The 63354-nt window shown below is 61.5% G+C and overlaps 4 protein-coding genes across 4 annotated transcripts; all 4 read left to right on the forward strand.

Annotated features, from left to right (window-relative positions):
* Positions 1-1212: 1212 nt before the first annotated feature.
* On the forward strand, positions 1213-14608 carry LOC132321614 (E3 ubiquitin-protein ligase BRE1B-like). Its single transcript, XM_059835085.1, is given in 13 exon segments — positions 1213-1305; positions 2767-2902; positions 3606-3727; positions 4222-4444; positions 4597-4723; positions 4908-5025; positions 6526-6567; positions 6570-6677; positions 8454-8666; positions 9635-9760; positions 10303-10443; positions 12690-12791; positions 14331-14608. Coding segments are annotated over 13 exon segments (1728 nt in total). The 3' UTR covers positions 14508-14608.
* Positions 14609-17461: 2853 nt separating this feature from the next.
* On the forward strand, positions 17462-22613 carry LOC132321615 (E3 ubiquitin-protein ligase BRE1B-like). Its single transcript, XM_059835086.1, is given in 6 exon segments — positions 17462-17704; positions 18137-18262; positions 18805-18945; positions 20867-20921; positions 20924-20967; positions 22336-22613. Coding segments are annotated over 6 exon segments (786 nt in total). The 3' UTR covers positions 22513-22613.
* Positions 22614-25468: 2855 nt separating this feature from the next.
* Positions 25469-30574, forward strand: LOC132321616 (E3 ubiquitin-protein ligase BRE1B-like). Its single transcript, XM_059835087.1, is given in 6 exon segments — positions 25469-25711; positions 26144-26269; positions 26811-26852; positions 26854-26952; positions 28886-28987; positions 30181-30574. Coding segments are annotated over 6 exon segments (789 nt in total). The 3' UTR covers positions 30358-30574.
* A 2739-nt stretch (positions 30575-33313) lies between these two features.
* Positions 33314-39437, forward strand: LOC132321617 (E3 ubiquitin-protein ligase BRE1B-like). Its single transcript, XM_059835088.1, has 5 exons — positions 33314-33556; positions 34525-34650; positions 35193-35333; positions 37299-37400; positions 39044-39437. The coding sequence occupies exons 1-5, from the start codon at positions 33314-33316 to the stop codon at positions 39218-39220; spliced, it is 789 nt and encodes a 262-aa protein (XP_059691071.1). The 3' UTR covers positions 39221-39437.
* The last annotated feature ends 23917 nt before the right edge of the window (positions 39438-63354 follow it).

The following is a 63354-nucleotide window of genomic DNA, read 5'->3' on the forward strand; positions in this document are numbered from 1 at the left end:
TGGCCATCTTGGATGGCCAACGGTTGGACGCTGTGACGTCCTGTGACCCCCAGGACCAAGGGGACACCCCAGGGAGCCCCCAGGACATTTGGGGACACTTGGGGACACCTCAGGGACACTTGGGGACACCAAGACCCACCTCCACCTTCTCAATTGTATGGAGGCGGCCATCTTGGATGGCCAACGGTTTGGACGCTGTGACGTCCTGTGACCCCCAGGACCAAGGGGACACCCCAGGGAGCCCCCAGGACATTTGGGGACACTTGGGGGACACTTCAGGGCCACCATGACCCACCTCCACCTTCTCAATATTATGGAGGCGGCCATCTTGGACGGCCAACGGTTGGACACCGTGACGTCCCGTCACCCCCAGGACCAAGGGGACACCCCGGGGAGCCCCCAGGACCCTCGGGGGACCCCTCGGGGGACACTTGGGGACCCCTCGGGGACGCGTCCCCTCACCTCCATGTGCTCGATGTGGCGCAGGTGGCTGTTCTTGGTGGCCAGGAGGAGGGCGCGAGCCTCGTCCAGCTGCGGTCTTCACCTGGAGGCTCTCGTGGGTAGAGGAGGGAGAACTGCGACTGCAGCACTTTGTACTCCAGCGTCTCCTTCACCGCCTCCTCCGGCAGCGAGCGCGCAGGGCCACCTGCGGGGACCGTCCCCCAGCCGTGTCCCCCGGTTGTCCCCCCAATGGCCCCGGTGTCCCCCCCCCTTTCCCCGCCTCGTCCTCCCAGACGTCCCCCGCTGTCCTCCCGGGTCCCCAAACGTCCCCTGTTCGTGCCTCTGCGACAGGGCTGCTGCATCGGCGGTGGCACCTTCTTGTCGCTAAATGTCCCCAGTGTCACCACAGTGTCCCCTCCTCCCCGGGTTCCTCAGGGACTCCCGTGTCCCCCGCCACGTCCCTGCTGTCCCCAATGTCCCCCCACGTCCCTGAGTGTCCCCAAGTGTCCCCTGAGCTGATGTCCCCAGTGTCCCCAGATGTCCCCAGTGTCCCCACGCCCACGACGTCCCCTGATGTCCTGGGGGCTCCCCGGGGTGTCCCCTTGGTCCTGGGGGTCATGGGACGTCACGGCGTCCAACTGTTGGCCGTCCAAGATGGCCGCCTCCACCATGTTGAGAAGGTGGAGGTGGGTCTTGGTGGCCTTGAAGTGTCCCCGAGGTGTCCCCGAGTGTCCCCGAGTGTCCCCCAAATGTCCCTGGGGGCTCCCCGGGATGTCCCCTTGGTCCTGGGGGGTCACGGGACGTCACAGCGTCCAACCGTTGGCCATCCAAGATGGCCGCCTCCATAATATTGAGAACATGGAGGTGGGTCATGGTGGCCCTGAGGTGTCCCCAAGTGTCCCTGAGGTGTCCCCGAGGTGTCCCCAAATATCCTGGGGGCTCCCCGGGGTGTCCCCTTGGTCCTGGGGGTCACGGGACGTCACGGTGTCCAACCGTTTGACCGTCCAAGATGGCCGCCTCCATAATATTGAGAAGGTGGAGGTGGGTCTTGGTGTCCCCAAGTGTCCCCTGAGGTGTCCCCAAGTGTCCCCCAAATGTCCTGGGGGCTCCCTGGGGTGTCCCCTTGGTCCTGGGGGTCACAGGACGTCACAGCGTCCAACCGTTGGCCATCCAAGATGGCCGCCTCCATAATATTGAGAAGGTGGAGGTGGGTCTTGGTGTCCCCAAGTGTCCCTGAGGTGTCCCCAAGTGTCCCCAAATGTCCTGGGGGCTCCCCGGGGTGTCCCCTTGGTCCTGGGGGTCATGGGACGTCACGGTGTCCAACCGTTGGCCGTCCAAGATGGCCGCCTCCATAATATTGAGAACGTGGAGGTGGGTCATGGTGGCCCTGAGGTGTCCCCAAGTGTCCCCGAGGTGTCCCCGAGTGTCCCCGAGGTGTCCCCGAGGTGTCCCCAAATGTCCTGGGGGCTCCCCGGGGTGTCCCCCTTGGTCCTGGGGGTCATGGGACGTCACGGCGTCCAACTGTTGGCCGTCCAAGATGGCCGCCTCCACCATGTTGAGAAGGTGGAGGTGGGTCTTGGTGGCCTTGAAGTGTCCCCGAGGTGTCCCCGAGTGTCCCCGAGTGTCCCCAAATGTCCTGGGGGCTCCCCGGGATGTCCCCTTGGTCCTGGGGGTCACGGGACGTCACAGCGTCCAACCGTTGGCCATCCAAGATGGCCGCCTCCATAATATTGAGAACATGGAGGTGGGTCATGGTGGCCCTGAGGTGTCCCCAAGTGTCCCTGAGGTGTCCCCCGAGGTGTCCCCAAATATCCTGGGGGCTCCCCGGGGTGTCCCCTTGGTCCTGGGGGTCACGGGACGTCACGGTTGTCCAACCGTTGACCGTCCAAGATGGCCGCCTCCATAATATTGAGAAGGTGGAGGTGGGTCTTGGTGTCCCCCAAGTGTCCCTGAGGTGTCCCCAAGTGTCCCCAAATGTCCTGGGGGCTCCCCGGGGTGTCCCCTTGGTCCTGGAGGTCACAGGACATCACAGCGTCCAACCGTTGGCCATCCAAGATGGCCGCCTCCATAATATTGAGAACGTGGAGGTGTGGGTCATGGTGTCCCTGAGGTGTCCCCGAGTGTCCCTGAGGTGTCCCCAAGTGTCCCCAAATGTCCTGGGGGCTCCCTGGGGTCTCCCCTTGGTCCTGGGGGCTCAGGGGGTTGACCTGGTGTCCAGCTCGTGGCCGCCCAAGATGGCGGCTGCAGTGGCGCTGACCTACCGGTGTGTCTGTCCCCCTGTCTGTCCCCCGTGTCCCCTGTCTGTCCCCGCCGTGCCGGTGGCAGAGTGACGAGCTGGGGGTGCAGAAGCGGCTGCGGACGGAGGTGATCCAGCTGGAGGACACGCTGGCGCAGGTGCGGAAGGAGTACGAGATGCTGCGCATCGAGTTCGAGCAGAACCTGGCGGCCAACGAACAGGCGGGTGAGAACCGCCAGCGGCTCCCACAGCACCCACCATGGCACCCACAGCACCCACCACAGCTCCCACAGCACCCACCATGGCACCCGCGGCCTCCCTGGAGGAGCTGCCGGGGGGAGAGAGGGGAGGGGGGGGCCCTGGAGGGAGGGGGCGCTCTGGGATGGTCCTCCATGGCAGGGGGGGCGCTCTGGGATGGTCCTCCATGGCAGGGGGGGGGCGCTCTGGGATGGTCCTCCATGGTGGCGGGGGGTGCTCTGGGATGGTCCTCCATGGCGGGGGGGGGGGGGGCGCTCTGGGATGGTCCTCCAACATCTCTATGGTGGGTGCTCTGGGATGGTCCTCCATGGCAGGGGGGGGGCGCTCTGGGATGGTCCTCCATGGCGGGGGGGGGCGCTCTGGGATGGTCCTCCATGGTGGGGGGGGCGCTCTGGGATGGTCCTCCATGGGGGGGGGGGGGGCGCTCTGGGATGGTCCTCCCAAAGCTCTATTGGGGGGGGGGGGGGGGCGCTCTCTAGGACAGTCCTCCCCCCCCTCCATGGTGCCCCCCCCCCAACTCTCCGGTGCCACATACACACCCCGCAGAACCGCTCTGCTCCCTCTTCCCCCGGTCTCTATGACCCTGCGTGACGCTGGGGGGGGGGGGGGTGTGTGGCTGCACAAGGGTGCCCCCCCCGACCCCCAGGTGTCCCCCCCCCCATATCCGCAGGGCCCATCAACCGGGAGATGCGGCACCTGATCAGCAGCCTGCAGAACCACAACCACCAGCTGAAGGGCGACGTCCAGCGCTACAAGCGGAAGCTGCGGGAGGTGCAGGCCGAGATCAACAAGGTGGGCGGGGCCCGCGGGGGGGGCGGGGCTTCTGGGGGTGGGGGCCCTTTGAAGGGGTTGGGGCGGCGCGCCCCACCGCATGGCTCAGTGAGGATTGGGGTGGCGTAGCCCCTTTAAGAGGGGGGGGGGTGTGTCCCGTTGGGGTGTGTGTGGCGCCTTTAAGGGGGCGGGGTTATGGTGAGGGAGGCGGGGCCAGCCCGCCTTGGGTGGGGCGGGGTGTGCAGAGTGGGCGATTGGCTGTTGCCCCTTTAAGAGGGCGGGGTGAGGCCTAGAGGCAGGATTGGGCGCTTGTTGCCACCGAGGGGGCGGGGGCCACGCAGGTGGGGCGGGTCTTAAAAGGGCTGGGGGCAGCGATGGCTGGGTGGGCCCCACCGAGGGGGCGGGGGCTTGGGCTCGCCCCTTTTAAGGGGGTGGAGCCCCATGAGGGCGGGGCGCAGAGGCACGCCCCTCTTAAAACGGGGGGGGGGCTGCTAACCCCGCCCTCCCTCCACTAGCTCCGCCTCCAAGCCAGCGGCGCCCCGCCCCCTCAAGGCAGCGCTCCGCCCCCTCCGCCCCCACCCACCACCGCCGCTGCCCCGCCCCCCAGAGGAGACCACGCCTACCGGGGGGAGCCCCGGGCCCCGCCCCCGTCAAGGAGGAAGAGGGGCGTGGCCCCGCCAGGCCCCGCCCCCCCGGAGCCCAAGCGGGAGGCGGCCCTCACCCCCCGCCCCACCGGAGGCGCCCCCTCCGCGGCGACCGCCGGAGGAAGAGGAGCTGCCACCTTCCCGCCGCCCCCCCCGGTTCCCCGCCGCCGCGCCCCCCCCCCGGCGCAGCCCCCTCCGCTCCGGGTAAAGGAACCCCCCCCCGGTTCCCCCCCCGTCCCCCCGGAGCTTCCCGGGGGGGTTCCGGATCGGGAACGGGAACGGCTGCGGGGAGCGGGGAGCGCCCCAAAGGTCCCCCGGAGGAAGGCAAGAAGAAGGATTCGGAGGTCCTCAAGCAGCTGCGGGGGGAGCTCAAGTGAGGGGGGGGTCCGGTTGTGGGGGGGCGGTGAGGGGGGGTTTGGGGGGGGGTCTGGGGGGTTATTGGGGGTGGGGGGGGGCTGTTAAAGGGGGGGCTGGGGGGTTGTTGCGGGCGGCGGGAGGGAAATGAGATGTAAATGAGATGTAAACGAGCTGGAAATGAGGTGGAAAGATGGCGGCAGGAAGGCGCAGGAGAGCCAGAAGGAGATGAAGCTGCTGCTGGACATGTACAAGTCGGCCCCCAAGGAGCAGCGGGACAAGGTGCAGCTGATGGCGGCCGAGAGGAAGAGCAAGGCGGAGGTCAGGGCCGCTGAGGCGCGCGTCCCCTCACGCCGTTCCCTCACGCCGTTCCCTCGTCTCGTTCCCTCACGCCGTTCCCCTTATCTTGTTACCGCATGTCGTTACCTCATGCCATGACCTCACACCGTTCCCTTCTCTCGTTACCTCACGCCATGATCTCACACCATTCCCTTCCCTCGTTACCGCATCTCGTTACCTCACGCTGTTCCCTCACCTCGTTACCTCACCTCGTTACCTCACGCCATGACCTCACGCTGTTCTCTCACCTCGTTACCGTATCTCGTTACCTCACACTGTTCCCTTACCTCGTTCCTCACCTCGTTACCTCACGCCACGACCTCACGCCATTCCCTTCCCTCGTTACCGCATCTCGTTACCTACTCGCGCCATGACCTCACGCTGTTCCTTTACCTCATTACCGCATCTCATTACCTCACGCTGTTCCCTCATCTCGTTACCGCATCTCGTTATCTCATGCCATGACCTCACACCATTCCCTTCCTCATTACCGCATCTCGTTATCTCACACTGTTCCTTACCTCGTTACCTCACCTCGTTACCTCACGCCATGATCTTGCGCTGTTCCCTCACGCCGTTCCCTCACCCCATTGCCTCCTGCCGTTACCTCATCACGTTACCTCAGCTCGTTACGTCGCGTCGTTATCTCACGCCATGATCTCACGCCGTTTCCTCACAGCGTTGCCTCACCTCGTTACCTTATGCCATTATGTCACACCGTTGCCTCGTCTCGTTCCCTCACGTCATTCCCTCACCTCGTTCCCTCACGTCATTCCCCTCACCTCGTTCCCTCACGTCATTCCCTCATATCGTTCCCTCATCTCATTCCCTCATATCGTTCCCTCATCTCATTCCCTCATATCGTTCCCTCATCTCATTCTCTCGCACCGTTCCCTCGCGCCGTTCCCTCATGTCATTCCCTCGCGCCGTTCCCTCACACCATTCCCTCATTGTCTCGTCTCGTTCCCTCGTGTGCCGTTCCCTTCGTGTGCCGTTCCCTCGTGTGCCGTTCCCTCACGTCGTTCCCTCACGTCGTTCCCTCACTCACCTCGTTCCCTCACGTCATTCCCTCACCTCGTTCCCTCACGTCATTCCCTCACCTCGTTCCCTCACGTCATTTCCTCACCTCGTTCCCTCACGCCGTTCCCTCATCTCATTCCCTCATGTCGTTCCCTCGCGCCGTTCCCTCATGTCATGCCCTCATTGTCTCGTCTCGTTCCCTCGTCTCGTTCCCTCACCTCGTTCCCTCACGCCGTTCCCTTCATCTCATTCCCTCACGTCGTTCCCTTCACGTCGTTCCCTCACGTCGTTCCCTTCATCTCATTCCCTCGCCTCGTTCCCTCGCCTCGTTCCCCTCACGCCGTTCCCTTCCTTCCACCGGCTATGGGGGGTTGGGGGGGACGGGGGGGGCCGTGGCGGCAGCGTGACGTCACGTACCAGGCGCGGTGAGGTCACGGTCCGCCCCCTCCCCGCCGGCGGCAGGCGGAGGAGCTGCGGGGACGGGCGCGGGAGCTGGAGGAGCGGGGAGCGGCGGAGAGAGCAAGAAGCTGGCGGACGAGGAGGCCCTGCGGCGCCTGCGCCACGCCGAGGAGCAGATCGAGCACCTCCAGCGCAAGCTGGCCGCCACCAAGCAGGTGGGCGGGGCCTCCGGGGGGCGGGGGCCTCCGGGGGGTGGGGCCTGGGGGGCGGGGCTTTGCACGGGGGCGGGGCTTCACCTGGGGGAAAGGAGGCTGCAGGGGAAGGAGGGAGGGGGAGGGAGGAGGGGGGCGTGGTCTTGAGGGAGGGGGGCGTGGTCTTGAGGGAGGGGGCGGGGCCGGGTGGGAGGGGTGGGGCCTGGGGGGCGGGGCTTCACCTGGGGAAAGGAGGCTGCAGGGGAAGGAGGGAGGAGGGGGCGTGGCTTTAAGGCCGGGGGGCGGGGCCTTAAGGTAGGGGGCGTGCCCTTAGGGATGGGAGGGGCGGGGCCTCGGAGGGCTTAGCCCGAGGAAAGGAGGGAGATGAGGGTGGGGGTGTGGCCTTAGGGGAGGGGGTGTGGGAGGGGAGGGGCCTCGGTGGGGGGCGGGGCTTCGCCTGGGGAAATGAGACTGCAGGGGAAGGAGGGAGGGAGGGGGCGTGGTCTTAGGGGAGGGGGCGTGGTCTTAGGGGAGGGGGTGTGGGAGGGGCGGGGCCTCGGGGGCGGGGCTTTGCCTGGGGAAATGAGACTGCAGGGGAAGGAGGGAGGAGGGGGCGTGGTCTTAGGGGAGGGGGCGTGGTCTTAGGGGAGGGGGGTGTGGGAGGGGCGGGGCCTCGGGGGGGGCGGGGTCACCCGGGGAAAGGGGGGCTGCAGGGGAAGGAGGGAGTTGAGGGGAGGAGGGGGCGTGGCCTTAGGGGAGGGGGTGTGGCCGGGGTGGAAGGGGCGGGGCCTCGGGGGGCTTAGCCCGAAGAAAGGAGGGAGATGAGGGAGGGGGTGTGGCCTTAAGGGAAGGCGTGGCCTTAGGGGAGGGGGGTGTGGCCGGGGTGGGGGGGCGGGACTCGGGGGAGCGGGGCTTCACCCGGGGAAAGGAGGGAGGTGAGGGTGGGGGCGTGGCTTTAAGGGAGGGGGCGTGGCCTTGGGCCTATGTGGTGGCCGGTTAGCAGGGAGGGGGTGTGGCCTAGGGATTGGGGGTGTGGCTGGGGTGGGAGGGCGGGGCCTCGGGGTGGCAGGGCCTTGGTGGGCGTGGAGGGGGCAGGGCCTAAGGGATGGGCAGGGCCTTTGGGGTGGGGGGGGGTCATATGAAAGGGGCGGGGCTTCGGGGGGTGTGGCTTGTGGGGGTGATGTTATGGGAAGGGGTGTGGTCTGATGGGGCAGTAGGCGTGGCCTGTGGCATTGGGGGCGTGGCCTGTGGCATCGGGGGGCGTGGTTTCCCCCCAGGGCAAGCCTATGGGGGCGTGGCTTGGTCCTGGAGGGCGTGGCCTGGTTCCGAGGGGCGTGGCCTCTAAGGGAGGAGTCAGTGGGAGACGTGGGGGTTAGGGGATGGGGGGTGGGCGGGGCTCACGGCGGCGGGGGGGTGGGCAGTGTGATGTCATAGGCGTGTCTGATGAGGTCATAGATAGAGGCTGTGACGTCATCAGCGTGTTTTTATCGGTCGGTAAAAGACGGGGAGAGGAAACGTCGGCGACAGGGGCGGGGGCAGCAGCCTTTAGGGTTGCTGGGCGGTCCTTCTGACATCACAGGCGGGCCGCGTGACATCATCAGCGCCTCCTACGCCGCGGCTCGCGATGCCGCAAGGGCTCTCCGCCTCCGCGCCGGCGGGCGGGATGCGCCCGTGGCGGGGCGAGGCTCACGAGGTCACCGGCGCGCCGCCGCCGCCCGGCTTCAGGGCGGGGCAGGGAGGGGGTCTTGGGGCGTGGCCCTGACGGCGGCCATGTTGCGGCCCCACCCCGGGGCGGGGCAGGAGGAGGAGGCGCTGCTGTCGGAGATGGACGTGACGGGTCAGGCCTTCGAGGACATGCAGGAGCAGAACCTGCGGCTGCTGCAGCAGCTGCGGGAGAAGGACGACGCCAACTTCAAGCTGATGTCGGAGAGGATTAAGGCCAACCAGATCCACAAGCTGCTGCGGGAGGAGAAGGACGAGTTGGCCGAGCAGGTCCTCGCCCTCAAGGCTCAGGTGGGAGCCGGGGCGATTTGGGGGGACCCCCATTTTTGGGGGGACCCCGGTGGTTGGGGGGCTGGAGGGACGCAGGTGGGCAGGAGAAGGTTGAGGTGGTGCAGAAGGTTCTCACCATTAAGGTTTAGGTGGGACCCAGATGTCTTGGGGGGCACCCAGGTGTCTGGGGAGGTCCAGGAGGATTTGGGGGGACCCCGATTTTTGGGAGGACCCCGGTGGTTGGGGGGCTGGAGGGATGTAGGTGGGCAGGAGAAGGTTGAGGTAGTGGAGAAGGTTCTCACCATTAAGGTTTAGGTGGGACCCAGATGTCTTGGGGGGCACCCAGGTGTCTGGGGAGGTCCAGGAGGATTTGGGGGGACCCCGATTTTTGGGGGGACCCCAGTGGTTGGGGGGCTGGAGGGACGTAGGTGGGCAGGAGAAGGTTGAGGTGGTGGAGAAGGTTCTCACCATCAAGACCCAGGTGGGACCCACACATCTCGGGGGGCACCCAGGTGTCCGGGGAGGTCCAGGGAGACCCAGATGTCCAGCAGGGATTTGGGGGGACCCCGATTTTTGGGGGGACCCCGGTGGTTGGGGGGCTGGAGGCACCTAGGTGGTCAGGAGAAGGTTGAGGTGGTGGAGAAGGTTCTCACCATCAAGACCCAGGTGGGACCCAGGTGTCTTGGGGGGCACCCAGGTGTCTGGGGAGGTCCAGGGGAACCCAGATGTCCAGGGGGGATTTGGGGGGACCCCGATTTCTGGGGGGACCCCGGTGGTTGTGGGGCTGGAGGGACGCCGGTGGGCAGGAGAAGGTTGAGGTGGTGGAGAAGGTTCTCACCATCAAGACCCAGGTGGGACCCAGATGTCTGGGGGGCGACCCCAGCATCTGGGGGGGGGACGCAGGTGTTTTGGGGGTACCCCAGCATCTTGGGGGGACCCGTGGACGTGGGGGGGGGCACCCAAGCGTCCGTGGTGGGTGTCATCCCCAGGTGGACGCCCAGTTGCTGGTGGTGCAGAAGCTGGAGGAGAAGGAGCGGGGGCTGCAGAGCAGTCTGGCGGCGGTGGAGAAGGAGTTGGCCCTGCGCTCCCAAGCTCTGGAGCTCAACAAGAGGAAGGTGGGAAAGGGGGGCACCCAGGTGTTCGGGGGGGCACCCAGGCATCCGGGTGGGATCCAGGCATCTGGGGGCACCCAGGGGTCCAGGTGATGACACCCTTGGACCTCTCCATGAGGACCCAGGTGTCCAGGAACCTTCTCCTGGTCGCACCTTGGAGCCACATCTCAATGGCTTGATGGTGGCGGGGGGCACCCAGGTGTCTAGGGGGGCACCCAGGGGTCCAGGGGGGCACCCAGGTATCCGGGTGGGACCCAGGTGTCTGGGGGCAGCCAGGGGTCCGGGCGATGACACCCTTGGAGCTCGCCGTGGGGACCCAGGTGTCCAGGAACCTTCTCCTGGTCCCACCTTGGAGCCACATCTCAAGGGCTTGAGGGTGGCGGGGAGCACCCGGGGTTCCGGGAGGGAGGAAACGGGGTGACCCCGGTGTCGGGGTGATGTGGGGGGACCCTGCTAATGGGGGTGTTGGGATTTGGGGAGCGGGAGATGAGTGGGGGGGACACCCCATTCCCCGAGGAAGGGGACCCATGCGTCCGGCCGTGCAGGCGGTGGAAGCGGCGCAGCTGGCGGAGGACCTGCGGGCGCAGGGGGAGCACGTCCAGGCGCGGCTGCGGGAGCTGCAGGCTTGCGCCACTGAGAACCGGGCCGCCAAGGACAAGGAGTCCCTCAGCCTCAAACGGGCCCAGGTAGGGGGGGCCCCTATAGCATCCATAGGGGGACGCAGGGTGGGGGCACTGGGGGGGTCCTTATGGGGCTGTGTGGGGTGCTATGGGGGCTCTGTAGGGTGCTATGTGGGCTGTAGGGTGCCCCCCGGGGCTGTTTGGGGAGTCCACGGGACTCTATAGGGTGCCTACAGCACCCTGTAGAGTCCGGAGAACAGCACCCTATAGAGTCCGGAGAACAGCACCCTATAGAGTCCAGAGAACTCTATAGGGTGTCTACACCGCCCTATAGAGTCCGGAGAACTCTATAGGGTGCCTACACCGCCCTATAGAGTCCGGACAACTCTATAGGGTGCCTACACCGCCCTATAGAGTCCGGAGAACTGTATAGGGTGCCTACACCGCCCTATAGAGTCCGGACAACTCTATAGGGTGCCTACACCGCCCTATAGAGTCCGGAGAACTCTATAGGGTGCCTACACCGCCCTATAGAGTCCGGAGAACTCTATAGGGTGCCTACACCACTGTATAGAGTCCGGAGAACTGCATAGGGTGCCTACACCGCCCTATAGAGTCCGGAGAACTGTATAGGGTGCCTACACCGCCCTATAGAGTCCGGAGAACTCTATAGGGTGCCTACACCGGCCTATAGAGTCCGGAGAACTCTATAGGGTGCCTACACCGCCGTATAGAGTCCGGAGAACTGTATAGGGTGCCTACACCGCCCTATGGAGTCCGGAGAACTCTATAGGGTGCCTACACCGCCCTATAGAGTCCGGAGAACTCTATAGGGTGCCTACACCACCCTGTACAGTCCAGAGAACTGTATAGGGTGCCTACACCGCCCTATGGAGTCCGGAGAACTCTATAGGGTGCCTACACCGCCCTATAGAGTCCGGAGAACTCTATAGGGTGCCTACACCACCATGTAGAGTCCGGAGAACTCTATAGGGTGTCTATACTGCCCTATAGAGTCCAGAGAACTCTATAGGGTGCCTACACCACCCTGTACAGTCCAGAGAACTGTATAGGGTGTCTATACCGCCCTATGGAGTCCGGAGAACTCTATAGGGTGCCTACACCGCCCTATAGAGTCCGGAGAACTCTATAGGGTGCCTACACCACCATGTAGAGTCCGGAGAACTCTATAGGGTGTCTATACTGCCCTATAGAGTCCAGAGAACTCTATAGGGTGCCTACACCACCACGTACAGTCCAGAGAACTCTATAGGGTGCCTACACCGCCCTATAGAGTCCGGAGAACTCTATAGGGTGTCTACACCACCCTGTAGAGTCCAGAGAACTCTATAGGGTGCCTACAGCACCCTGTGAGCTCTATAGGGACCTGGGGGGGCGGTCTATGGGTGCGTAAGGAATGAGTAGCGATTCTTTATGGGGTTCTGTGGGGGTTGTGTGGGTTTTGGGGGGCCCCGTGGGGCTGTTTGGGGGCCCGGGAGAACTCCATAGGAGCCTCGAGGCACCCTATGGATTCTATAGAGGGCCTGGGGGGAAATACGGGGGCTATGGGGTGGCTGGGGGGTCCTTATGGGGCTCTGTGGGGGTGCGCTGTGGACTCTGAGGAGCCCTGTGGGGTGGTTCAGGGACTCGGGGGACTCTGTAGGACCCCTATGGGCTCTATAGGGTGCCTGGGGGTGGCTATAGGGTGGCTGGGGCCAGCTATAGGGTGGCTGGGGGTTCCTTATGGGGCTCTACACCGGCTCTGGGGGGCTTTGTGGGAAGGTTCGGGGACTGTGTGGGACTCTATAGGGTCCCTATGGCACCCTATGGGTTCTATAGGGTTTGGGGGGGGAAGATACAGCTGGTGTGGGGTGTTAGGGAACCATATAGGGTGGGGGGGGGGTTCTATAGGAACGTTATAGGGTTCTATAGAAGATGTAGAAGGTTTTGTGATATCTTATAGGAGATCTATGGGGACTTAAAGACGCTTTGGGTGTCTCTATAGGGGGTCTGTGGGGTTGTTAGAGGCTTTGTTGGGCCCTATAGAGGGTCTGTGGGGATCTATAGGGGATCTGCAGAGATCTATAGGGGATTTGTTGCTCCTGTAGAGGCTCTATAGGGGCTCTGTGGTTCCCTACAGGGGGTCTGTGGGGACCTATAGGTGTGTGGGGACCTATAGGTGTGTGGGGACCTATAGGTGTGCAGGGACCTGTAGGGGGTCTATGGGGACCTATAGGGGGTCTATAGGGACCTATAAGGGGTCTACGGGGACCCACGGTGCCGCCGTGGGTCATCGCCCCCCATCCCCGCAGGAGGAGCTGTCGCAGCTGCGGCGGAAGCTGGAGAAGCAGCGGAAGGTGGAGGTCTACGCCGACGCCGACCAGATCCTCCAGGAGGAGATCAAGGAGTATCGGGTGCGGTGGGGGTTGGGGGGGGCACCCATGGGTGCCGGGGAGGGGGTGGGTGGGGTTGGGGGGGGCACTCCGCCTTCTCCCAGGGCTCCCGGCGGCTGGGCGAGGTGGCTGGAGGACCTTGGAGGACCCATGGGTGGGCGCTGGAGGACTTTGGGTGGGGTTGGAGGTCTCTGGATGGGTGCTGGAGGTCTCTGGATGGGTGCTGGAGGTCTCTGGGTGGGTTTGGAGAACCTTGGGTGGGTGTTGGAGGACCCTTGGGTGGGGCTGGAGGACCCATGGGTGGGTGCTGAAGGATTTTGGGTGGGGTTGGAGGTCTCTGGGTGGGGTTGGAGGTCTCTGGATGGGTGCTGGAGGACCTTGTGGTGAGGCTGGAGGACTTTGGGTGGGGTTGGAGGACCCATGGGTGGGTGCTGGAGGTCTTTGGATAGGGGCTGGAGGACCCCATGGGTGGGTGCTGAAGGATTTTGGGTGGGCTTGGAGGTCTCTGGGTGGGCTTGGAGGACCTTGGGTGGGTGCTGGAGGACCTTGGGTGGGTGCTGGAGGACTTTGGGTGGGGTTGGAGGTCTCTGGGTGGGTTTGGAGGACCTTGGGTGGGTGTTGGAGGACCCTTGGGTGGGGCTAGAGGACCCATGGGTGGGTGCTGAAGGTCTCTGGGTGGGTTTGGAGAACCTTGGGTGGGTGCTGGAGGACCCATGGGTGGGTGCTGGAGGACCTTGGGTGGGGCTGGAGGACTTTGGGTGGGGTTGGAGGTCTCCGGGTGGGTTTGGAGGACCTTGGGTGTGTGTTGGAGGACCCTTGGGTGGGGCTAGAGGACCCATGGGTGGGTGCTGAAGGTCTCTGGGTGGGCTTGGAGAACCTTGGGTGGGGCTGGAGGACCCATGGGTGGGTGCTGAAGGATTTTGGGTGGGGTTGGAGGTCTCTGGGTGGGGTTGGAGGTCTCTGGGTGGGCTTGGAGGACCTTGGGTGGGTGCTGGAGGACCTTGGGTGGGGCTGGAGGACCCATAGGTGGGTGCTGGAGGACCCATGGGTGGGGCTGGAGGACCTTGGGTGGGGCTGGAGGACCCATAGATGGGTGTGGAGGACCTTGGGTGGGGCTGGAGGACCTTGGGTAGCTTGGAGGACCTTGGGTGGGTGCTGGAGGACCTCGGCTGGGGCCGGAGCACCCATGGGTGCTGCAGGTCACACCCCGGGGCCGTCAGCCATCTTGTCCCGCCCTCCCCACCACCTCCCGTAGGGTTGGAGGACCTGGGGCTGGGCTCGGAGGACCTCAGCACGGGCTTGGAAGAACGTGGGGTTGGGTCCGGAGCACCCATGGGTGCCAGGAGACGGCCGGTAGGGTGTCACCACGGGGCTGACGGCCATCTTGTCCCGCCCTCCCCACCACCTCCCGTAGGGTTGGAGGACCTGGGGCTGGGCTCGGAGGACCTCAGCACGGGCTTGGAAGAACATGGGGTTGGGTCCGGAGCACCCATGGGTGCCAGGAGACGTCCGGTAGGGGTGTCACCGCGGGGCTGACGGCCATCTTGTCCCCGCCCCCAGGCCCGCCTGACCTGCCCGTGCTGCAACGCCCGCAAGAAGGACGCCGTCCTCACCAAGTGCTTCCACGTCTTCTGCTTCGAGTGCGTCAAGAGCCGCTACGACACGCGCCAGCGCAAGTGCCCCAAGTGCAACGCCGCCTTCGGCGCCCACGACTTCCACCGCGTCTACATCAGCTGAGCAACCGCGGCACCCGCGGGTGCTCTCCCCAACCGGCTGCGGGAGCTCCCTGTCCGACCACAGGGCCGCGGAGGTGGGTCAACGCCACCTTGGAGGACCGTGTTTTTCCTCGTGTCTCTGTTTGTTGAACCCCATGTTGGTCCTCAGCCACCCATGGGTGCCCTGTGAGACTTATGGGTGCCCCATCGCAACACACAGCACCCATGGGTGCCCCATGGCCAACCACAGGTCTTGGAGGTGGGTCAACGCCACCTTGGAGGACCGTGGTTTTCCTCGTGTCTGTGTTAGTTGAACCCCATGTTGGTCCTCAGCCACCCATGGGTGCCCTGTGAGACTTATGGGTGCCCCATCGCAACACACAGCACCCATGGGTGCCCCATGGCCAACCACAGGTCTTGGAGGTGGGTCAAGGCCAACCTTGGAGGACCGTGGTTTTCCCCATGTCTGTGTTTGCTGAACCCCATGTTGGTCCTCGGCCACCCGTGGGTGCCCCGTGAGACTTATGGGTGCCCCATTGTGACCCACAGCCCCCATGGGTGCCCCATGGCCAACCACAGGTCTTGGAGGTGGGTCAAGGCCAACGGAGAACCGTGGTTTTCTCCGTGTCTGTGTTAGTTGAACCCCATGTTGGTCCTCAGCCACCCATGGGTGCCGCGTGAGACCTATGGGTGCCCCATTGCGACCCACAGCACCCATGGGTGCCCCATGGCCAACCACAGGTCTTGGAGGTGGGTCAAGGCCACCTTGGAGGACTGTGGTTTTCCCCATGTCTGTGTTTGTTGAACCCCACGGTGGTCCTCAGCCACCCATGGGTGCCGCGTGAGACCCATGGGTGCCCTATGAGACGTATGGGTGCCCCATCGCGACCCACAGCCCCCATGGGTGCCCCATGGCCAACCATGGGCCTTGGAGTTGGGTCAAGGCCACCTTGGAGGACCGTGGTTTTCCTTATGTCTGTGTTAGTTGAACCCCATGTTGGTCCTCAGCCACCCATGGGTGCTGCGTGAGACCTATGGGTGCCCCATCGCGACCCACAGCACCCATGGGTGCCCCATGGCCAACCACAGGTCTTGGAGGTGGGTCAAGGCCACCTTGGAGGACTGTGGTTTTCCCCATGTCTGTGTTTGTTGAACCCCACCGTGGTCCTCAGCCACGGTGAGGCAGGCGGCATCAGGGCTGTCCTGTGGCGCTCTGGCGCTAGAGACCAGCAGCCGCTCCAGCCACCTTGGGCCAGACCGGATCCGACACCGCTCACGGTTAAAGCGTCGGGCGCAAAAACCATACAGCCGGCCTGGAAGACGCTGCTGACTGGTCACGCACCAGCTCCAAGTGCTGGCCCCCATCCCCCAGCACAATAAAGTTGGCTGCTCATCTCATCTGACCTGGAAGATCCCACGCTCATTTGTCAGTCATCCTCCTCTGCCTTTCTTGAGGGGCAGCGTTAGGGGACGGGACTGGGGGGTTGTCTTCTCCCCTGCGGTTGGCAGCACCTTCCCCAGACCTGCCTCCCTACGGCTGGCCTTGGCCAGCTGCCCACCACCTTGGCCACGTGCTTCAGGCCTTGCTGGCCCCAGGAAGCTGCTGCTCAGTGCCGCTCCGCAGCAGCGCTTTTTCCCTGGTGCGATGTTCACACACACCCCCTGAGCCCCGTCTGCACCCGCAGTCTCTGCCCCTTCCCCATTACCCTGAGACAGCTCTTCCCCTCCTCCGGGCGCAGCTCCGCCATTCCCCCAGGCACTCCCTGCCCCGGGGAGGGCAGCCTTGCCCAGGAAATGAGACTGCAGGGGAAGGAGGGAGGAGGGGGGCGTGGTCTTAGGGGAGGGGGCGTGGTCTTAGGGGAGGGGGGTGTGGGAGGGGCGGGGCCTCGGGGGGGCGGGGTCACCCGGGGAAAGGGGGCTGCAGGGGAAGGAGGGAGTTGAGGGAGGAGGGGGCGTGGCCTTAGGGGAGGGGGTGTGGCCGGGGTGGAAGGGGCGGGGCCTCGGGGGGCTTAGCCCGAAGAAAGGAGGGAGATGAGGGAGGGGGTGTGGCCTTAAGGGAAGGCGTGGCCTTAGGGGAGGGGGTGTGGCCGGGGTGGGGGGCGGGACTCGGGGGAGCGGGGCTTCACCCGGGGAAAGGAGGGAGGTGAGGGTGGGGGCGTGGCTTTAAGGGAGGGGGCGTGGCCTTGGGCCTATGTGGTGGCCGGTTAGCAGGGAGGGGGTGTGGCCTAGGGATTGGGGGTGTGGCTGGGGTGGGAGGGGCGGGGCCTCGGGGTGGCAGGGCCTTGGTGGGCGTGGAGGGGGCAGGGCCTAAGGGATGGGCAGGGCCTTTGGGGTGGGGGGGTCATATGAAAGGGGCGGGGCTTCGGGGGGTGTGGCTTGTGGGGGTGATGTTATGGGAAGGGGTGTGGTCTGATGGGGCAGTAGGCGTGGCCTGTGGCATTGGGGGCGTGGCCTGTGGCATCGGGGGGCGTGGTTTCCCCCCAGGGCAAGCCTATGGGGGCGTGGCTTGGTCCTGGAGGGCGTGGCCTGGTTCTGAGGGGCGTGGCCTCTAAGGGAGGAGTCAGTGGGAGACGTGGGGGTTAGGGGATGGGGGGTGGGCGGGGCTCACGGCGGCGGGGGGGTGGGCAGTGTGATGTCATAGGCGTGTCTGATGAGGTCATAGATAGAGGCTGTGACGTCATCAGCGTGTTTTTATCGGTCGGTAAAAGACGGGGAGAGGAAACGTCGGCGACAGGGGCGGGGGAGCAGCCTTTAGGGTTGCTGGGCGGTCCTTCTGACATCACAGGCGGGCCGCGTGACATCATCAGCGCCTCCTACGCCGCGGCTCGCGATGCCGCAAGGGCTCTCCGCCTCCGCGCCGGCGGGCGGGATGCGCCCGTGGCGGGGCGAGGCTCACGAGGTCACCGGCGCGCCGCCGCCGCCCGGCTTCAGGGCGGGGCAGGGAGGGGGTCTTGGGGCGTGGCCCTGACGGCGGCCATGTTGCGGCCCCACCCCGGGGCGGGGCAGGAGGAGGAGGCGCTGCTGTCGGAGATGGACGTGACGGGTCAGGCCTTCGAGGACATGCAGGAGCAGAACCTGCGGCTGCTGCAGCAGCTGCGGGAGAAGGACGACGCCAACTTCAAGCTGATGTCGGAGAGGATTAAGGCCAACCAGATCCACAAGCTGCTGCGGGAGGAGAAGGACGAGTTGGCCGAGCAGGTCCTCGCCCTCAAGGCTCAGGTGGGAGCCGGGGCGATTTGGGGGGACCCCCATTTTTGGGGGGACCCCGGTGGTTGGGGGGCTGGAGGGACGCAGGTGGGCAGGAGAAGGTTGAGGTGGTGCAGAAGGTTCTCACCATTAAGGTTTAGGTGGGACCCAGATGTCTTGGGGGGCACCCAGGTGTCTGGGGAGGTCCAGGAGGATTTGGGGGGACCCCGATTTCTGGGGGGACCCCGGTGGTTGTGGGGCTGGAGGGACGCCGGTGGGCAGGAGAAGGTTGAGGTGGTGGAGAAGGTTCTCACCATCAAGACCCAGGTGGGACCCAGATGTCTGGGGGGCGACCCCAGCATCTGGGGGGGGGACGCAGGTGTTTTGGGGGTACCCCAGCATCTTGGGGGGACCCGTGGACGTGGGGGGGGGCACCCAAGCGTCCGTGGTGGGTGTCATCCCCAGGTGGACGCCCAGTTGCTGGTGGTGCAGAAGCTGGAGGAGAAGGAGCGGGGGCTGCAGAGCAGTCTGGCGGCGGTGGAGAAGGAGTTGGCCCTGCGCTCCCAAGCTCTGGAGCTCAACAAGAGGAAGGTGGGAAAGGGGGGCACCCAGGTGTTCGGGGGGGCACCCAGGCATCCGGGTGGGATCCAGGCATCTGGGGGCACCCAGGGGTCCAGGTGATGACACCCTTGGACCTCTCCATGAGGACCCAGGTGTCCAGGAACCTTCTCCTGGTCGCACCTTGGAGCCACATCTCAATGGCTTGATGGTGGCGGGGGGCACCCAGGTGTCTAGGGGGGCACCCAGGGGTCCAGGGGGGCACCCAGGTATCCGGGTGGGACCCAGGTGTCTGGGGGCAGCCAGGGGTCCGGGCGATGACACCCTTGGAGCTCGCCGTGGGGACCCAGGTGTCCAGGAACCTTCTCCTGGTCCCACCTTGGAGCCACATCTCAAGGGCTTGAGGGTGGCGGGGAGCACCCGGGGTTCCGGGAGGGAGGAAACGGGGTGACCCCGGTGTCGGGGTGATGTGGGGGGACCCTGCTAATGGGGGTGTTGGGATTTGGGGAGCGGGAGATGAGTGGGGGGGACACCCCATTCCCCGAGGAAGGGGACCCATGCGTCCGGCCGTGCAGGCGGTGGAAGCGGCGCAGCTGGCGGAGGACCTGCGGGCGCAGGGGGAGCACGTCCAGGCGCGGCTGCGGGAGCTGCAGGCTTGCGCCGCCGAGAACCGGGCCGCCAAGGACAAGGAGTCCCTCAGCCTCAAACGGGCCCAGGTAGGGGGGGCCCCTATAGCATCCATAGGGGGACGCAGGGTGGGGGCACTGGGGGGGTCCTTATGGGGCTGTGTGGGGTGCTATGGGGGCTCTGTAGGGTGCTATGTGGGCTGTAGGGTGCCCCCCGGGGCTGTTTGGGGAGTCCACGGGAATCTATAGGGTGCCTACAGCACCCTGTAGAGTCCGGAGAACAGCACCCTATAGAGTCCGGAGAACAGCACCCTATAGAGTCCAGAGAACTCTATAGGGTGTCTACACCGCCCTATAGAGTCCGGAGAACTCTATAGGGTGCCTACACCGCCCTATAGAGTCCGGAGAACTGTATAGGGTGCCTACACCGCCCTATAGAGTCCGGAGAACTCTATAGGGTGCCTACACCACTGTATAGAGTCCGGAGAACTGTATAGGGTGCCTACACCGCCCTATAGAGTCCGGAGAACTGTATAGGGTGCCTACACCGCCCTATAGAGTCCGGAGAACTCTATAGGGTGCCTACACCGCCCTATAGAGTCCGGAGAACTCTATAGGGTGCCTACACCGCCGTATAGAGTCCGGAGAACTGTATAGGGTGCCTACACCGCCCTATGGAGTCCGGAGAACTCTATAGGGTGCCTACACCGCCCTATAGAGTCCGGAGAACTCTATAGGGTGCCTACACCACCCTGTACAGTCCAGAGAACTGTATAGGGTGTCTATACCGCCCTATGGAGTCCGGAGAACTCTATAGGGTGCCTACACCGCCCTATAGAGTCCGGAGAACTCTATAGGGTGCCTACACCACCATGTAGAGTCCGGAGAACTCTATAGGGTGTCTATACTGCCCTATAGAGTCCAGAGAACTCTATAGGGTGCCTACACCACCACGTACAGTCCAGAGAACTCTATAGGGTGCCTACACCGCCCTATAGAGTCCGGAGAACTCTATAGGGTGTCTACACCACCCTGTAGAGTCCAGAGAACTCTATAGGGTGCCTACAGCACCCTGTGAGCTCTATAGGGACCTGGGGGGGCGGTCTATGGGTGCGTAAGGAATGAGTAGCGATTCTTTATGGGGTTCTGTGGGGGTTGTGTGGGTTTTGGGGGGCCCCGTGGGGCTGTTTGGGGGCCCGGGAGAACTCCATAGGAGCCTCGAGGCACCCTATGGATTCTATAGAGGGCCTGGGGGGAAATACGGGGGCTATGGGGTGGCTGGGGGGTCCTTATGGGGCTCTGTGGGGGTGCGCTGTGGACTCTGAGGAGCCCTGTGGGGTGGTTCAGGGACTCGGGGGACTCTGTAGGACCCCTATGGGCTCTATAGGGTGCCTGGGGGTGGCTATAGGGTGGCTGGGGCCAGCTATAGGGTGGCTGGGGGTTCCTTATGGGGCTCTACACCGGCTCTGGGGGGCTTTGTGGGAAGGTTCGGGGACTGTGTGGGACTCTATAGGGTCCCTATGGCACCCTATGGGTTCTATAGGGTTTGGGGGGGGAAGATACAGCTGGTGTGGGGTGTTAGGGAACCATATAGGGTGTGGGGGGGTTCTATAGGAACGTTATAGGGTTCTATAGAAGATGTAGAAGTTTTGGTGATATCTTATAGGAGATCTATGGGACTTATAGACGCTTTGGGGTCTCTATAGGGGTCTGTGGGGTTGTTAGAGGCTTTGTTGGGCCTATAGAGGGTCTGTGGGATCTATAGGGGATCTGCAGAGATCCTATAGGGGATTTGTTGCTCCTGTAGAGGCTCTATAGGGGCTCTGTGGTTCCCTACAGGGGGTCTGTGGGGACCTATAGGTGTGTGGGGACCTATAGGTGTGTGGGGACCTATAGGTGTGCAGGGACCTGTAGGGGGTCTATGGGGACCTATAGGGGGTCTATAGGGACCTATAAGGGGTCTACGGGGACCCACGGTGCCGCCGTGGGTCATCGCCCCCCATCCCCGCAGGAGGAGCTGTCGCAGCTGCGGCGGAAGCTGGAGAAGCAGCGGAAGGTGGAGGTCTACGCGACGCCGACCAGATCCTCCAGGAGGAGATCAAGGAGTATCGGGTGCGGTGGGGTTGGGGGGGGCACCCATGGGTGCCGGGGAGGGGGTGGGGTGGGGTTGGGGGGGGCACTCCCGCCTTCTCCAGGGCTCCCGGCGGCTGGGCGAGGTGGCTGGAGGACCTTGGAGGACCCATGGGTGGGCGCTGGAGGACTTTGGGTGGGGTTGGAGGTCTGGATGGGTGCTGGAGGTCTCTGGATGGGTGCTGGAGGTCTCTGGGTGGGTTTGGAGAACCTTGGGTGGGTGTTGGAGGACCCTTGGGTGGGGCTGGAGGAACCATGGGTGGGTGCTGAAGGATTTTGGGTGGGGTTGGAGGTCTCTGGGTGGGGTTGGAGGTCTCTGGATGGGTGCTGGAGGACTTGTGGTGAGGCTGGAGGACTTTGGTGGGGTTGGAGGACCCATGGGTGGGTGCTGGAGGTCTTTGGATAGGGGCTGGAGGACCCATGGGTGGGTGCTGAAGGATTTTGGGTGGGCTTGGAGGTCTCTGGGTGGGCTTGGAGGACCTTGGGTGGGTGCTGGAGGACCTTGGGTGGGTGCTGGAGACTTTGGGTGGGGTTGGAGGTCTCTGGGTGGGTTTGGAGGACCTTGGGTGGGTGTTGGAGGACCCTTGGGTGGGGCTAGAGGACCCCATGGGTGGGTGCTGAAGGTCTCTGGGTGGGTTGGAGAACCTTGGGTGGGTGCTGGAGGACCCATGGGTGGGTGCTGGAGGACCTTGGGTGGGGCTGGAGGACTTTGGGTGGGGTTGGAGGTCTCGGGTGGGTTTGGAGGACCTTGGGTGTGGTTGGAGGACCCTTGGGTGGGGCTAGAGGACCCATGGGTGGGTGTGAAGGTCTCTGGGTGGGCTTGGAGAACCTTGGGTGGGGCTGGAGGACCATGGGTGGGTGCTGAAGGATTTTGGGTGGGGTTGGAGGTCTCTGGGTGGGGTTGGAGGTCTCTGGGTGGGCTTGGAGGACCTTGGGGTGGGTGCTGGAGGACCTTGGGTGGGGCTGGAGGACCCATAGGTGGTGCTGGAGGACCCATGGTGGGGCTGGAGGACCTTGGGTGGGGCTGGAGGACCCATAGATGGGTGTGGAGGACCTTGGGTGGGGCTGGAGGACCTTGGGTAGCTTGGAGGACCTTGGGTGGGTGCTGGAGGACCTCGGCTGGGGCCGGAGCACCCATGGGTGCTGCAGGTCACACCCCGGGGCCGTCAGCCATCTTGTCCCGCCCTCCCCACCACCTCCCGTAGGGTTGGAGGACCTGGGGCTGGGCTCGGAGGACCTCAGCACGGGCTTGGAAGAACATGGGGTTGGGTCCGGAGCACCCATGGGTGCCAGGAGACGTCCGGTAGGGTGTCACCGCGGGGCTGACGGCCATCTTGTCCCCGCCCCCAGGCCCGCCTGACCTGCCCGTGCTGCAACGCCCGCAAGAAGGACGCCGTCCTCACCAAGTGCTTCCACGTCTTCTGCTTCGAGTGCGTCAAGAGCCGCTACGACACGCGCCAGCGCAAGTGCCCCAAGTGCAACGCCGCCTTCGGCGCCCACGACTTCCACCGCGTCTACATCAGCTGAGCAACCGCGGCACCCGCGGGTGCTCTCCCCAACCGGCTGCGGGAGCTCCCTGTCCGACCACAGGGCCGCGGAGGTGGGTCAACGCCACCTTGGAGGACCGTGTTTTTCCTCGTGTCTCTGTTTGTTGAACCCCATGTTGGTCCTCAGCCACCCATGGGTGCCCTGTGAGACTTATGGGTGCCCCATCGCAACACACAGCACCCATGGGTGCCCCATGGCCAACCACAGGTCTTGGAGGTGGGTCAACGCCACCTTGGAGGACCGTGGTTTTCCTCGTGTCTGTGTTAGTTGAACCCCATGTTGGTCCTCAGCCACCCATGGGTGCCCTGTGAGACTTATGGGTGCCCCATCGCAACACACAGCACCCATGGGTGCCCCATGGCCAACCACAGGTCTTGGAGGTGGGTCAAGGCCAACCTTGGAGGACCGTGGTTTTCCCCATGTCTGTGTTTGCTGAACCCCATGTTGGTCCTCGGCCACCCGTGGGTGCCCCGTGAGACTTATGGGTGCCCCATTGTGACCCACAGCCCCCATGGGTGCCCCATGGCCAACCACAGGTCTTGGAGGTGGGTCAAGGCCAACCTTGGAGAACCGTGGTTTTCTCCGTGTCTGTGTTAGTTGAACCCCATGTTGGTCCTCAGCCACCCATGGGTGCCGCGTGAGACCTATGGGTGCCCCATTGCGACCCACAGCACCCATGGGTGCCCCATGGCCAACCACAGGTCTTGGAGGTGGGTCAAGGCCACCTTGGAGGACTGTGGTTTTCCCCATGTCTGTGTTTGTTGAACCCCACGGTGGTCCTCAGCCACCCATGGGTGCCGCGTGAGACCCATGGGTGCCCTATGAGACGTATGGGTGCCCCATCGCGACCCACAGCCCCCATGGGTGCCCCATGGCCAACCATGGGCCTTGGAGTTGGGTCAAGGCCACCTTGGAGGACCGTGGTTTTCCTTATGTCTGTGTTAGTTGAACCCCATGTTGGTCCTCAGCCACCCATGGGTGCTGCGTGAGACCTATGGGTGCCCCATCGCGACCCACAGCACCCATGGGTGCCCCATGGCCAACCACAGGTCTTGGAGGTGGGTCAAGGCCACCTTGGAGGACTGTGGTTTTCCCCATGTCTGTGTTTGTTGAACCCCACCGTGGTCCTCAGCCACGGTGAGGCAGGCGGCATCAGGGCTGTCCTGTGGCGCTCTGGCGCTAGAGACCAGCAGCCGCTCCAGCCACCTTGGGCCAGACCGGATCCGACACCGCTCACGGTTAAAGCGTCGGGCGCAAAAACCATACAGCCGGCCTGGAAGACGCTGCTGACTGGTCACGCACCAGCTCCAAGTGCTGGCCCCCATCCCCCAGCACAATAAAGTTGGCTGCTCATCTCATCTGACCTGGAAGATCCCACGCTCATTTGTCAGTCATCCTCCTCTGCCTTTCTTGAGGGGCAGCGTTAGGGGACGGGACTGGGGGGTTGTCTTCTCCCCTGCGGTTGGCAGCACCTTCCCCAGACCTGCCTCCCTACGGCTGGCCTTGGCCAGCTGCCCACCACCTTGGCCACGTGCTTCAGGCCTTGCTGGCCCCAGGAAGCTGCTGCTCAGTGCCGCTCCGCAGCAGCGCTTTTTCCCTGGTGCGATGTTCACACACACCCCCTGAGCCCCGTCTGCACCCGCAGTCTCTGCCCCTTCCCCATTACCCTGAGACAGCTCTTCCCCTCCTCCGGGCGCAGCTCCGCCATTCCCCCAGGCACTCCCTGCCCCGGGGAGGGCAGCCTTGCCCAGGAAATGAGACTGCAGGGGAAGGAGGGAGGAGGGGGCGTGGTCTTAGGGGAGGGGGCGTGGTCTTAGGGGAGGGGGTGTGGGAGGGGCGGGGCCTCGGGGGGGCGGGGTCACCCGGGGAAAGGGGGCTGCAGGGGAAGGAGGGAGTTGAGGGAGGAGGGGGCGTGGCCTTAGGGGAGGGGGTGTGGCCGGGGTGGAAGGGGCGGGGCCTCGGGGGGCTTAGCCCGAAGAAAGGAGGGAGATGAGGGAGGGGGTGTGGCCTTAAGGGAAGGCGTGGCCTTAGGGGAGGGGGTGTGGCCGGGGTGGGGGGCGGGACTCGGGGGAGCGGGGCTTCACCCGGGGAAAGGAGGGAGGTGAGGGTGGGGGCGTGGCTTTAAGGGAGGGGGCGTGGCCTTGGGCCTATGTGGTGGCCGGTTAGCAGAGAGGGGGTGTGGCCTAGGGATTGGGGGTGTGGCTGGGGTGGGAGGGGCGGGGCCTCGGGGTGGCAGGGCCTTGGTGGGCGTGGAGGGGGCAGGGCCTAAGGGATGGGCAGGGCCTTTGGGGTGGGGGGGGTCATATGAAAGGGGCGGGGCTTCGGGGGGTGTGGCTTGTGGGGGTGATGTTATGGGAAGGGGTGTGGTCTGATGGGGCAGTAGGCGTGGCCTGTGGCATTGGGGGCGTGGCCTGTGGCATCGGGGGGCGTGGTTTCCCCCCAGGGCAAGCCTATGGGGGCGTGGCTTGGTCCTGGAGGGCGTGGCCTGGTTCCGAGGGGCGTGGCCTCTAAGGGAGGAGTCAGTGGGAGACGTGGGGGTTAGGGGATGGGGGGTGGGCGGGGCTCACGGCGGCGGGGGGGTGGGCAGTGTGATGTCATAGGCGTGTCTGATGAGGTCATAGATAGAGGCTGTGACGTCATCAGCGTGTTTTTATCGGTCGGTAAAAGACGGGGAGAGGAAACGTCGGCGACAGGGGCGGGGGAGCAGCCTTTAGGGTTGCTGGGCGGTCCTTCTGACATCACAGGCGGGCCGCGTGACATCATCAGCGCCTCCTACGCCGCGGCTCGCGATGCCGCAAGGGCTCTCCGCCTCCGCGCCGGCGGGCGGGATGCGCCCGTGGCGGGGCGAGGCTCACGAGGTCACCGGCGCGCCGCCGCCGCCCGGCTTCAGGGCGGGGCAGGGAGGGGGTCTTGGGGCGTGGCCCTGACGGCGGCCATGTTGCGGCCCCACCCCGGGGCGGGGCAGGAGGAGGAGGCGCTGCTGTCGGAGATGGACATGACGGGTCAGGCCTTCGAGGACATGCAGGAGCAGAACCTGCGGCTGCTGCAGCAGCTGCGGGAGAAGGACGACGCCAACTTCAAGCTGATGTCGGAGAGGATTAAGGCCAACCAGATCCACAAGCTGCTGCGGGAGGAGAAGGACGAGTTGGCCGAGCAGGTCCTCGCCCTCAAGGCTCAGGTGGGAGCCGGGGCGATTTGGGGGGACCCCCATTTTTGGGGGGACCCCGGTGGTTGGGGGGCTGGAGGGACGCAGGTGGGCAGGAGAAGGTTGAGGTGGTGCAGAAGGTTCTCACCATTAAGGTTTAGGTGGGACCCAGATGTCTTGGGGGGCACCCAGGTGTCTGGGGAGGTCCAGGAGGATTTGGGGGGACCCCGATTTCTGGGGGGACCCCGGTGGTTGTGGGGCTGGAGGGACGCCGGTGGGCAGGAGAAGGTTGAGGTGGTGGAGAAGGTTCTCACCATCAAGACCCAGGTGGGACCCAGATGTCTGGGGGGCGACCCCAGCATCTGGGGGGGGGACGCAGGTGTTTTGGGGGTACCCCAGCATCTTGGGGGGACCCGTGGACGTGGGGGGGGGCACCCAAGCGTCCGTGGTGGGTGTCATCCCCAGGTGGACGCCCAGTTGCTGGTGGTGCAGAAGCTGGAGGAGAAGGAGCGGGGGCTGCAGAGCAGTCTGGCGGCGGTGGAGAAGGAGTTGGCCCTGCGCTCCCAAGCTCTGGAGCTCAACAAGAGGAAGGTGGGAAAGGGGGGCACCCAGGTGTTCGGGGGGGCACCCAGGCATCCGGGTGGGATCCAGGCATCTGGGGGCACCCAGGGGTCCAGGTGATGACACCCTTGGACCTCTCCATGAGGACCCAGGTGTCCAGGAACCTTCTCCTGGTCGCACCTTGGAGCCACATCTCAATGGCTTGATGGTGGCGGGGGGCACCCAGGTGTCTAGGGGGGCACCCAGGGGTCCAGGGGGGCACCCAGGTATCCGGGTGGGACCCAGGTGTCTGGGGGCAGCCAGGGGTCCGGGCGATGACACCCTTGGAGCTCGCCGTGGGGACCCAGGTGTCCAGGAACCTTCTCCTGGTCCCACCTTGGAGCCACATCTCAAGGGCTTGAGGGTGGCGGGGAGCACCCGGGGTTCCGGGAGGGAGGAAACGGGGTGACCCCGGTGTCGGGGTGATGTGGGGGACCCTGCTAATGGGGGTGTTGGGATTTGGGGAGCGGGAGATGAGTGGGGGGGACACCCCATTCCCCGAGGAAGGGGACCCATGCATCCGGCCGTGCAGGCGGTGGAAGCGGCGCAGCTGGCGGAGGACCTGCGGGCGCAGGGGGGAGCACGTCCAGGCGCGGCTGCGGGAGCTGCAGGCTTGCGCCGCCGAGAACCGGGCCGCCAAGGACAAGGAGTCCCTCAGCCTCAAACGGGCCCAGGTAGGGGGGGGCCCCTATAGCATCCATAGGGGGACGCAGGGTGGGGGGCACTGGGGGGGTCCTTATGGGGCTGTGTGGGGTGCTATGGGGGCTCTGTAGGGTGCTATGTGGGCTGTAGGGTGCCCCCCGGGGCTGTTTGGGGAGTCCACGGGACTCTATAGGGTGCCTACAGCACCCTGTAGAGTCCGGAGAACAGCACCCTATAGAGTCCGGAGAACAGCACCCTATAGAGTCCAGAGAACTCTATAGGGTGTCTACACCGCCCTATAGAGTCCGGAGAACTCTATAGGGTGCCTACACCGCCCTATAGAGTCCGGAGAACTGTATAGGGTGCCTACACCGCCCTATAGAGTCCGGAGAACTCTATAGGGTGCCTACACCACTGTATAGAGTCCGGAGAACTGTATAGGGTGCCTACACCGCGCCCTATAGAGTCCGGAGAACTGTATAGGGTGCCTACACCGCCCTATAGAGTCCGGAGAACTCTATAGGGTGCCTACACCGCCCTATAGAGTCCGGAGAACTCTATAGGGTGCCTACACCGCCGTATAGAGTCCGGAGAACTGTATAGGGTGCCTACACCGCCCTATGGAGTCCGGAGAACTCTATAGGGTGCCTACACCGCCCTATAGAGTCCGGAGAACTCTATAGGGTGCCTACACCACCCTGTACAGTCCAGAGAACTGTATAGGGTGTCTATACCGCCCTATGGAGTCCGGAGAACTCTATAGGGTGGCCTACACCGCCCTATAGAGTCCGGAGAACTCTATAGGGTGCCTACACCACCATGTAGAGTCCGGAGAACTCTATAGGGTGTCTATACTGCCCTATAGAGTCCAGAGAACTCTATAGGGTGCCTACACCACCACGTACAGTCCAGAGAACTCTATAGGGTGCCTACACCGCCCTATAGAGTCCGGAGAACTCTATAGGGGTGTCTACACCACCCTGTAGAGTCCAGAGAACTCTATAGGGTGCCTACAGCACCCTGTGAGCTCTATAGGGGACCTGGGGGGGCGGTCTATGGGTGCGTAAGGAATGAGTAGCGATTCTTTATGGGGTTCTGTGGGGGTTGTGTGGGTTTTGGGGGGCCCCGTGGGGGCTGTTTGGGGGCCCGGGAGAACTCCATAGGAGCCTCGAGGCACCCTATGGATTCTATAGAGGGCCTGGGGGGAAATACGGGGGCTATGGGGTGGCTGGGGGGTCCTTATGGGGCTCTGTGGGGGTGCGCTGTGGACTCTGAGGAGCCCTGTGGGGTGGTTCAGGGACTCGGGGGACTCTGTAGGACCCCTATGGGCTCTATAGGGTGCCTGGGGGTGGCTATAGGGTGGCTGGGGCCAGCTATAGGGTGGCTGGGGGTTCCTTATGGGGCTCTACACCGGCTCTGGGGGGCTTTGTGGGAAGGTTCGGGGACTGTGTGGGACTCTATAGGGTCCCTATGGCACCCTATGGGTTCTATAGGGTTTGGGGGGGGAAGATACAGCTGGTGTGGGGTGTTAGGGAACCATATAGGGTGGGGGGGGGTTCTATAGGAACGTTATAGGGTTCTATAGAAGATGTAGAAGGTTTTGTGATATCTTATAGGAGATCTATGGGGACTTAAAGACGCTTTGGGGGTCTCTATAGGGGGTCTGTGGGGTTGTTAGAGGCTTTGTTGGGCCCTATAGAGGGTCTGTGGGGATCTATAGGGGATCTGCAGAGATCTATAGGGGATTTGTTGCTCCTGTAGAGGCTCTATAGGGGCTCTGTGGTTCCCTACAGGGGGTCTGTGGGGACCTATAGGTGTGTGGGGACCTATAGGTGTGTGGGGACCTATAGGTGTGCAGGGACCTGTAGGGGGTCTATGGGGACCTATAGGGGGTCTATAGGGACCTATAAGGGGTCTACGGGGACCCACGGTGCCGCCGTGGGTCATCGCCCCCCATCCCCGCAGGAGGAGCTGTCGCAGCTGCGGCGGAAGCTGGAGAAGCAGCGGAAGGTGGAGGTCTACGCCGACGCCGACCAGATCCTCCAGGAGGAGATCAAGGAGTATCGGGTGCGGTGGGGGTTGGGGGGGGGCACCCATGGGTGCCGGGGAGGGGGTGGGTGGGGTTGGGGGGGGCACTCCCGCCTTCTCCCAGGGCTCCCGGCGGCTGGGCGAGGTGGCTGGAGGACCTTGGAGGACCCATGGGTGGGCGCTGGAGGACTTTGGGTGGGGTTGGAGGTCTCTGGATGGGTGCTGGAGGTCTCTGGATGGGTGCTGGAGGTCTCTGGGTGGGTTTGGAGAACCTTGGGTGGGTGTTGGAGGACCCTTGGGTGGGGCTGGAGGACCCATGGGTGGGTGCTGAAGGATTTTGGGTGGGGTTGGAGGTCTCTGGGTGGGGTTGGAGGTCTCTGGATGGGTGCTGGAGGACCTTGTGGTGAGGCTGGAGGACTTTGGGTGGGGTTGGAGGACCCATGGGTGGGTGCTGGAGGTCTTTGGATAGGGGCTGGAGGACCCATGGGTGGGTGCTGAAGGATTTTGGGTGGGCTTGGAGGTCTCTGGGTGGGCTTGGAGGACCTTGGGTGGGTGCTGGAGGACCTTGGGTGGGTGCTGGAGGACTTTGGGTGGGGTTGGAGGTCTCCGGGTGGGTTTGGAGGACCTTGGGTGGGTGTTGGAGGACCCTTGGGTGGGGCTAGAGGACCCATGGGTGGGTGCTGAAGGTCTCTGGGTGGGCTTGGAGAACCTTGGGTGGGGCTGGAGGACCCATGGGTGGGTGCTGAAGGATTTTGGGTGGGGTTGGAGGTCTCTGGGTGGGGTTGGAGGTCTCTGGGTGGGCTTGGAGGACCTTGGGTGGGTGCTGGAGGACCTTGGGTGGGGCTGGAGGACCCATAGGTGGGTGCTGGAGGACCCATGGGTGGGGCTGGAGGACCTTGGGTGGGGCTGGAGGACCCATAGATGGGTGTGGAGGACCTTGGGTGGGGCTGGAGGACCTTGGGTAGCTTGGAGGACCTTGGGTGGGTGCTGGAGGACCTCGGCTGGGGCCGGAGCACCCATGGGTGCTGCAGGTCACACCCCGGGGCCGTCAGCCATCTTGTCCCGCCCTCCCCACCACCTCCCGTAGGGTTGGAGGACCTGGGGCTGGGCTCGGAGGACCTCAGCACGGGCTTGGAAGAACATGGGGTTGGGTCCGGAGCACCCATGGGTGCCAGGAGACGTCCGGTAGGGTGTCACCGCGGGGCTGACGGCCATCTTGTCCCCGCCCCCAGGCCCGCCTGACCTGCCCGTGCTGCAACGCCCGCAAGAAGGACGCCGTCCTCACCAAGTGCTTCCACGTCTTCTGCTTCGAGTGCGTCAAGAGCCGCTACGACACGCGCCAGCGCAAGTGCCCCAAGTGCAACGCCGCCTTCGGCGCCCACGACTTCCACCGCGTCTACATCAGCTGAGCAACCGCGGCACCCGCGGGTGCTCTCCCCAACCGGCTGCGGGAGCTCCCTGTCCGACCACAGGGCCGCGGAGGTGGGTCAACGCCACCTTGGAGGACCGTGTTTTTCCTCGTGTCTGTGTTTGTTGAACCCCATGTTGGTCCTCAGCCACCCATGGGTGCCCTGTGAGACTTATGGGTGCCCCATCGCAACACACAGCACCCATGGGTGCCCCATGGCCAACCACAGGTCTTGGAGGTGGGTCAACGCCACCTTGGAGGACCGTGGTTTTCCTCGTGTCTGTGTTAGTTGAACCCCATGTTGGTCCTCAGCCACCCATGGGTGCCCTGTGAGACTTATGGGTGCCCCATCGCAACACACAGCACCCATGGGTGCCCCATGGCCAACCACAGGTCTTGGAGGTGGGTCAAGGCCAACCTTGGAGGACCGTGGTTTTCCCCATGTCTGTGTTTGCTGAACCCCATGTTGGTCCTCGGCCACCCGTGGGTGCCCCGTGAGACTTATGGGTGCCCCATTGTGACCCACAGCCCCCATGGGTGCCCCATGGCCAACCACAGGTCTTGGAGGTGGGTCAAGGCCAACCTTGGAGAACCGTGGTTTTCTCCGTGTCTGTGTTAGTTGAACCCCATGTTGGTCCTCAGCCACCCATGGGTGCCGCGTGAGACCTATGGGTGCCCCATTGCGACCCACAGCACCCATGGGTGCCCCATGGCCAACCACAGGTCTTGGAGGTGGGTCAAGGCCACCTTGGAGGACTGTGGTTTTCCCCATGTCTGTGTTTGTTGAACCCCACGGTGGTCCTCAGCCACCCATGGGTGCCGCGTGAGACCCATGGGTGCCCTATGAGACGTATGGGTGCCCCATCGCGACCCACAGCCCCCATGGGTGCCCCATGGCCAACCATGGGCCTTGGAGTTGGGTCAAGGCCACCTTGGAGGACCGTGGTTTTCCTTATGTCTGTGTTAGTTGAACCCCATGTTGGTCCTCAGCCACCCATGGGTGCTGCGTGAGACCTATGGGTGCCCCATCGCGACCCACAGCACCCATGGGTGCCCCATGGCCAACCACAGGTCTTGGAGGTGGGTCAAGGCCACCTTGGAGGACTGTGGTTTTCCCCATGTCTGTGTTTGTTGAACCCCACCGTGGTCCTCAGCCACGGTGAGGCAGGCGGCATCAGGGCTGTCCTGTGGCGCTCTGGCGCTAGAGACCAGCAGCCGCTCCAGCCACCTTGGGCCAGACCGGATCCGACACCGCTCACGGTTAAAGCGTCGGGCGCAAAAACCATACAGCCGGCCTGGAAGACGCTGCTGACTGGTCACGCACCAGCTCCAAGTGCTGGCCCCCATCCCCCAGCACAATAAAGTTGGCTGCTCATCTCATCTGACCTGGAAGATCCCACGCTCATTTGTCAGTCATCCTCCTCTGCCTTTCTTGAGGGGCAGCGTTAGGGGACGGGACTGGGGGGTTGTCTTCTCCCCTGCGGTTGGCAGCACCTTCCCCAGACCTGCCTCCCTACGGCTGGCCTTGGCCAGCTGCCCACCACCTTGGCCACGTGCTTCAGGCCTTGCTGGCCCCAGGAAGCTGCTGCTCAGTGCCGCTCCGCAGCAGCGCTTTTTCCCTGGTGCGATGTTCACACACACCCCCTGAGCCCCGTCTGCACCCGCAGTCTCTGCCCCTTCCCCATTACCCTGAGACAGCTCTTCCCCTCCTCCGGGCGCAGCTCCGCCATTCCCCCAGGCACTCCCTGCCCCGGGGAGGGCAGCCTTGCCCAGGAAATGAGACTGCAGGGGAAGGAGGGAGGAGGGGGCGTGGTCTTAGGGGAGGGGGCGTGGTCTTAGGGGAGGGGGTGTGGGAGGGGCGGGGCCTCGGGGGGGCGGGGTCACCCGGGGAAAGGGGGCTGCAGGGGAAGGAGGGAGTTGAGGGAGGAGGGGGCGTGGCCTTAGGGGAGGGGGTGTGGCCGGGGTGGAAGGGGCGGGGCCTCGGGGGGCTTAGCCCGAAGAAAGGAGGGAGATGAGGGAGGGGGTGTGGCCTTAAGGGAAGGCGTGGCCTTAGGGGAGGGGGTGTGGCCGGGGTGGGGGGCGGGACTCGGGGGAGCGGGGCTTCACCCGGGGAAAGGAGGGAGGTGAGGGTGGGGGCGTGGCTTTAAGGGAGGGGGCGTGGCCTTGGGCCTATGTGGTGGCCGGTTAGCAGGGAGGGGGTGTGGCCTAGGGATTGGGGGTGTGGCTGGGGTGGGAGGGGCGGGGCCTCGGGGTGGCAGGGCCTTGGTGGGCGTGGAGGGGGCAGGGCCTAAGGGATGGGCAGGGCCTTTGGGGTGGGGGGGGTCATATGAAAGGGGCGGGGCTTCGGGGGGTGTGGCTTGTGGGGGTGATGTTATGGGAAGGGGTGTGGTCTGATGGGGCAGTAGGCGTGGCCTGTGGCATTGGGGGCGTGGCCTGTGGCATCGGGGGGCGTGGTTTCCCCCCAGGGCAAGCCTATGGGGGCGTGGCTTGGTCCTGGAGGGCGTGGCCTGGTTCCGAGGGGCGTGGCCTCTAAGGGAGGAGTCAGTGGGAGACGTGGGGGTTAGGGGATGGGGGGTGGGCGGGGCTCACGGCGGCGGGGGGGTGGGCAGTGTGATGTCATAGGCGTGTCTGATGAGGTCATAGATAGAGGCTGTGACGTCATCAGCGTGTTTTTATCGGTCGGTAAAAGACGGGGAGAGGAAACGTCGGCGACAGGGGCGGGGGAGCAGCCTTTAGGGTTGCTGGGCGGTCCTTCTGACATCACAGGCGGGCCGCGTGACATCATCAGCGCCTCCTACGCCGCGGCTCGCGATGCCGCAAGGGCTCTCCGCCTCCGCGCCGGCGGGCGGGATGCGCCCGTGGCGGGGCGAGGCTCACGAGGTCACCGGCGCGCCGCCGCCGCCCGGCTTCAGGGCGGGGCAGGGAGGGGGTCTTGGGGCGTGGCCCTGACGGCGGCCATGTTGCGGCCCCACCCCGGGGCGGGGCAGGAGGAGGAGGCGCTGCTGTCGGAGATGGACGTGACGGGTCAGGCCTTCGAGGACATGCAGGAGCAGAACCTGCGGCTGCTGCAGCAGCTGCGGGAGAAGGACGACGCCAACTTCAAGCTGATGTCGGAGAGGATTAAGGCCAACCAGATCCACAAGCTGCTGCGGGAGGAGAAGGACGAGTTGGCCGAGCAGGTCCTCGCCCTCAAGGCTCAGGTGGGAGCCGGGGCGATTTGGGGGGACCCCCATTTTTGGGGGGACCCCGGTGGTTGGGGGGCTGGAGGGACGCAGGTGGGCAGGAGAAGGTTGAGGTGGTGCAGAAGGTTCTCACCATTAAGGTTTAGGTGGGACCCAGATGTCTTGGGGGGCACCCAGGTGTCTGGGGAGGTCCAGGAGGATTTGGGGGGACCCCGATTTTTGGGGGGACCCCGGTGGTTGGGGGGCTGGAGGGATGTAGGTGGGCAGGAGAAGGTTGAGGTAGTGGAGAAGGTTCTCACCATTAAGGTTTAGGTGGGACCCAGATGTCTTGGGGGGCACCCAGGTGTCTGGGGAGGTCCAGGAGGATTTGGGGGGACCCCGATTTTTGGGGGGACCCCAGTGGTTGGGGGGCTGGAGGGACGTAGGTGGGCAGGAGAAGGTTGAGGTGGTGGAGAAGGTTCTCACCATCAAGACCCAGGTGGGACCCACACATCTCGGGGGGCACCCAGGTGTCCGGGGAGGTCCAGGGAGACCCAGATGTCCAGCAGGGATTTGGGGGGACCCCGATTTTTGGGGGGACCCCGGTGGTTGGGGGGCTGGAGGCACCTAGGTGGTCAGGAGAAGGTTGAGGTGGTGGAGAAGGTTCTCACCATCAAGACCCAGGTGGGACCCAGGTGTCTTGGGGGGCACCCAGGTGTCTGGGGAGGTCCAGGGGAACCCAGATGTCCAGGGGGGATTTGGGGGGACCCCGATTTCTGGGGGGACCCCGGTGGTTGTGGGGCTGGAGGGACGCCGGTGGGCAGGAGAAGGTTGAGGTGGTGGAGAAGGTTCTCACCATCAAGACCCAGGTGGGACCCAGATGTCTGGGGGGCGACCCCAGCATCTGGGGGGGGGACGCAGGTGTTTTGGGGGTACCCCAGCATCTTGGGGGGACCCGTGGACGTGGGGGGGGGCACCCAAGCGTCCGTGGTGGGTGTCATCCCCAGGTGGACGCCCAGTTGCTGGTGGTGCAGAAGCTGGAGGAGAAGGAGCGGGGGCTGCAGAGCAGTCTGGCGGCGGTGGAGAAGGAGTTGGCCCTGCGCTCCCAAGCTCTGGAGCTCAACAAGAGGAAGGTGGGAAAGGGGGGCACCCAGGTGTTCGGGGGGGCACCCAGGCATCCGGGTGGGATCCAGGCATCTGGGGGCACCCAGGGGTCCAGGTGATGACACCCTTGGACCTCTCCATGAGGACCCAGGTGTCCAGGAACCTTCTCCTGGTCGCACCTTGGAGCCACATCTCAATGGCTTGATGGTGGCGGGGGGCACCCAGGTGTCTAGGGGGGCACCCAGGGGTCCAGGGGGGCACCCAGGTATCCGGGTGGGACCCAGGTGTCTGGGGGCAGCCAGGGGTCCGGGCGATGACACCCTTGGAGCTCGCCGTGGGGACCCAGGTGTCCAGGAACCTTCTCCTGGTCCCACCTTGGAGCCACATCTCAAGGGCTTGAGGGTGGCGGGGAGCACCCGGGGTTCCGGGAGGGAGGAAACGGGGTGACCCCGGTGTCGGGGTGATGTGGGGGGACCCTGCTAATGGGGGTGTTGGGATTTGGGGAGCGGGAGATGAGTGGGGGGGACACCCCATTCCCCGAGGAAGGGGACCCATGCGTCCGGCCGTGCAGGCGGTGGAAGCGGCGCAGCTGGCGGAGGACCTGCGGGCGCAGGGGGAGCACGTCCAGGCGCGGCTGCGGGAGCTGCAGGCTTGCGCCGCCGAGAACCGGGCCGCCAAGGACAAGGAGTCCCTCAGCCTCAAACGGGCCCAGGTAGGGGGGGCCCCTATAGCATCCATAGGGGGACGCAGGGTGGGGGCACTGGGGGGGTCCTTATGGGGCTGTGTGGGGTGCTATGGGGGCTCTGTAGGGTGCTATGTGGGCTGTAGGGTGCCCCCCGGGGCTGTTTGGGGAGTCCACGGGACTCTATAGGGTGCCTACAGCACCCTGTAGAGTCCGGAGAACAGCACCCTATAGAGTCCGGAGAACAGCACCCTATAGAGTCCAGAGAACTCTATAGGGTGTCTACACCGCCCTATAGAGTCCGGAGAACTCTATAGGGTGCCTACACCGCCCTATAGAGTCCGGACAACTCTATAGGGTGCCTACACCGCCCTATAGAGTCCGGAGAACTGTATAGGGTGCCTACACCGCCCTATAGAGTCCGGACAACTCTATAGGGTGCCTACACCACTGTATAGAGTCCGGAGAACTGTATAGGGTGCCTACACCGCCCTATAGAGTCCGGAGAACTGTATAGGGTGCCTACACCGCCCTATAGAGTCCGGAGAACTCTATAGGGTGCCTACACCGCCCTATAGAGTCCGGAGAACTCTATAGGGTGCCTACACCGCCGTATAGAGTCCGGAGAACTGTATAGGGTGCCTACACCGCCCTATGGAGTCCGGAGAACTCTATAGGGTGCCTACACCGCCCTATAGAGTCCGGAGAACTCTATAGGGTGCCTACACCACCCTGTACAGTCCAGAGAACTGTATAGGGTGCCTACACCGCCCTATGGAGTCCGGAGAACTCTATAGGGTGCCTACACCGCCCTATAGAGTCCGGAGAACTCTATAGGGTGCCTACACCACCATGTAGAGTCCGGAGAACTCTATAGGGTGTCTATACTGCCCTATAGAGTCCAGAGAACTCTATAGGGTGCCTACACCACCACGTACAGTCCAGAGAACTCTATAGGGTGCCTACACCGCCCTATAGAGTCCGGAGAACTCTATAGGGTGTCTACACCACCCTGTAGAGTCCAGAGAACTCTATAGGGTGCCTACAGCACCCTGTGAGCTCTATAGGGACCTGGGGGGGTGGTCTATGGGTGCGTAAGGAATGAGTAGCGATTCTTTATGGGGTTCTGTGGGGGTTGTGTGGGTTTTGGGGGGCCCCGTGGGGCTGTTTGGGGGCCCGGGAGAACTCCATAGGAGCCTCGAGGCACCCTATGGATTCTATAGAGGGCCTGGGGGGAAATACGGGGGCTATGGGGTGGCTGGGGGGTCCTTATGGGGCTCTGTGGGGGTGCGCTGTGGACTCTGAGGAGCCCTGTGGGGTGGTTCAGGGACTCGGGGGACTCTGTAGGACCCCTATGGGCTCTATAGGGTGCCTGGGGGTGGCTATAGGGTGGCTGGGGCCAGCTATAGGGTGGCTGGGGGTTCCTTATGGGGCTCTACACCGGCTCTGGGGGGCTTTGTGGGAAGGTTCGGGGACTGTGTGGGACTCTATAGGGTCCCTATGGCACCCTATGGGTTCTATAGGGTTTGGGGGGGGAAGATACAGCTGGTGTGGGGTGTTAGGGAACCATATAGGGTGGGGGGGGGTTCTATAGGAACGTTATAGGGTTCTATAGAAGATGTAGAAGGTTTTGTGATATCTTATAGGAGATCTATGGGGACTTAAAGACGCTTTGGGGGTCTCTATAGGGGGTCTGTGGGGTTGTTAGAGGCTTTGTTGGGCCCTATAGAGGGTCTGTGGGGATCTATAGGGGACCTGCAGAGATCTATAGGGGATTTGTTGCTCCTGTAGAGGCTCTATAGGGGCTCTGTGGTTCCCTACAGGGGGTCTGTGGGGACCTATAGGTGTGTGGGGACCTATAGGTGTGTGGGGACCTATAGGTGTGCAGGGACCTGTAGGGGGTCTATGGGGACCTATAGGGGGTCTATAGGGACCTATAAGGGGTCTACGGGGACCCACGGTGCCGCCGTGGGTCATCGCCCCCCATCCCCGCAGGAGGAGCTGTCGCAGCTGCGGCGGAAGCTGGAGAAGCAGCGGAAGGTGGAGGTCTACGCCGACGCCGACCAGATCCTCCAGGAGGAGATCAAGGAGTATCGGGTGCGGTGGGGGTTGGGGGGGGCACCCATGGGTGCCGGGGAGGGGGTGGGTGGGGTTGGGGGGGGCACTCCCGCCTTCTCCCAGGGCTCCCGGCGGCTGGGCGAGGTGGCTGGAGGACCTTGGAGGACCCATGGGTGGGCGCTGGAGGACTTTGGGTGGGGTTGGAGGTCTCTGGATGGGTGCTGGAGGTCTCTGGATGGGTGCTGGAGGTCTCTGGGTGGGTTTGGAGAACCTTGGGTGGGTGTTGGAGGACCCTTGGGTGGGGCTGGAGGACCCATGGGTGGGTGCTGAAGGATTTTGGGTGGGGTTGGAGGTCTCTGGGTGGGGTTGGAGGTCTCTGGATGGGTGCTGGAGGACCTTGTGGTGAGGCTGGAGGACTTTGGGTGGGGTTGGAGGACCCATGGGTGGGTGCTGGAGGTCTTTGGATAGGGGCTGGAGGACCCATGGGTGGGTGCTGAAGGATTTTGGGTGGGCTTGGAGGTCTCTGGGTGGGCTTGGAGGACCTTGGGTGGGTGCTGGAGGACCTTGGGTGGGTGCTGGAGGACTTTGGGTGGGGTTGGAGGTCTCTGGGTGGGTTTGGAGGACCTTGGGTGGGTGTTGGAGGACCCTTGGGTGGGGCTAGAGGACCCATGGGTGGGTGCTGAAGGTCTCTGGGTGGGTTTGGAGAACCTTGGGTGGGTGCTGGAGGACCCATGGGTGGGTGCTGGAGGACCTTGGGTGGGGCTGGAGGACCCATGGGTGGGTGCTGGTGGACTCTGAGTGGGGCTGGAGGACCTTGGGTGGGGTTGGAGGACCCATGGGTGGGTGCTGGAGGACCTTGGGTGGGTGCTGGAGGACTTTGGGTGGGGTTGGAGGTCTCCGGGTGGGTTTGGAGGACCTTGGGTGTGTGTTGGAGGACCCTTGGGTGGGGCTAGAGGACCCATGGGTGGGTGCTGAAGGTCTCTGGGTGGGCTTGGAGAACCTTGGGTGGGGCTGGAGGACCCATGGGTGGGTGCTGAAGGATTTTGGGTGGGGTTGGAGGTCTCTGGGTGGGGTTGGAGGTCTCTGGGTGGGCTTGGAGGACCTTGGGTGGGTGCTGGAGGACCTTGGGTGGGGCTGGAGGACCCATAGGTGGGTGCTGGAGGACCCATGGGTGGGGCTGGAGGACCTTGGGTGGGGCTGGAGGACCCATAGATGGGTGTGGAGGACCTTGGGTGGGGCTGGAGGACCTTGGGTAGCTTGGAGGACCTTGGGTGGGTGCTGGAGGACCTCGGCTGGGGCCGGAGCACCCATGGGTGCTGCAGGTCACACCCCGGGGCCGTCAGCCATCTTGTCCCGCCCTCCCCACCACCTCCCGTAGGGTTGGAGGACCTGGGGCTGGGCTCGGAGGACCTCAGCACGGGCTTGGAAGAACGTGGGGTTGGGTCCGGAGCACCCATGGGTGCCAGGAGACGGCCGGTAGGGTGTCACCACGGGGCTGACGGCCATCTTGTCCCGCCCTCCCCACCACCTCCCGTAGGGTTGGAGGACCTGGGGCTGGGCTCGGAGGACCTCAGCACGGGCTTGGAAGAACATGGGGTTGGGTCCGGAGCACCCATGGGTGCCAGGAGACGTCCGGTAGGGTGTCACCGCGGGGCTGACGGCCATCTTGTCCCCGCCCCCAGGCCCGCCTGACCTGCCCGTGCTGCAACGCCCGCAAGAAGGACGCCGTCCTCACCAAGTGCTTCCACGTCTTCTGCTTCGAGTGCGTCAAGAGCCGCTACGACACGCGCCAGCGCAAGTGCCCCAAGTGCAACGCCGCCTTCGGCGCCCACGACTTCCACCGCGTCTACATCAGCTGAGCAACCGCGGCACCCGCGGGTGCTCTCCCCAACCGGCTGCGGGAGCTCCCTGTCCGACCACAGGGCCGCGGAGGTGGGTCAACGCCACCTTGGAGGACCGTGTTTTTCCTCGTGTCTGTGTTTGTTGAACCCCATGTTGGTCCTCAGCCACCCATGGGTGCCCTGTGAGACTTATGGGTGCCCCATCGCAACACACAGCACCCATGGGTGCCCCATGGCCAACCACAGGTCTTGGAGGTGGGTCAACGCCACCTTGGAGGACCGTGGTTTTCCTCGTGTCTGTGTTAGTTGAACCCCATGTTGGTCCTCAGCCACCCATGGGTGCCCTGTGAGACTTATGGGTGCCCCATCGCAACACACAGCACCCATGGGTGCCCCATGGCCAACCACAGGTCTTGGAGGTGGGTCAAGGCCAACCTTGGAGGACCGTGGTTTTCCCCATGTCTGTGTTTGCTGAACCCCATGTTGGTCCTCGGCCACCCGTGGGTGCCCCGTGAGACTTATGGGTGCCCCATTGTGACCCACAGCCCCCATGGGTGCCCCATGGCCAACCACAGGTCTTGGAGGTGGGTCAAGGCCAACCTTGGAGAACCGTGGTTTTCTCCGTGTCTGTGTTAGTTGAACCCCATGTTGGTCCTCAGCCACCCATGGGTGCCGCGTGAGACCTATGGGTGCCCCATTGCGACCCACAGCACCCATGGGTGCCCCATGGCCAACCACAGGTCTTGGAGGTGGGTCAAGGCCACCTTGGAGGACTGTGGTTTTCCCCATGTCTGTGTTTGTTGAACCCCACGGTGGTCCTCAGCCACCCATGGGTGCCGCGTGAGACCCATGGGTGCCCTATGAGACGTATGGGTGCCCCATCGCGACCCACAGCCCCCATGGGTGCCCCATGGCCAACCATGGGCCTTGGAGTTGGGTCAAGGCCACCTTGGAGGACCGTGGTTTTCCTTATGTCTGTGTTAGTTGAACCCCATGTTGGTCCTCAGCCACCCATGGGTGCTGCGTGAGACCTATGGGTGCCCCATCGCGACCCACAGCACCCATGGGTGCCCCATGGCCAACCACAGGTCTTGGAGGTGGGTCAAGGCCACCTTGGAGGACTGTGGTTTTCCCCATGTCTGTGTTTGTTGAACCCCACCGTGGTCCTCAGCCACGGTGAGGCAGGCGGCATCAGGGCTGTCCTGTGGCGCTCTGGCGCTAGAGACCAGCAGCCGCTCCAGCCACCTTGGGCCAGACCGGATCCGACACCGCTCACGGTTAAAGCGTCGGGCGCAAAAACCATACAGCCGGCCTGGAAGACGCTGCTGACTGGTCACGCACCAGCTCCAAGTGCTGGCCCCCATCCCCCAGCACAATAAAGTTGGCTGCTCATCTCATCTGACCTGGAAGATCCCACGCTCATTTGTCAGTCATCCTCCTCTGCCTTTCTTGAGGGGCAGCGTTAGGGGACGGGACTGGGGGGTTGTCTTCTCCCCTGCGGTTGGCAGCACCTTCCCCAGACCTGCCTCCCTACGGCTGGCCTTGGCCAGCTGCCCACCACCTTGGCCACGTGCTTCAGGCCTTGCTGGCCCCAGGAAGCTGCTGCTCAGTGCCGCTCCGCAGCAGCGCTTTTTCCCTGGTGCGATGTTCACACACACCCCCTGAGCCCCGTCTGCACCCGCAGTCTCTGCCCCTTCCCCATTACCCTGAGACAGCTCTTCCCCTCCTCCGGGCGCAGCTCCGCCATTCCCCCAGGCACTCCCTGCCCCGGGGAGGGCAGCCTTGCCCAGGATGCCCTGACTGGGCCCCAGTGCCCTGGCAAGTCCCAGGGAGCCGTGGTAGCGCAGCTGGGCTGGTGGTGAGGCTGCTGTCGGACATGGGCCACCCCGGGCTCCCTGCTGCAGCCGCCATTCCCTGTCTTGGACAAGTTGGGGGGGCCCAGCCCGGGGGCTGCCCCTGCTGCCATGGCGTGGCCTCAGCCCACCAGGCTCAGGCGGCTGCGCCCCGCTGGGGCTGGGCAGTGCTGCCAGTTTTGGAGGGAGCTGCCTGATCTGCAGAAAGGTGCCCGGTTTGGGGCTGTTTCTGCATTTGGCAGCTCTTTCTGGACTTGGGGGACCCTTCACAGGTTTAAGGTGTGCTCCTGGGCTCGGGGGTGTTTGTGGGTTTGGAGGTTGCAAACAGCTTTTGGGGTGTGTGTCTGGGTCTGGTGGGTGCTGCCAATTTGAGGGGAAACCTCAGGGTTTGGGGGTGTTGCCGTGTCAGGTGCGTGCTGGAGGTTTCGGGGGTGCTGCCGGGTGTGGGGTGCACCTGGCTTTAGGGTTTCTTCCTGGATTTGGGCAATGCTACCAGGTCTAAGGGTTATTTCGGGTTTGGGGGTGCCAGTGGGTGGAAAGCTGTTGAAAGCAGCACCTGCTCTGGTGGAAACGAGCCCTGTCCCTGCAGCAGTGCCAGCAGTGCATCTCAAAAGGTGCTGGGCACCGGTGTGGTCACACTGCGCTCCCTGGTTGCTTCTGTCAGCAGCTCGGGCACCCGGCTGGCCACCCGTGAGAGGAGCTGGGGTGCCACCCTCAGATGTTTCTAACTTGCCCCATGTGAGGTGAAATCGTGTCTCAGTACTTCATGATCGTACACACCGTGCTGTCTGCTCTGCCTCAGTAGTAAATGATGTGTTTCTGTTTGTAGTTCAATTGCCTTATTCCTTCTTCTGAACCTCTGATGTCGGTCACTCAGGGCCATTGATGGAGGCTGATGTTTGCATTGTGCTGCTGTTTTGCTCGGCCGTGCTGCAGGAGGGGATCCAGGCAGCACTGCTCCACTGCTAGCTGCCGGGGTAGCCGCAGAGGAAAGAGGATTTAAAAAATCCTTTCCCAAGTCCAGCTGAAAGTCAAGAGGTTTTCTGCCAGTGGAGCTGCCGTGGCACTCACATCACTTGGCAAGGTCTCTAAATTTTCTTGGGTTGACCTTAGTGTCTGCTCTGTATGAGATTGTTGGCAAACATTGCATTTGCACAGCCTGTGCTCCTGTTGAATCGTCTTGTTGCTTTTTGTCACAAAGTGGTTTGTCAGACAACTGCCTTGTGAACAAAGCTTCCAGTGGTGGTTCGCTGTCTGGATATTCCAATACAGGAGAGGGATGTAAGTTGACATTTTTAAGCTGGATGGAAACAGCAACTTGACTTTATTAAATGTCTTGGCACATCTCCGATCAGCTCTGACAGCAGCCTCTGCCTTCTAGTGATACTGGGTAAGATCACGAACCGTTAGTCCCCTGCTAGGTTTTACCTGCAAACACTTCTGTGTACTTCTTCCTGCACCTGCTTTTGTCCCTGTAAAACCACCAGCTGGCCTCTGGGTCTTTTGCTTTGTAGTCAATGATCTTCTTCTGCAGTTCAGTTCATCTGCATTTCTCTCTTATCTCTCACTCCCTCCCTCTTTTGGATAGCTGAATAGTCTAATAACCTGTTAAAGAGAAGATCAACCAGGTGCCTCTTCCTGTACTAAAGAACACAGTGTAGGAGGGAAAGGCAGAGGTGTCTCATGAGGAGACATGCAAAAACGCAAGGTGACGGGCAGTTTCAGCCGTGCTTGGCGGCAGTGGTTGCTGTAGCCCTGCAAAGGTGAGTTTCTGGCTTGGTTCTGCCCGTGCCTTTGGTTGGTGTGGGGTCTGTGGGGCTGCCTGGAGTGTGGCTTCATGCCCTGCCTGCTAGGCTGATTTGTCTGCTTTGGGAAGATTTTGAGCTGTTGGATAGGTGGGACTGAGAGCAGGGAAGGCATCTGGCTTTGGGCTCTTGTGTGATTTCGTTAGTGCAAGGACGCTGACTACTTTTTGGGTTATCCCTGTTGTTCAGTCCAGGTACATCAGCTTCCGAGAAAGGGAGAAGTCTAACGGCAGCATCCTCCCCAGCAAGTTTTGTTCTAGGCATCTGTCTGTCTGATGTCCACTGAAAATAGCTCTTGGCCCTCTCTGCTCTTGGCGAGCTAGGGTTGTGCTGGGGGCAGGCAAAGTGGGGCACGTTACTTTGCCATGAGCTCTCCTGTCAGCGTGCCTGGCGTTTTGGTTTTCAGTATTTCTAATTCCTTTGCCTGGTGATTAATGACTGGAAAGCATGGAAGTTTGCTGGAATGGTCTCCCTCTCCTTCTTCCCGTCCACCCTTCTCCCTGGACTCAGCTCTTTGGTAGAGAGCCCCGTAGCAGTCAAATAGGCCTTGAAAACAACATTTGCCATATGAGAGCAACTTTTAAGGTATGGTATCTGGTCTTTCGAGGCCTAAGTTCCTCCCAGGGGAGCCCGCTGCAGACATCTCTCTCTCTCTCGATCACGCTCTCAGCAGCAGGACGGAGCAGTGACTTTCCCCCCTTTGCCCCCCTGGGGCAGCTGTCCCAAGCGCCTGACAGGCAAACTGCCCAGCCTGTGTGCGGCAGCGGCGTGTCGAGCAGCGCCGGGCTGAGGGGCAGCCGAGGCGGGAGAGCGACCCTGCGCTCAGCAGGATCAGGCCGCTCTCTCCTCTGCCGCCATGAGCAGCGCTGGCAGGACGAGCCTCCCCTGCCCGGCCTCTGGCTCGGCTGCACCCGGCAGCCAGGAAGGCTGGGAAGAGGGAAATGGGTTTGAGCTGCCATTACCACGGGTGTCCTCAACCAGTGCTACACCAGTGGGAACTGGTTTAGGCTGGGGAGCGGGGCCCCCCCGCTGCCCCCGGCCCGTCCCTCACACCTTTCTCCTCAGGCTGCTCAGCCTCTGCCCCCTCCAGCCCCACCCCAGGTGGCTGTGACTGACAGGCCACCTCAGCTCTGCTGATTGGCTCAGCCGTGGCCAATGGCGTGGCTGTTGCTGGGCGGGCAGGGGCAGCCTGGGCCTCTCCTCACAGAGCCGCCCTGTGCCCCCTCACAGGCGAGCAGGGCCTGACCTGGGCAAGGTTGATGTCATTTGTTGCCAAGTAAAAAGGGAGCAGGAGAGCAGCAACAAAAGCAAAGGAAACCAGCTTCCCCCAGCCCCGCTCTTCCCAGGCTCAGCCTCACTCCTCCCTTCCCGACTCCTCGGCCCCTTGTCCCCCCCGAGCGACGCAGGGCGACGGGGAAGGGGGCTGCGGGTGGCCCACAGCGCCTCATCTCTGCTGCCCCTTCCTCCTCGCGCTCCTCCCCGGCCCCCTTGGGCCCCACGGGCCACAGCTCCGCCCAGAGAACCTGCTGCCTCCTGGGCTCCTCTGCGGGGGCTGCAGCTCCTGCCAGGAGCCTGCTCCGGCCTGGGCTCTCCATGGGCTGCAGCCTCCTGGTGGAGCTGGCGATGGCTGCCCGAGGGTGACAGCGTTGGTGGCTGGATCCCCTTCCAGGCGTCCGTTTCACAGAATCACAGGCTACGGGAAGGTGGCCGGGAGGTGACCTGGAGGGTGAAGTCACCTGGTGCAAGCCCCTGCTCAAGCAGGGCCACCTGCAGCCGGTTGTCCCTGACCATGTCCAGAGGGCTGTGGAACATCTCCAAGGACGGAGACTCCGCAAGCTCCCTGGGCAGCCTGGGCTGGTGCTCGTCACCCACACAGCACCCTTTGCACTTCCCCTTGCCAAACTGCGTGAGGTCCCTGTCAGCCCATCTCTCCAGCCTGCCCAGGCCCCTCGGGATGGCCGCACGACCCCCCGGCCTAAGCGCCGCTCCTCCCAGCCTGGTGTCATCTGCCAACTTGCAGAGGGTGCACTCTGCCCCATCAACCCCACATGAAGGAAGATGTTAAACAGGATCGGACCCAGTATGGGGCCCTGGGAGGCACCGCTACTCACTAGTCTCACACTAGTCAACATGGGTCCACAGAGGGAAAGTCCTGTTTAACTAATTTGAGCTCCTTCTATGATAAGGTTGTCTGCCTAGTGGATGAAGGGAATCACAGAATCACTAAGGTTGGAAAAGACCTGTAAGATCATCAAGTCCAACCATAAAACAAACAAACAAACAAACAAACAAACAAAAAACAAAAAAAACCCCACCACTACACACACACCCACAAAGAGAAAAAACAAAACCACCCACAAACCACAAAACACCCACAACCCACACCAAAACAACCCACCCACACCACACAGCACCATGCCCATCAAGCCACATCCCACAATGCCACATCCACACGCTCCTTGAACACCTCCAGAGAGGGTGACTCTACCACCTCCCTGGGCAGCCTGTTCCAATGTTTCACTACTCTCTCAGTACAGAACTTTTTCCTAATATCCAGCCTGAACCGCCCCTGGTGCAACTTGAGGCCATTTCCTCTAGTCCTGTCACTAGTCACTTGGGAGAAGAGGCCAACACCCACCTCTCTGCAACCCCCTTTCAGGAAACCATAGAGAGTGATAAGGTCTCCCCTCATCCTCCTCTTCTCCAGACTGAACAACCCCAGTTCCCTCAGCCGCTCCTCATAAGACTTGTGCTCCAGACCCCTCACCAGCTTCGTCGCCCTTCTCTGGACACGCTCCAGCACCTCAATGTCCTTCTTGGAGTGAGGGGCCCAAAACTGAACACAGGATTCGAGGTGCGGCCTCACCAGAGCCGAGTACAGGGGCACGATCACCTCCCTACTCCTGCTGGCCACACTATTTCTGATACAGGCCAGGATGCCGTTGGCCTTCTTGGCCACCTGGGCACACTGCTGGCTCCTCTTCAGCCGGCTGTCAATCAACACCCCCAGGTCCTTTTCTGCGGGGGAGCTTTCCAGCCACTCGTCCCCAAGCCTGTAGCGTTGCCTGGGGTTGTTGTGGCCAAAGTGTAGAACCCGGCACTTGGCCTTATTGAACCTCATACAATTGGCCACGGCCCATCGATCCAGCCTGTCCAGATCCCTCTGCAGAGCCTTCTGACCCTCGAGCAGATCAACACTCCCTCCCAACTTGGTGTCGTCTGCAAACTTGCTGAGGGTGCACTCTATCCCCTCATCCAGATCATCAATAAAGCCATTAAACAAGACCGGTCCCAAAACTGAGCCCTGGGGGACTCCGCTTGTGACCGGCCGCCAGCTGGATTTCACCCCATTCACTACAACTCCCTGGGCTCAGCCATCCAGCCAGTTTTTAACCCAGCGAAGAGTGCACCTGTCTAAACCACGAGTCGCCAGCTTCTCCAGGAGAATACTGTGGGGAACAGTGTCAAAGGCTTTGCTGAAGTCCAGGTAGACAACATCAACAGCCTTCCCCTCATCCACTAGGCGGGTCACCTGGTCATAGAAGGAGATCAGGTTGGTCAAGCAGGACCTGCCCTTCATGAACCCGTGCTGGCTTGGCCTGATCCCTTGGTTATCCTGCACGTGTCCCGTGAGCGCCCTCAAGATGAGCCTCTCCATAACCTTCCCCGGCACCAAGGTCAGGCTGACAGGCCTGTAGTTCCCCGGATCCTCCTTCCGGCCCTTCTTGTAGATGGGTGTCACATTGGCAATCTTCCAGTCGTCCGGGACCATTTCTTTACCAAGAGGGTGTTCAAACACTGGAACAGGCTTCCCAGAGAGGTGGTCGATGCCCCAAGCCTGTCAGTGTTTAAGAGGCATTTGGACTGTGCCCCTAATAACGTGCTCTGACTTTTGGTCAGCCCTGAACTGGCCAGGCTGATGGACTAGATGATCGTGTAGGTCCCTTCCAAACGAACTATTCTGTTCTGTTCTGGTTTATCCTATGCTCTGCTATGCTCTGCTATGCTACTCAATGAGTCAGAAAAAGTCACAGTTCTGTGAGAAGGAACGGACCTACAGCTCTTCTGGGCAGTGCCCATTTGGGCCGCAGCACCTCAGCTGTGGCAGCAGGGAGGAGGACAGCCTTCTCCCAGGGAAACCTGAGCAGTCAGCGCTTCGCTGTTCTGTACTGCATGTGCAGGGTGGTCTTCACGCTTGTGCTGTGCTGCACAGATCCCTTGGCCACAGGACAACCTCAGCAGCTCTTTGCCACAGAGGAGCTGCAGGCAGGTCCCACTCTGTACTGGCCATTATGCCTCCTGCCTGGCTTTGCCTGTACCTAAGAGTGCAGCAAGAAGTTCTCAGGAGAACGGTGTTTCTGTTTGACCATAGAAATGATAAATAGTGGTGTTTCCTTGTAAGAAAATCCTATGGTAGCTTGAATGACGAAACCAGGAGACTCTTCTATGGATGGGGTCTGCATGGTGTGCTGTGTGTGGGTCGGAAGCCCATTCAGTGCTACTCCACCTGGGGTTCCCACCATCTAGAGTGACATAACATTAGCTATATGATTCTCCCCTTATAGTGTTAGCGCTAATGAACAGCATTTTAAATGATATGTCACAGAGCCTGGGTGCCTTTCTTACTGGGATCATAACAGACCAGCACCTCCTGGGGAGAACCTCTCTCAGCACCCTTGGGTACACCCCCTCCGGTCCCATGGACTGGTAAGGGTGTAGTTTGCTCAAGGAACGCCTGGCTTGGTCCCCATCCACCGCTGGTTTTTCCTGTCCTGAGTCCTGCCTCAAAGCACAAAGGTCTGGGAGACCTCCCTGGTGGTAACTGAGGCAAAGAGGTCACAGACTGTCTCAGACCTACCTACACCTACTCTTAATAAATTCAGCAGTGCCCCCCACAGTGCCTCTGTTTCTTCTTTAGCTGTTCCTGAAGTACCAAAAGCTCATCTTTGTGCCTTTGAATTCCCTTTCAAGTTTCAACTGAGTTTTGATATGAACCGTTGCTGTGCTTGGAGGATGTCATCCTTGAAGACAACATGTATCGAGGCACACTGTGAAAATGATTGGCGTGTTCCTTGACTGTATCATCAAGGGAGTGAGTAAAGACCCCAGTGTGATGTGCTTTGTGTTCACGCAATGCCTGCAGCTAGTGGGCAGAGAAGGGACAGGCCTTGCCTCTCTGATGGCATCTGATGGCCGATGTCTCTGATGGCATCAGTGTATGGCACACAGGCACCAAATCACACTCTCTGCGATGCCGTCTGGGATGTCTGTCACACACTCCCCCTGAATGGGAGTTGCTTTCCTGTAGGTCCTGTGCTGTCCCTGCCAGCCCTGGCATCTCATGTAGCTCTGTGGGCCTGGATTTGAACGTGAAATCGAGTAGATACCCTGAATTCTGTTAGGCGATGTGGGGATGAACATGAGGCAGCTGCCAACATCTCCACGTCAGTGGAGATCCAGTTAATACAGCAGAAGGAGAAGAGACTGAGCTCTCCCAATGGCACATGACTCGAATCATTCAGATAAGTAACTCTATCAACTGCCCTGAACGTAATGACTAGGGACAGTTTTAAGGTCCAAAACTGATTTCAGAGCCCAAATTTCCTTTTTCAGGGCTAAAAGCCTCATTTTTAGGATCCAACCCCTCATTTGATGGTCCAAATGCTCATTTTAAAGCCCAAAGCCTCCTTGTTAAGGTCCAAACCCTCATCTTGCGATCCAAAGTTTCATTTTTAGGGCCCAAACCCACATTTTTAGGGCCCAAACCCTCACTTTTAGGGATTAAAGCCCCATTGTAGGGTCCAAAGCCTCTTTTTAGGCTTTAAAGCCTCATTTTTATAGTCCTGAGGCTGCATTTGAGTTTGCAAAGTCTCCTGTTAGAGTCCAAAGCCTCATTTTCAGGATCCAAAGCGGCATTTTTAGGATCCAGCCAGTCGTTTTTAAGGTCTAAGCTGCATCTTGAGTGCCTGAACCGTCATTTTTAGGGTCCAAACCCCTCTTTTAGGTATCACAGCCTCATTTTTTGAGTACTAAGCTTGGATTCTAAGGTTGAAAGCCTCATTTTTATGGTCCAAGCCCTCATTTTTATGGTCGGCAAGTCCCATGCCCAGCTCCCTGCCTGCTGGCACCACAGGCATCCACATCCCTCTGTTACCCAGTATGAAGTTCAGCCCAAAACTGGTGAACTCCTGGGTTTGCTGCCGTTACGACCCGGACAATTGTGCTGCTGCCCTCTACTTATTGCTATGGTCTTATTCAGCAATAAATGGTCGACCCATGAAGCTGTCCATGGGGAGTCTCTCATCGCACCCCCAACACGTACCCTGGTGGGGCCACCTCAAGCCCTTGCAGGAGGATCTGGGCCATAGGGTTGGAGGAAGGGGCGGTGGTTTCAGTTCCTCCAGGGGCTGGAGGTCGCTGGGCCAGTCCTGCAACAGGCGGCTGGCTGAGTTGGACAGCCATGGGAGCCAGGGTGGGGGCGGGCAGGCCAGGCGGGTGTCCGGGCTGGCAGGGGCCAGTTCCGCAGTGCTCCCTGGCAGGCAGGCTGGATTTCCAGGCACAGGCGGTGGCTGCTGGCATCGGGTCTGGCTCTCAGGGGTGCTGGGGCAGGCAGGATGGCTGTCGGGACGTGTGGGGCAGCTGCTGGTGTTGGGCCGGGTTCACGAAGCTGCTGAGAGGCGCCTGCGGAGAGAAGAGGCTGCTGAAGCCCCGCTGTGGCTGCAGTGCCGGGTGGGTGCAAGGGTGTGGGGCAGTGCTGGGTGCACCACAGGGTTCGGGCAGCTGGCTGCACATGGGAGCTGTGGGCATGGAGAACTTTGTGCAGAAAACAGGGCACCCCACACCAAAGCTGGGCACGGCACTGCAGGGCCAGGAGAGCCTCCTGTTCTCCTTTCTCCGCGTGCCTGGCAGAGACCAGCGCTCGGCTCCCCTGCCCGTCCCTGACCAGACAAGGGGACAGCCTCGGCTCTCTGTTTGCTGGGGTGCTCTCCGTCCTCTCTTCAGAATACATATCCAAAGATATACGTACCCCTGCACAGACAAAACCCTTGCCTTTGCTGAGAACATGCACGCGGGCAGTGTTGGGGTACAGATGGGACAGACTGACTCTCTTTCTCCAAAGCAAGGCCGATAGCTGGGAAGGTTCCTCAGCACGGTCCGAGTTGCTGGGACACCTTGGCCGAGGTGAAGTTCTGGGATTTACGGCTTCACCTAACAGGGTGATTTGTGCTGGTAGGTTCACTGGTAGGAAGATGTCAGTCTTGCAGTTTTCACTTTCCATGGCCTTGTCATCCCTTGGTGTTCTTACTTTCTGACCTTGCTCTGCCTACGCCTGTTGCTGGGTCTGCTCTTGTCGAAGCAGGGTCACTTGTAACCAACACTTGCAACAGTAAGAAGGGGTTTCAGGACAGAATGCCCATGAATTGAGAGGCCAGTTAAAACATCTGACAGCAGAAATCTGGCCAATAACTGACTCGGCACTCCAGAATACCCTACCTCTAAATGCTTCATGGCTAATAGCAGCCGTCTCATACAGAAGTTTGGCAAAAGAACTCCCAACAACTCACCGTTTTCTCTTCCTCCACAGGCAGATCACACAATACAATACTATGTGTCATGGCTTTGCTCCACCTTCTTGGCCACCCTTCACATTTGCGCACAATTTCTTTTGCGCTCGCCCACCTTCACTCTCCAAGGTTTGCTAGTGCTGCTGCATGGAGGCTCACTCTGACCCTTTGGGACAAGTTGTCCCACTGAACAGAAGTCATGAGGCCAGATGGAGAGCACGTGGGGGAGTGCAGCTCTTTGACCAATCGTCCCTTTGAGCGACATGGACAAAACCCATCCCTGCATCAGGGAGTGCCACCCCCAGCTCTCCCTCCCCAGCCCAGCACCCACACCCCGAGAGGACGAAGTCAGGCCCTCCCAGGAGACACCTGAACCTCGCTCTCCCGCTTTGCCTTTTCTCCAGTATGGGCACTGCTTGCATGCCTCCAGTTTTCAGGACTTGTCTCCCACTTATGGCCCCCTGCAAGACTGCTCAGTACCTGGATTCTTTTGAAAAAAATCATCTCTGCTGGCGTGGTGGGCTTCCCCGCGGTTGGACTGCACTGCCAAGAATCAGAGAAAGGTAAAGCCTCAGCATGGCTCAGGCACAGAGGATGCAGAAGGAGAGCGCAGGTTCCCTCTAAGCCCGTGCCCGATCCATCAGCGAATCCCTTTGGACCTCAGTTCACGGGAGGGATCCCCCTCTGTTGTGCCTGGGGCCTCTATGGCCTTGTTCCCAAAATGGCAGAGTCCTGAAATTCCTGTGAATGGGGTGCGGTGGGAGGTGAGCATTTCACTGCATCCACAGAGGGTTACCAGCATCTCTCTGGCACGCCGCTGGCAATAGCCTGCACACCCCAGAGATGACAGTCATCCTCAGAGAGCCGCTCCTGGCTTCTTTCAGAACTCTTGCTCTGTACTAATAGTTTGGCTGCTGACACCATGTGCAGTAGCGGGCACCATAGGAAGAGCCTGCAGACACCCAGTGACTTTGGTTTATGAAAGTGGATGCCCGAGGGACAGCAATTACCTGGCATGCCTGTTGATTGCATTGTCCCTGGTTTGTCATCGGAGACTGGCACTGCGTGACTGCCTCCTTCCTGAAGCGCCTCCTTCTGCACAGTCTCACGGTCCACCTCTTTAGAAAGAAAGAGGGTCATTTTAATTAGAGGCAACCATTCCTCATCAGGAACACGGTATCTTCAGGAGGCAAAATACACTAATAATGCTTAGAAACAAAGCCTGGGCATTTGGGGGTGCACCTCGTCACTAGGCCAAACAATGCGTCATTCCCAGAGAAACATTTAAGAGCTGGACACTTTCCAGTTTCCCAGTAGACAGCAACCTGCTGAAAGACTAGGAGATTGCAGGTCATCTTCTTGTTTGCATTCCACGTAGTGCATTTTTGGCAAACTGCATGATGATGGTAAATTACTTCCTTCAGAGAGGACAGGAAGATGCCGCAGCCAATTCAGCTGGGGAAAGAGCACTTCCCATCATGCCCACCCCATCACACGGTAAGGGTAACAGACACACCTAGTGGACTGAACCCCAAGCTCTTGCGTGGTGGGGCTTCCCCGCGGATGGACAGCACTGCCAAGAATCAGAGAAGTTTGATGGAAGTCTGCGTGTCCCCCCAGTATGGGCAAGGGCGCCCTCGGCTACCTGCCCCACCCTGTGACACGGCCACCGCCTCACGGTGGTTGGGTCTAAAGTGCCGAGGCCAGGGCTGAGCCCTTGGCACCCAAGTTGGGGGGGCGGCTGCTCTTGCACCCGTATGGGGCTGCAGTGCTGGCACAGGTTGCCCAGAGAGTCTGCGGAGTCTCCTTGGAGGCAGGCCCATCCCGGCTGGATAGGGGTCAACTGCATGGGGATGTGGACAGCACTAAGAGTGGGGACTAGGATGTACCGAGCAAGGGGCTGGGGACCTTGAAAAGTTTGGGGTCTGGGGACACTGCAAGCGTGTGACAGGGGTGGCAGCAAGCACAGAGAGGGGGACCTCACTGAGTGTGGAGTTGGTGGCAGCGCTGAGCATGTGTACTGGTTTTGGATGGACAGAGTTAACTTTCTTCATAGTAGCTTGTATGGTGCTATGTTTTGGATTTGTGACCAAAACAGTGTTGGAAACCCACCGATGCTTTCGCTATGGCTGAACAGAGCGTGCACAGTGTCAAGGCCTCTTCTCCTTCTCACACAGCCCCACCAGCGAGTAGGCTGGGGGTGCACAAGAAGCAGGGAGGGGACACAGCTGGTACAGCTGACCCCATATGACCAAATGGATATCCCAGACCTTATGACGATGGGCTCACAATAAAATTGTGGGGGTATGGGCAGGTTCCAGAGCTGCCATTGGCATGCTAGGCATCGCTCGGCTGGTGGCGAGGAATTGTGTTTGGTTTGCATCACTTGTTTTTCTTTGTTTTGTTCTGGGTTGTGGTTTGGTTTATTTTCCTCTTATGAAAGTGTCTTTACCTCAACCCATGAGTTTTTGCACTTTTACCCTTCAGATTCTCTCCCAAGAGAGAACTGCGTACATTTAGATGCAAGCCCCCTGTGCAAGTGCGCTTAGTGCATATTTATTACGTGAGTTTGCACAATTATGTTGGAAATGTGCTGCTTTCAGCTGGTTTGGTATTGTTTCTTTAGCAGCAAACTCACTTGTACAGCTGAGGTCATTGTCGGTCAAGCTCTCTTGTGCAGGTGCTTGTGATGTCATACAGCTCTTGCCAGGCATCTCCAGGAGCATTTTGTTTTCTTCTGGAGACAAGTGTATTGCCAAACAGCCACCCCAGACTCTTCTCATTAGCCACCCAAAGAGCATTGATTATGTTGGGGGAAGGTCCATGCCCTGTTGCAGCCCTGGGACTTCTCCCAGGCAGCTCCGGAATGTTTTGACCTCCCCTGGAGACAGCTGAATTTGGCAGGTAGCACGCCCAGACTCCTCCAAGGAAGGCAACTGAGGAATATGGTCAATGTTTGAGGCAGGTCCATGCCCTGCACCTTTCTGGGACTCTAACGAGGCAGATTTGGACTGTTTTGGCCTTTGCTGGCTATAGCCCACACCGCCGGTAGAAGCTCCAGACCTCTCCTAGGCAGCTACATGAAAAGTTTTTTCAATGTTTGTCTGTCAAGTTACCTCAGTCGGTGATGGTGTCACTTGCTGTATCCGCTGTTGTGTGGGCATTTGCATGTGCGCTGGATCTGTGACTGTTCTTCTCTCCTTAATTGTATGTGCAATTGTACCTGTGTCCGGAATGATATCTATTTTGTGCCTGCATCTGCAATTCTATCGGCAATTCCACGTGAATCTGTGTCTGTAATTGCATTGGTCTGTGTGATGGTACCGGTACCTGTATTTCTGCGGGTGCCAGTACCTGTGCCTCTACTGGTATCTGTAGCTGTACCTGTCACTTGTACCTGAAACTGTACCTGCATCGCCAATGGTCTGAGTGTCCTGCAATGCTTCGTGTACGTGCACGTGTGTTTGGTTTGTGTGTGTGTATGTGTAATTCTCCCTCTAGCTGAAACAGTGTCAGCAAGGGTATCTCTAGTGGTATCTGTGCCGCTAACGGTCTCGGTGTTGGTGTGACTGTCTGTAACGGTGTTGCTGCCTCTGTACTGGTATCGGGATCTGTGGTAGCAGTGGTAGTGGCATCTGCACTGCTATTGCTGTCTGCTTCGGTATGCGTAATGCTATCGATAGCTGCCATGGCCTCTGTATCTGCCATGGCACCTGCAGTGGTTTCTTCAGCTGCAGCGGTACCTGCACCCCGCAGTGCTATTTCTCTGAAGGTTCTACCAGCCTATTTACACAACTTGCAGGGCAATATTGGGTAGGTGGAGAAAGGGCATTCGAGGATTTAGCCCCATCCTGAGCTGAAAAGTGTATTCTAGGTGCATTACTACCATCCAGACAGGGGCCCTGCTGAAGTCCCAGGGAGCAGCCCCAGACTCTCCACACGTAGCTAGATGGTGGGTTTTGTCCATGTTAGGGGCAGGTCCATGCCTGTCATCTCCTCAGAACCTTTCCCAGTAATGTCCCTGATCCTTTTGGCCTCTTGTGGACAGAGCTGAAGGGCCAGGAAGCTGCCCCAGACTTCTCCAGGGTCGCTACTTGAGGAGTTGTGTCCATGGAGGCAGGTCCATGCCTGGAAGCTCCCTGGGACTCCCCCCAAAGTGCTCCAGAATATTTTGGCCTCCCCTGGAGACAGCTGAAGTCCCACGTAGCAGCCCCAGTTTCCCCAAGGTAGCTACCCGAGGAATTTTGTACACTTTTGAGACAGTTCCATGTCTGGTGCTCTCCAGGGCTCCTCCCAGGCATCTCCGGGAGTATCTCTTTTCATCTGGAGAGAGCTGAAATCACGGGTAGAAGCCCCAGACTCCTCCAAAGTGGCTGCTTGAGAAATTTTCTGTATGGTGAAGGTCGGCCCATGCCCAGTAGCTCCCTGGACTCCTCCCTGCATCTCAGAGAGTCTTTTGGCCTCCTCTGGAGACAGCTGATACCCACGGGAGCAGCCACAGAGCCAACCCACCGGGCAGTTTTTCCTGGCAGTCCTTCTCCTCTGGAGGAGGTTCCTCCCCTGCTAGCCCCAGAACAGCTGCAGCTGCCTCCTTAGTTTGCTTTTCTTTGAAGTTTTCGTGTATTTTGCTTTTTTGCTGTTCTTTTGTACTCTTGGGTTTCCCTCCTGTTCTTTTATTTGTTAAGGGAACGGAGCGCCAGCTCGTCTTCCTCCCAGGACTGGCTCTGGGGTTGGGTTTTCCGCTGTGTGAGGTTTTTTCTCCTTGTAGCCCCATGCCTTTGGTGAGCCCCTCCCAAGCAGGGACGGGGCAGCAGAGAGGTGCCTTTTGTAGCGGACTGGTGCTCTGCTCTGGCATCTTTGCCTGTGTGTGTTGTTGCAAGAGCAGAGCTTGGATGGAGTGCAGGGCTGAGGGCTCACACGTGCCTGTCAGGGCGTGTGAAGAGGTGCCGGCTTCTGCTGTGCAACATCTCCTCAGTCCACCTAAGAGGAGGGAGATGATTTGTGCTGTTTGACAGGTCCGGGCAGGCTCTCAGAGGCACAGTGGAGAGAGACTGATTCCAAAAGCATGGTTTGTCCTAGCGGAGCGTGGATGTCCACGAGAGGTGTAAATGTTCCCCTCTGGACACTGATATTCTTGACCCATTACAAAAAGGACACGCAGGCAGTGACAGGGAGGTGTTGGCTGGACCCTGTGCCGGGCAGGGATTCAGCTGAGGCAATGCAGGCATCTCATCCCCAGCTGGAAGCCCTGGGGCTGGAGCGGGATTCAGCTCCCCCCATGCAACCCACAGGCCCACGGTGTTAAGGGATGTCAAGACTGGCCACCACTTGCAGCCACTCCAGCCCAGAACCCCTCCTGCCGTGCTGCTGGAGCCCAGTACAAATCCAGTAGCAGCCAGTATGGTCCTGCCCATCTCCTGGAGCCCAGCCCGGTGCCTGAGGACCTCAGGTCTTTTCCCAGGCTGAGGGATGCAGGTGCCACTTTTCCACTCGCAGGTGGAACTAGTAGCGAAGCTGAGCACACATCCCAGAGATGCACACACACCGACACACACAGGCAGAGGACACTGACAGGGCCAGTCACACGGACTGCCACAGATGAGGCACTGCTGGCAACAGCACCCACATGCGGGACTCGTGTAAAACACAAACACAGGCAGCCGCGTCCCCTCCGCCTCTTGGGCTGGCTCAGACAGGAGGTCACCAGTGCAGGCATCCACAAGACACACTTTGTTTTCACAAGCACGTGCATGGTCATGGATCCCAAATGTACCGGCACGGCCCCTCTGTCTCCCTGGTACCCCTGCCCAGATCTTGTCCCTCTGACCCACCCCACGGGTCCCCTACTCGCTGGCTGGTCCATCTTGCTGCTCCCTGACAACACGCAGCACCCCACATTTGTCCTGCAGGCCTCCCACGCTTGCACATCTCCTCAGGTGCCAGCACGGACCCTCTGCCCGCATGATACCCCAGCCCAGACCCGAGCTCCCCCTAGTCACCAGCTGGTCCAGCTTGAAAGTTGCTGGGAAATGCACACTCACAGCCCATGCACCCCGGTTCTGGGGAATATCCAGACACTCCCAAAGCCTCTCACTCGCCTCACTCATGCCGGGCCCCCACTACTCACACCATTCCTGCCCCAGCGCCTGGTGGCCGAGAGCCCCACAAGCTCCAGTAGCTGCACTGGGACCCCCCCACTCACTCCATTAGCTGCACTGGCACCCACGCCAGTAACTGGCACCACAAGCCAGGGGGTGCCTGCACCCCCTGGTTGACTCCAGTAGCCGGCACCCAGTCAACCCGCTCCAGCCGCCCAGTGGCTGGCACATGGTCCTTTCAGTTATTTCAGTTCACATAGACACAGGATAGAGAGTGAGAGTACGCACAGAGATCGTTAAGAAAAAGATTTAATAAGAAGATAGAAGACGACAGGACAGAAAACACCTGTGTCTTCTTTTTCCTCTTCTTTCCTCTGGAGTGCTAACTCTGTCTCTTCATGTTCCTCTCCAGCTGCTGACTTCTTTCTGCTTTTTCTCTCATGGCTTTCAGTTCACGCTCTGCCTCTTCCAGCTGGGTTTGAAGACAGATGTTCGTTCAGATGGCAGAATCTTGCTCCTCTGCCACTTGCCTTAGTTGCCGTTTGCGTCAAACCCATCTGCCCACAGAGGCGAGCATTTTCTTCAGCCATTTGGGTTTTCATTGGTCAACTCCTTAAGCTGCACCCAGAACTCCTCACAAGTTGGGCAGTGGGTGGTCACATAAGAGGATTCCTCTTCATCTGCAGCCACTTGGGCCTGGAACTCCTTAGCCGCCTTCTCTGAGAAAGTCATCCTGCTCGTCCTGTGCCAGCAAAGCTCTGGCAAAGCTCTTCATTTCTCCAGCCCTCTGCTGAGGAAACCATGTCATACACAGTTCCTCGTGGAGCCTTGGATGGGCAGTGGCACTTGAGCATTGATCAGGCCATCGATGGCCTGCAGTTGCTGGGCTTTTTCTTGCAGCCGCTTGCTAATGAGGCGCAGCTTAGCAGCCTGCTGCTTGAGCCTCTCCCTCTCCTCCTGCACTTCAGGAGAGCTTGCCTTCCTCAGAAGACAGTTCTCCTCTCGAAGGACACTGCATCGCCTCTCGAGGTCCTTCAGGGCACGCTGGAGGTGGGTGTTGTGCTCCAGCAGCTTGCTGTGACTGCTACCCAGCAGCCAGTCCTCCTGCTGCCCTTCAGTCTGAACACCCACCTCTGCCACAGACCGCCCGCTGCCGGTGCTTCCTTGTGGCGGGGACTCCAAGCTCTGCGGCAGCAAGTCTTGCCCCACGGCCTCGAGAAAAACGTCCGTGCTGTTCCCCTTCCTCCTGGAGGCAAGCGTCTTTTAAGCTCTGGTGGGTATTCGGCTGCCCTTCTCCGTTGCAGGAGGAAGGCGCCATGAGGCTCTCCAAAGAGCAGGGCCCAGCGGCCCCGGTGCCCAGGAGGGTCTGCAGGTTGCTGCCAGGTTGTAGCCTTGGCCCTGGCCCCATTGCAGGGAGCAGGCTGCTCGCTCTCGAACCGCTCCAAGATGTACTTTAGGAAGAGTCTCCTCTGCAGCAGCAGTTCTTTTTCAAGGCCCAGGATGCGAGCAGCCTGCTCGCCAGTGGTCTCCCCAGCGCAGCTTGCCGAGGACATCCTGGAGCTTCCTGTGGGCCTCGCTCTTGCTCCAGGCTCTTTTCACCAGCTCCTTGGCCAGCTGCTGCTGCAGGTCCCGTGCCTGACGGATGGTGTCGTCACGCTCCTGCTGCAGCACCCCCTGCACCTCACGCAGCTCAGCCTCCTTCGAGCGCAGCAGCTGGCGGATCTCCGCTGCCCGCTGCCGCTGGTTCAGCTCCCGCAGCCGCTGGAGCTCCCCGTGCCTGCCGCTGCTCCCATTGGGAGCGCAGCCGTTGGGCCTGGAGCTGCCGGTCCCGCTCTGCCGCCTCCTTCAGCTCGCGAGTTTCATCAGCGAAGCGGCGGCGCAGCTCTTGGGAGCGGAGTCGCTCAGCCTCCAGCTCAGCCCGCAGCCTCTCCAGCTTGCCGCTTGTGCTCGTCCTTCTGCGCCGGGCCCTGGCAGGGTGAGGGGCGGCTGCGTGCCATGGGCCCCCGTCTTGCACCGCCCTGTCTCATGGCTGCAGGAATGGCAACCAAACGCTGCCACCAACAGCCACCAACGTCGCGCGTCACTCCCTCTCAGCAGCTGCTGCCTCCCGTGACCATGCACGAGCGGAGACAGCGTCTGCAATCAGCCAGGGGTGGGCGAGCATGGCCTTATATACGTGTCCTGTCCCCCAGCACACAAAGGAGGGGTGGGCGAGCATGGCCTTATATACGTGTCCTGGCCCCCAGCACACAAAGGAGGGGTGGGGCTGCATGGCCTTATATACATGTCCTGGTCCCCAGCACACAAAGGAGGGGTGGGGCTGCATGGCCTTATAAGGTATGTATTGGTCCCCAGCACACAAAGGAGGGGTGGGGCTTCATGGCCTTATAAGGTATGTATTGGTCCCCAGCACACAAAGGAGGGGTGGGGCCGCATGGCCTTATAAGGTATGTCCTGGCCCCTAGGACACAAAATTTGCGTCATCTAATGCCATGTCCTCTGAACGTATAGTTGTGTTCACTGTCTTGTTGAGTCCCTTTGACTAGTCTGGCTTGGCACATCATGAGATATTTTGGTGATTTGAATTGAAAATGACCCCTCCCGGGGTGCGAGGGCTGCCAGTTTTCCTCTCCACACCCTCAAGGTCCATTGCCAAACGACATCACCCTGTGGCCCCGTCACCTCCTACGTCCCCCTGCGTCAGGGATGGTGGTGCTGGGACAGACGCTGGTGCCCATGGGGAGCTGATGGCCATGACATGGTGGCCGCGATGGGGTGGGCCTTAGCCCCATGCCTGGCTGACCCCAGCCCCCCCCCCACTCCAAACTGCATCCCCTGGCACCCCCCTACTACAGACTGGGCTCTTTCCCAGTCCAAACTGCGTCCCCTGGCCGACTCCCACGACAGACTGGGATCATTCCCAGTCCAAACTGCATCCCCTGGCCCCCTCCCAGGACAGACTGGAATCATTCCCAGTCCAAATTGGATCCCCTGGCCCTCTCCCAGTGCAGAGTAGGATAATTCCCAGTCCAAACTGGATCCCCTGGCCCCTTCCCAGGACAGACTGGGGCCTGTCCCAGTCCAATCTGGATCCCCTGGCCCCCTCCCAGGACAGACTGGGCCCTTTCACAGTCCAAACTGGATCCCCTGGCCGCCTACCAGGACAGACTGGGATCATTCCCAGTCCTAACAGGATACCCTGGCACCCTCCCAGGTCAGACTGGGATCATTCCCAGTCCAACCTGGATTACCTGGCCCCCTCCCAGGACAGACTGGGACTTTCCCAGTCCAACCTGGATCCCCTGGCCCCCTCCCAGGACAGACTGGGCCCTCTCCCAGTCCAAACTGGATCCCCTGGCCCCCTCCCAGGACAGACTGGGATCATTCCCAGTCCAAACTGGATCCCCTGGCCTCCTCCCAGGACAGACTGGAAAAATTCCCAGTCCATACTGGATCCCCTGGCCCACTCCCAGGACAGACTGGAATCATTCCCAGTCCAAATTGGATCCCCTAGCCCCCTCCCAGGACAGACTGGGATCATTCCCAGTCCAAATTGGATTCCCTGGCCCCCTCCCAGGACAGACTGGGCCCTGTCCCAGTCCAAACTGGATCCCCTGGCCCCCTCCCAGAACACACTGGTGTCATTCCCAGTCCAAACTGGATCCCCTGGCCCCCTCCCAGGAAAGAATGGGGTCATTCCCAGGCCAAAGTGTATCCCCTGGCCCCCTCCCAGGACAGACTGAGCCCTGTCCCAGTCCAAATTGGATCCCCTAGCCCGCTCCCAGGACAGACTGGGATCATTCCCAGTCCAAATTGGATTCCCTGGCCCCCTCCCAGGACAGACTGGTCCCTGTCCCAGTCCAAACTGGATCCCCTGGCCCCCTCCCAGAACACACTGGTGTCATTCCCAGTCCAAACTGGATCCCCTGGCCCCTCCCAGGACAGACTGGGATCATTCCCAGTCCAAACTGGATCCCCTGGCCCCATCCCAGGACAGACTGGGATCACTCCCAGTCCAGACTGGATCCCCTGGCCCCCTCCCAGGACAGACTGGGATCATTCCCAGTCCAATGTGGATCCCCTGGCCTCCTCTCACTACAGACTGGGCCTTGTCCCAGTCCAATCTGGATGACCTGGCCCTGTCCCAGGACACACTGGGATCATTCCCAGTCCAATGTGGATGCCCTGGCCTCCTCCCACTACAGACTGGGATAATTCCCAGTCCAATCTGGATCCCCTGGCCTCCTCCCAGGACACACTGGGATCATTCCCAGTCCAATGTGGATGCCCTGGCCTCCTCCCACTACAGACTGGGATAATTCCCAGTCCAATCTGGATCCCCTGGCCTCCTCCCAGGACAGACTGGAAAAAGTCCCAGTCCAAATTGGATCCCCTGGCCCCCTCCCAGGAGAGACTGGGATCACTCCCAGTCCAGACTGGATCCCCTGGCCCCTTCCCAGGACAGACTGGGATCATTCCCCGTCCAAAATGGATCCCCTGGCCCCCTCCCAGGACAGACTGGGCCCTGTCCCAGTCCAAACTGGATCCCCTGGCCCCCTCCCAGGACCAAATCGGGTCATTCCCAGTCCAAACTGGATCCCCTGGCCCCCTCCCAGGACAAACTGGGATCATTCCAGGTCCAAACTGGATCCCGTGGCCCGCTCCCAGGACAGATGGGATAACTTCCAGCCCAAACTGGATCCCCTGCCCCGCTCCCAGGACCAAATGGTGTCATTCCCAGTCCAACCTGGAGTCCCTGCCCCCCCCCCCAGTACCAAATGGGATCATTCCCATTCCAAACTGGATACCCTGGCCCCCTCCCAGGACAGACTGGGGCCTCTCCCAGTCCAAACTGGATCCCCTGGCCCCCTCCCAGGACAGACTGGGATCATTCCCAGTCGAAACTGGATGCCAGGGCCCCCTCCCAGGACAGACTGCGATAATTCGCAGTCCAAACTGGATCCCCTGGCCCCCTCCCAGGACAGACTGGGCCCTGTCCCAGTTCAACCTGGATCCCCTGGCCCCCTCCCAGGACAGACTGGGCCCTGTCCCAGTCCAAACTGGTTCCCCTGGCCCCTTCCCAGAACAGACTGGGACCTCTCCCATTCCAAACTGGATCCCCTGGCCCCCTCCCAGGACCAAATGGGGTCATTCCCAGTCCAAACTGGAACCCCTGGCCCCCTCCCAGGATAAAGTGGGATCATTCCCAGTCCAAACTGGATCCCCTGGCCCCCTCCCAGGACAAACTGGGATCATTCCCAGTCCAAACTGGATCCCCTGGCCCCCTCCCAGGACAGATGGGATAACTTCCACTCCAAACTGGACCCCTGGCCCCCTCCCTGGACCAAATGGGGTCATTCCCAGTCCAAACTGGATCCCCTGTCCCCCTCCCAGGACAGACTGGGATCACTCCCCGTCCAGACTGGATCCCCTGGCCCCCTCCCAGGACAGAATGGGATCATTCCCAGTCCAATGTGGATGCCCTGGCCTCCTCTCACTACAGACAGGGCCCTGTCCCAGTCCAATCTGGAACCCCTGGCCCTGTCCCAGGACAGACTGGGATCATTCCCAGTCCAAACTGAATCCCTTGGCCCCCTCCCAGGACAGACTCGAATCATTCCCAGTCCAAACTGGATCCCCTGCCCCCTCCCAGGACAGACTGGTCCGTGTCCCTGTCCAAACTGGAACCCCTGGCCCCCTCCCAGGACAGACTGCAATCATTCCCAGTCCAAACTGGATCCCCTGGCCCCCTCCCAGGACACACTGGGATCATTCCCAGTCCAATGTGGATGCCCTGGCCTCCTCTCACTACAGACTGGGCCCTGTCCCAGTCCAATCTGGATTCTCCGGCCCCCTCCCACTACAGACTGGGATAATTCCCAGTCCAAACTGGATCCCCTGGCCTCCTCCCAAGACAGACTGGAAAAATTCCCAGTCCAAACTGGATGCCCTGGCCCCCTCCCAGGACAGACTGGGATCACTCCCAGTCCAGACTGGATCCCCTGGCCCTCTCCCAGGACAGACTGCGATCATTCCCCGTCCAAAATGGATCCCATGGCCCCCTCCCAGGACAGACTGGGCCCTGTCCCAGTCCAAAGTGGAACCCCTGGCCACCTCCCAGGACAGACTGGGCCCTGTCCCAGTCCAACCAGGATCCCCTGGCCCCCTCCCAGGACAGATTGGGCCCTGTCTAAGTCCAAACTGGATCCCCTGGCCGCTTCCCAGGACAGACTGGGACCTGTCCCAGTCCAAACTGGATCCCCTGGCCCCCTCCCAGGACCAAATGTGGTCATTCCCAGTCCAACCTGGATCCACTGGCCCCCTCCCAGGACAAAGTGGGATCATTCCCAGCCTAAACTGGATCCCCTGGCCCCCTCCCAGGTCAGAATGGAGTCATTCCCAGTCCAAGCTGGATCCCCTGGCCCCATCCCATGACAGACTGGGCCCTGTCCCAGTCGAAACTGGATCCCCTGTCCCCTCCCAGTTAAGACTGGGATAATTCCCAGTCCAAAGTGGAACCACTGGTCGCCTCCCAGGACAGACTGGGATCATTCCCAGTCCAAACTGGATCCCCTGGCCCTCTCCCAGTGCAGAGTAGGATAATTCCCAGTCCAAACTGGATCCCCTGGCCCCATCCCAGGACAGACTGGGCCCTTTCCCAGTCCAAACTGGATCCCCTGGCCCCCTCCCAGGACAGGCTGGGATCATTCCCAGTCCTAACAGGATACCCTGGCACCGTCCCATGTCAGACTGGGATCATTCCCAGTCCAAACTAGATCCCCTGGCCCCCTCCCAGGACAGACTGGGCACTCTCCCAGTCGAAACTGGATC

Source organism: Gavia stellata, unplaced genomic scaffold (assembly GCF_030936135.1).
Source record: "Gavia stellata isolate bGavSte3 unplaced genomic scaffold, bGavSte3.hap2 HAP2_SCAFFOLD_554, whole genome shotgun sequence".
In the NCBI taxonomy this organism is placed as follows: domain Eukaryota; kingdom Metazoa; phylum Chordata; class Aves; order Gaviiformes; family Gaviidae; genus Gavia; species Gavia stellata.

What these genes read in the sequence shown, in the direction of transcription:
- LOC132321617 (XM_059835088.1), top strand. Translation starts at nt 33,314, where the DNA reads ATGTTGCGGCCCCACCCCGGGGCGGGGCAGGAGGAGGAGGCGCTGCTG. An exon ending in TCCTCGCCCTCAAGGCTCAG is followed by an intron (nt 33,557 to 34,524) that starts GTGGGAGCCGGG and finishes TGTCATCCCCAG; the next exon opens with GTGGACGCCCAGTTGCTGGT. An exon ending in TCAGCCTCAAACGGGCCCAG is followed by an intron (nt 35,334 to 37,298) that starts GTAGGGGGGGCC and finishes CCATCCCCGCAG; the next exon opens with GAGGAGCTGTCGCAGCTGCG.